Here is a 72,089-nt window from a genome sequence, read left to right as displayed (position 1 = left end):
ACAAAATATTCCAGGGAATGTCAAGTACAGAATGGGATAATGTCGTAAAGATGAAAACGCAAAGGCTCCTCTGCCCACAAAGATTCTAGGTGAGAATCTTTCCAAAAACTCAATTCAACTGTCTATTTGTACACAAAATGTATTAGATAAAGATTGTTGCTCAAAGATGTGATGTAAGATCCTCTTTAATGAAAATACAAATGTCATCCATTATTCTGGTACTTCTCCCACCTACTTTTCAATTCTGTATTATATACAAGCTGTGAAATGCTTTGGATATTCTGTTCACAATATCGGTCACCCTGTAGTCATGTCTCCCTAAAGTCATTAACTCATATTCATTTCCCTCAGTGTAGGCAACTGAATTATTGTGTATGTTTTGAGAATACAACACACCGTTTAATAGGGCACCTTTCATTCAGCTTTTTAACCCCTTATTCTCTGCTCCATAGTCATTTACTTTCCTCATATCATCCAGTCGGAAAGCAGTCTGTCATCATCATTCTCACAGAAACAGACCTGACGGGTAATGTTCCAAGAAGCTCCATCACTATCCCTGGATATAGTCTGTCCCAAAGGCAGAACAGACCTCCAGTCGTAGGAACACCGTGTGATACATTCAGGACAGGAGTAACACTGGAATTTCCCAACATTGATTAGAGAACCCAGGAAATCTCATTTTAACAGGTCGGAGATGGTTAGGAACATCACTTGATGATGCATATTTCCTGTCCTCTACACCAGCCATCGGTCATAACTCAGTTCCCCTTGACGTTGAAAACAAATCGGGGGAAGTCACAGAACCTATTCTGGGGGTGTGAGTTCAAAGTCCAACACCATGAGTGTCTCATCGGGCGCAGTACTGACTAAGCAGGCAGACACCTCAAATGGCCAGACTGTACGAAATGATGGGAAGAGGGAAACATTCTCACCATCTACTTGTCACAGATGGATCTATCCTTTACAGTACCTGTAAGAACAGCCAGCACACTCTCGTGGAGGGAAGGTCTCACCCTCATACTGAAGATGCCACCCAATCTGTTATGTGGCACTACCACTTGCGAATTCTAAAGGATGTAGGAAATGGAAACTGGGAATCCATGAGGCACCCTGGGCTATCAGCAGCTGTAGCATCGGTGGCCTTCCCTTCGTCATAAAGTCAGAATTGTGCTTTTTACTGATGCTTCCAGAATGTTTACCACCATTCACAAGTACAGCCCTACGGACGCAGGCAATGCAGCTCATCATGAGTTTTAAATAAGAACAGAATTAGGCCATTCAGCCATTCGAGCCTGTTGCTCAGCAATTGGAGCAGACCTTTTAATTTTTCGTGTCTGTTATAAAGGAAATGAAAGGAAACATTCAGCCTTTTAAAGATGCTGCAAAGGATTATGGGGAGGGCTGGTTACTGAGCCGGAAAGCTGGGATAAATTCGGCATAATACACTCTTTACCAGTTTAACACAAATTGTTCCTTGCTGTTTTCACAAAGGAAATCCATTTCTTCTCAAAAAACTGTTCCTTGGCTCAAGGATTCCTTGCCGTCCATTTTTATTTTTATTTTCAGACGAGTAATAAACCAGAAGGACTCCAATCAGTTTGGATTGGAACAGGGAGTAAAATGATATTCACAGGTCTTTTGTTTATACGTGAACAGATGAGACTTCAGACAAATGTGTCATGACTTCGACGTGACCAGCATATTGAGAAGGAAGCGGTCAACTCTCTAGCTCAGCAATTTATTTCGGTCTTGAACTGGTGAGGAGTTCAACAGTGAGCTGTGTGGAAACTCTCTCCCTTCCTGCCCTTCAATTTCAACCTGCAAGTGCGTGTTCCATTTTTCTGTTCGTGAAGGGATTTTGTGTATTGGAATTGTTGCGTACATTCCCAACAGCATAATTTAGTCCAGTTTGAATGGACGGAGTTCTGCCGGGGTTATTCATTCTGTTCTTTGTGTTTCACTGTGCAGTTTTGTGAATGAGTATTTGTCTATTTTAATATCAAGTCGTCAAAGTAACTATCTTACTCCGGGTAAGTTTTACACTACAATTACCCAAACAAATTGCAAAGTTATGGTCTTGGCTGCCTGCTTAAGAATATTTTGAGTGTCTGGCATAGTCCATAATAGAGTGACGCAGTGCCACTGTGGACAGTGCTGGGGTCTCAACTATTTGCAAACTAGACCAACGGCTTCCTCAAATGGACCAAATGCATTCTAACTCAGATAAGCAGGAACTGAAGTTATAAAGTGGAGGGAGATAATCTCTTATTGGTAAAGCAATGAACATCAATTTGGCAGATGGAATATAACGCCAGTAACTGTAAAATGGTGAATTTTTCAGGAAGAATAAAAGGCTGCATATTCCATAAACGGAGATGGATTGCAGGAATTAATGATGCGGTGTGTACTGGAGGATTCATTCTGACCTGTTCAGACATCAGAAGTGTTGATCCATCGCCCTGATGGTCTGTTCCCTGATGTTCCCAATGGCTCCATTGTTCTCAGTACATATGGGTTAGTTTAGTAGCAGTCGACAGGAGTTTGAGAGTAGGTAGGTAGAAAATACGGTTTCAAGGTCGTAAGAGTGATCTGGCAGGCTAGCAGTTAGTTTTCAGTGTATCCAGTTGAACGCTAGTAGCATCTGAAATAAGGTGTGTGAACTTGCAGCATGGGTTTGTACCTGGGATTTCGATATTGTGACAATTTCGAAGACATGGTAGAGCAGGGACAGGAATGGTTGTTGCAGATTCGGGGATTTAGATGATTAAGTCGAAGAAGGTAAAAAGGAGGCGGTGTGTGGCATTCCAATCAGTTACAGTGTTACGCTGGCAGAAAGGACGTTTGAGGACTCATCTACTGAGATAGTGCGGTAGAGGTTAGAAAGAGGAAATGAGAGGTCACCCTGTTGGGAGATTTCTATAGGCCTCCTAAAAGGTCCAGAGTCATAAAGTAAAGGATAGCAAAGATAATTCTGGGCAGGAGCGTAAATAGCAGGATAGTTGTTGCGGGCCTTTAACTTTACAAATGTTCTCTGGAAATACTAGAGTTCGAGTACTTTAGATGGGTCAGTTTTTGTGAAAAGTGTGCAGGATGGTATAGAGACAGGCCACCAAGCAGAGAGGAGACGTTCGATTTGTGATGTGTAATTAACCCGGCCAGTTAGTAGATTTGTAATAGGTGTGCACTCTGGTGATAGTTACTACAATTCGGTTAAGGGTACTTTAGCGACGGAAAGGTTTAGGTATATATCGCAGGGCAAGAGTTATAACTGGGTGAAAGACAATTATGATGGAATAAAGGAATATTTAGGATACAGAGATGAGTAAGGAAACTGGAGGGAATGGGCACGATTGAAATTTGGCGCTTATTCAATGAACAGCTACTGAGTCTCCTAGCTAAGTATTTAACTGTCAGGTAGACAGCAAGTTGTCAAGCAAGGGAGCAGTTATTTAATAAGGAAGTTGAAGCTTTTGTCAAGAGGAAGAAGAAGGCTTATGTTAGGATGAGACACCATGGCTCCGTTAGGGCTCTTCCGAGATTCAAGTTCAACAGGGAAGGGCTAAAAAGAGAGCTAAGAATAACCATGAGGTGGGGAGAAGAGATGTTGTTGGTCGAAACGATCAACAAAGTGTTTAAGGCTTTCTATAGTTATATCAGGAATAGTAGAACGACTGGTTCGAGATTAACGCCAATCAAGTATAGTCGTGAGACGTTGTGCATGGAGTCAGAGGAGTTGGGGAAGTGCGAAATGAATGTTTTTTCGTTAATATTCACACTGAAAAGCGTCAATGTTGCCGAGAGGTATAGACGAGTAGACTAGATGGGTTGAGGTTCACAAAGAGCAGGGGTTTGGAATTCTGGAAAGTTTAGAAATAGGTAAATCCCCGAGGTCGGATGGCATTTTTCCAATGATTCTCATCGAAGCCAGGGAGGAGATTGCAGACACTTTGTCTTTGATCCTTTATGTCGTCATTTCCTGCAGGCACCATGCCAGAAGGTTGGAGGATAGCGAATGATTATCCTCGTTCAAGAAGGATGTAGACACAAACCTGTTCGGAAGGATGATGTGTAATCATCTGGAAAGGAATAAATTGATGAGGTTAGTCAACCCAGTTTTGAGCAGGGAACATTGTTGACTTATTTGAGAAGGTGAACAAACAAGTGGATGAGGGTAAAGCGGTTGATGTGGTATATAGATATTTCAGTAAGGCGTTTGAATAGTTTCCCCACGATAGGCCATTGCTCAAAACAGGAAGGCATGGGATTGTGGATGATGTAATGTTTTGGATCAGACATTGTCGAGATGATAGAAGACAGAGGATGGTGGTTCACTGGAAATCATCATCCAGGAGTGCAGTTACGAGTGGTGTACAGCAAGAATCTGCTTTGGGGTCATTGCTATTTGACATCTTTATAAATAAGCTGGATGAATGCATTGAATGACGGGTTAGTAAATTTATGGATGACACTAAGTTTGGTGGAGTGTTGTTTATTGCCGAAGGTTACAGAGAGGCATAGATAAACTGCAGATCTGGCCTCAGATGTGGCAAATGGAGTTTAATGTGGAACTTGTGAGGTGATTCACCGTGGAAGGAGTAACAAGAATGCAGGATTGCTGGGATGATGGCAAAATTCATGCTAATGAAGATGAACAGAGAGGTCCAGGGTATCCATGTACACAGATCCCGATAAGTTTCCATCCAGGTTGATATGGCTGTTTAGAAGACAGAAGGTGGGCTAGCTTTCATTAGTAGAGAGAATGAGTTTCCCAGCCCCGATTTCATGCAGTAGCTGTACAAAATTCTGGTGCATACAGTTATGGTCAGGACATTATAGGAAGGATGTGGAAGCTTTGGGTTTAGAGGAGATTTACTCCGTTGTTGCCAGGTATTATGAGAAAAGGCTAAGGGTCATGAGACTGTTTTGGTTTGAATTAAGGTTGAGAGATGACTTGTTGAGGGGTTTAATATAAACAGAGTGTTACATATGGTAAACAGTGAGAGACGTTTCCTAGAATGGTGATGAATCGCACGAGGGGATATAGCTTTAAATTGAATGGTGATAGATATAGGACAGGTAACAGGTGTAGTTTGTTCACTCAGAGAGTAGTAGGGATGTGGAACAACCTGCCAGCAACAGTAGTAGACTAGCTCACTTGAAAGACATTTCAATGTCACTGGATTGACAAATGGATGAAAATGGAATTGTGTAGGTTCGAGGGACGAGAGATTGGGTTCACAGATTGACACTACATCGTGAGCTGAAGAGCCTGTACAGGGCTGTGATGTCCTATATTATGTATTTGCACTATTTTGATGTGGGTGGTTGGTTGTAGGGAGAGGTGAGGTGGAGGGACTTGTGAGTCATGTATCGGGGACAGTCATTATCCAAGAGGCCTTTCTCCGTGGACACCCGAAGACAATGGGAATCGTTGACTGCTTCTGAATGAAAGGACTATGGCTGTTGCCAAGACAATGTGTAATCACCAACATGATGTACTGTGCATTGGCACACTGCAATATTAATGGAGTGAGAGGTGAGGTGTCCAGTCACAACAATAAGAGATCCAGGATATTGCCAGATCAACTGAAGTGGTTAGTTAAATCACATTCTTATTCTATTACAGAGAACCATTTACTCAGAAGAGATATATGATCAGTACAGAGCACTGTGTAGATGAATCTGTGCTCAGTTCAACTCAACAATCTTCCGAGTGCGGAAAAATGTATATCAATGCATCGATCTATAAACCTGCTATAGATATCTGTCCAGCACGTGGAGCTACCCAGACCACAGCTGTACCTTGATGTATAAACCTGGGAAAGAGCCCTGCAAACCACAGCCGTCTATTGATCGAGGTGTCTGTACACACTGGCAGCTATGAAGAACACAGCAGTGCAATGAGCTATAACGCCGGACTAGATACCTATCCAGCACTGGGGGCCATGCAGACAACAGCAGTAAAATTATACCCAGGCAAGTGAAGCACCTTGGAGGAGGTTGGAATGAATTTTACTGCACTTTTTGCAACTTACAATGTTTCTGAATGTAGTCTTCCAAATCACAGCTGGAATATGCTGACTTACGGGAAAACCTTTTCACTCAAAGAGTGGTGGAAATCTTGAATTAAGTGATTGTAAGCGTTTTTAGGATAGAAATGCATACTACATTTCAGAAGCATTCAGAGATACATTTGCGATGCAAAAGCATACAGCACCGTGGGCCAAGTGTTGGAAAGTTGCCTTATAACAGTGAATTAGTTACTTTTCAAGGCACAAATGAGACGGATCAGATGCACCTTTCCTGTATTCTAGATTTCAATGGCTCTCTGTGCATGTAGAGCTTAGGTATGGACAGTTCAGTCAATCGAGCCTATTCTATCATTTAATAGGGTCATGATTGATCTCACCTTAGATCTCACTCTTGTCGCCTTAAAGGGCGAGTTTCTGTCGTGTAATGGTTATTATATTCGCCTAACACGTGAAAGGTCCCCCGTTCAAAAATGGACCGAAACAGCCTTGCTCCCGATGGCAGTTTTGGGGCGGCATGGTGGCTCAGTCGTTAGCACTGCTCCGTCGCAGCACCAGGGTCCCAGGTTCGACTCCAGACTTGGGCGATTGTCTGTGTGGAGTCTGCACATTATCCCCATGTCTGTGTGGGTTTCCTCCAGTTTCCTGCCCATAGTCTAAAGACATGCAGGTCAGGTAAATTGGCCATGCCAAATTGCCCATAATGTTCGGTGCATTCATCAGAGGGAAATGGGTCTGGGTGGGTTAGTATTCGGAGGATCGGTGTAGGGCCGAAGGGCCTGTTTCCACACTAGGGAATCTAATCTAATCTAATCAAACAACACTGTCCTGCCCACGCTACATAACCCTTCAACCTGCTGCCAACAGAAAATCTGTTGAAGTCCTCCTTGCATTGACTCAATGTTTCACCACCCAGCAAAACCTCGTTTGACGAATTCCACAGTTCTACATACTCTTAGAAAATTGATTCATTCCCATTTTAGTGTTCAGTCTGCCAGTCCCTAACCTAAAATCAAGATCTCCCGTTGCAGATTGCCTCACACGAGGAAGCATCCATTCCACGTCTACTTTGTGAACAGCAAGGCTAAAAGTACTTAATATTTCCTTCAAAGTCTGCACAAAATATTTACAAGTAGACACGGGCACAGACAGTCAATGATCCCTGTTGCTCGGAACTACTTTTTTTGGGGGAAATTCCAACATGTGTGGCAAAATGCTGGAAATTAATGTTGTATTTGTTTCGAAACATAGAAACATGGAAACATAGAGGATAGAAAGAGGCGGAGGCCATTCTGCTCTTCGAGCCTGCTCCACCACTCATCACAATTACGGACGATCCTTCAACTCAATAACTTAATTCTGCTTTGTCCGCACAATCTTCAATCCCTTTCGCACAAGTACTACGTCTAATTGCAACCATATGGGATCAATGTGGATTTCAACAGCTTCCTCATTTGCTCTCCCCTAAGTTATCCCAGTCCCAAGCCTCTAACTCGGCACACCACGACTGACATGAATACCACATTTCCCATCCATCTGCTCCACCCTTGTCTCTGACATATCACATTCTCCCTCATCTTAATCTACCTATCGCATCGTCAGCTACCTACGCGCCGACCAGACCCATCCCTTTAATTCATCTCTCAGCGCCCCTGCACACAAGCCTCATTCCTGATGAAGGGTTTATGCCCACAACTTTGACTCTCCTGCTCCGAGGATGATGGCAGACCTGCTGTGATTTTACAGCACCACATTCTCAACTCTGATCTCCAGCATCTGCAGTCCCCGCCTTTCACTCGAGCCAAGTATCGGGCAGGACTCTAGAGGGTTACAAGGCCGCCAGGAAGGAAACAAAGATGGACTTGGGAAGGTTGGAAGGGGCATTAACACTTTTAAGTGGTTAGCATTAAGGAAAGCCCTAAGGTATTCTACATTATGTTAAAAAATGTATGGCGGTGGAGTAGCAGGAATGCATGCAAGATATTTAGTATGGGCCTCATTTGCTCCCATCTGCCTTCTTACTTTTTCTTTCATTTTCTTTTCTTTATAACTTTGCTCTTTTCTCACTTTTGTTTTGTTTCTTTAATCATTTCTCTTCTCTTTCCTTTACAGCCTTTGCAGTGGTTCAATCACAGCAGTTGTCGCCACTTCTGCCCCACCCGAACTTGCCGCAACTGACTTGGCCCAACCAGGACAGGACAGACCGTGGGCTGGTGCTGGCGATACAGGCCTCTGCCCTCGAGAAGCGCTCCCTTCTTCTTTCTCACTGTCCTTAACTATCTGTCTATCAATGTCCTCTCCGCCAGCCCGAGGCCCTCGCCTGGGCGTCTCCTCCTGACCCCAGCATCAGGCTGCAGGCTCTACGCATTCCCTTCTATATCCCAACCCTCCTGCATTCAACTTTCCTCCCCTCACATTGTCCCATCCCTCCTATATGCCGAACTCTCCTGGGTAAACTTCCTCTTCGCCCAGATACCTACATATACACATATCCCTCCTATATCCCAACCCTCTGTCTTCCACACTTCCATCTCTCATCCTGCATTCACATACTATTTCCAGTTGTACCATCATCCATGCCTCATATGTCCCCATTCCTTCCTATCCCTCCCCATCCTTCATATATCCCCATCCCACACGTGCGCTCACTCTTATGTACTGCTCAGAGTGTGAAAATTCTGACTTCAAACCTCCACTGACTTGCGGCCATATCTCATCATGGAAAAAGCTTTAGCAGTAAACCCAGCGGACAAACCTCGAGCTGGTGTCTCGAAGGCAGTCCGAAGTTGGCTTCAACCTTGGACTGGCAACTCCTGCAACAACACAGTTGCCTCTCTACTTCGGTTATTGCCCTTGCTTTGGACAAAACTCGTGCCGAGGAGATAGAACCCTGCGGTCTGGGCAATTGCCGGAATTACATACAACCGTTCCCAGCTCTGCTACCTGGAGAGGACACTCCAGCATTGCCTCAACATGACGGCAAAGCGGCAGTTTATTGGTTAGAAAGCTGTGCACGATTGGCATAGAGAAATTCGCCAAGGATTGCTTTCGATGGAGAGAAAGGCCATCGCACCTAATTGGTCAGACACTGCTGGCCTCAAACTGGCCAGCACCCAGCCAATTAGATGCAGTACCACCACAGTCCGCCTGCTCCACTGGGTGCGTGAAGCAGGCCTGTGTGATGATCCCCATTTTGTTCAGCATTTCCATCGCAGTCATGCAGGAACACGCCTTTGGAACATCAACTGATGGCGTCTACCTTCACACCAGATTAGACAGGAGGCTGTTCAGTCTGTTCCAGCTGAGGGGAAGAAACCCAAGGTTCATGAAGCACTTACCAGTGAAATGTTTGCACAGTATTCGGCACTGGCATAACACTTGGAAGAGCAACTGCAACGCCTCACGGACAGCTTTGTCAAGTGCCTGTCAGGACCTCAGCTTGACCATCAGCCTGAAGACGACCAGTGTGATGGTCAAGGCATTGAGCACTCCTTCAATTCATATTCACAACTATGAGTTTATGTACCTTGGCTCCACCATCACGGACAGTCTCTCCCTAGACTCTGAAGTTAATAGATGAACTGGAGAAGCAGCCTCAACATTTGTTAGGCTCAGAAATAGAGTCCTCGAGAACAGAAAGCTGACGACTCGCACCAAGGTTGCAGTCTACAAGGCTTGCACCCTTCACACACTGCTTTATGGCAGGGAGGACTGGAGTTTCTACTCCAGACAACAGCAGTGTCTCAACCCATTCCACCTTCGGAGACTGAGATGCATCATTGACATCAGTTCGGCTGACTGAGTTACTAACAATGAGTTTCTCGCCCATGCCCAGATTCCTAGCCGCTTCACGCTGCTCCAACAACACTGTCTCCGCTGGCTGAGCCACGTAAACAGCATGTCCGCCCACAGGATTTAATAGGGCCTGCTGTACGAGGAACTGGCCTTCGGCAAGAGAGCACAACGGCGGACCTATCTTCACTTCGAAAATGGCTGCAAGAGACACACGAAGTAACTGAACATGAATGTCGAGAGGTGAGAGGACATTGTAAGCGATCATTCTCGCTCGGGGCTGGAATTACGCAGAGGTCTAAAAAAGGAGAATAAAAGCTGAGCCTTGCTGCTGAAGAAAAGTGCACTCACCGAGAAAAGAGCACCAGGACAACACCGGAGGATAGCACCTTCAATTGCAGTCACTGCAGCCGAGATTGCCACTCCCGTGTGGGCCGCTAGAGCCACATCAGATGCTGCTCTAACAACAAACATTGAAGCAAGTAATCCCAGGCGCATAACCATGGTCTCACGAGAATGACGAGTGTACCAATTGTACACGTATGTGAGGAACAAGACAATGGCCAGAGTGAAGGTCGGTCCATCAGGGATAGTGGGGGGAATCTTGTGCTTGCAGTCAGAGCAAGTAGGCAAGGTAGTAATGAACATTTTGCTTGTGGTTTCACTCCTGTGAGATGCCACGAGGTTTCTGAAGACAGTTTGAAACTGATTGATAAGTAAGAACTGGTTGATGTTAAGGAGGATGTGCTGAAAATCTTGACAAAAACATGCTGTATAAGTCAACTGGGCAGGCTGGGATATACTCAAGGTTGCTACCGGAAGGGAGGGAGTGGGGTATTGCGCCTTTTGCGATGGCATTTGCGTTCTTACTGTCCAGTGGAGTAGTTCCAGAAAATTGGAGGGGGGCAAATGCTATTCCCTTGTTCAAGAAAGGGAATAGTGATAGACCTGGAAGCGTCTGTTGTCAGCAATTTCTTGGAGCATGTTTTGAAAGGCAGGATTAATGATTATTTGGAAAACCATAGATTAATTTGTGACAGTCAATATGCCTTTGTGAGGGGCAGGTCATGTCTCACATACGTATCTGAAGCCTTTGAGAATGTGGCAAAACACAGAAGTAAATGCACAACAGTGAGTGCGATGTACATGGACTTTAGCAAGACGTTTAATAAGAATCCCCACGACAGGCTCATTCAGAAAGTAGGGAGACAATCATGCAGACTGGATAAAGAATTGGCTTGCCCATAGAAGACAGAGTTTGGTAGCAGATGGAATGTATTCAGCCGGGAGCTTGGTGACCAGTGTTTTGTCACAGCGATCGGTTCTGGGACACATGCTGTCTGTGACTTTTATAAGTATCTTATACGCAGAACTGGGTTAGTACGTTTGCCGATGACACGAAGATTGGTGGTGGATCGTGTGGAGAGCTGTTATACATTGCAACGGGACATTGATAGGATGCAGAACAAGGCTGATAAGTGGCAGACAGAGTTCAATCTGGAAAGTGTGAAATGATTCACTTTGGAAGATCGAGTTTGAATGCAAATTACAGGGATTAAAGGTAGAACTTTTGGCAGTGTGGACAAACATAGGGAGCTTGGCGTCCACGTCCATAGATCCCTCAAAGTTGTCAAGTAGTTTGACAGAGTTGTTAAGAAGGCGCGTGGTGTGTTGGATTTCATTAGAAGGAGGATTGAGTTTAAGAGCCGTGTGGTTATGCAGCACATATATCAGGCCCTCGTTTGACTACATTCGAATATTGTGTTCAGTTCTCGCCGAATGAAGAAAGGAAGAATGTGGAAACTTTAGAGAGGGTGCAGAGTAGAATTACTAGGATTCTGCTTGGACTGGAGGGTACGTCTTATGAAGAAGGGTTTAGGACGTTAGGACTTTTCTTACTTGAGCGAAAAAGGATGAGAAATGACTGGATAGAGGTATGTAAGATAATGAGAGTCGTAGATAGAGTGGATAGCTAAAAACATTTTTCCCCAGGTCGGAAACGGCCATTACTGGGGTGCAAATTTATATGGTGATTGGAGCAAGAGTTAGAGGAGAATGCAGTGCCAGCAGTGGTAGTAGAATCTGATACACTAGAGACATTTAGACGACTCTTGGATAGACGCATAGATGATAGTAAAAGGCAAGGTGTCAAATGTTCGTTTGATCTAGAAGTATGACGAGAGGTCAGGAAAACATCGAGGACCCAAAAGCTAAGATTGTTGCGTAGTTTCTATGTTCTATGCAATTAGTGATATATGATAAATGCTGCATAATGACAATAGATGAATGACCATGTATATGTCTCGAAGAGCTAGTGAGTAAGTGTATACGTCAGAGACTGTGTGTGAATATTTTTTGTGCATGTGTGAGTTTGTCCGTACATTGTGTGAGTGTATGCATGACGAACTGCGTGAAGATTTCTATGCAAATGATAACTTAGAGGGAGCATGAGTTTTTAGTTGTTTGTGTGAGTTCGGGTGTGTGAGAATGTGTGGGCGAGTTGGGGAGTGGTTGAGAGTAAATGAGAGAAACTGACAGGGCGTGTGAGAACGATTGTTTGTTAGCGAGACTGTGTTAGTGCCTGTGAGTGTAAATGTGTGTGAATATGTCTGTATTCTGACTTCCCAGAATTCTCATCCATGAAATAAATGTCAACAGGTAATAATCATGATGTATTAAGCATTTATGGCCTATAATAAAATATAGATAACAAAAATCGCAAAGGATTTCCTGTGGTCCTTCTTCACTTGGTATCAAGAACCGAGATTGAAACCAACAACGATGAGCAGATGTGAATCAAGTGAAATTGTCTCCAGTAGTTACCTTGTAGACTGGTCGCACATAGGGTTATAATTCACCATGCATACCAAAGGAGTGAGGAGGAACCAATAACAAACAGGGAAGAGAAAAGAACAGTTCGGAGGCCAAAAAACAGCGTACAATTTGGGAGAATAAGGAAGAGTACAATACAGTTTAGAGAATCGATAATGACACTTATTGGGGACACTGACAGCAGCAAGAAGTGGCAAGTAGGTTCTCTCCAACTCCTGAAATATACCCTGTCTGTTGAAACCCTCCCAATAGAATGAAACTTCCTCAGCCAAACTCATGATAGCTCTGCTCTCAGTGAGTAAAGAGTAATTCTGTGGAGTTCAGTAGGAATAAGTTGATGCCAGTGAAGGGAATCCTTCTTCAAGGAAACCTCGATTATCTGAATATCGGATTATCCGAAGGGGATCTCAAGGTTCTGATAGAAACATTATGTCAAAGAACTGTTTCAACCTTGACCGTATCATTTGTTTACAGGTGCAATGATTAAAAACGAACTCGGCTCACTGAAATGCTGCTGAGAACAGTCCTGGACAGTGCAGACACCGTCTCTAAATGACTGACCACCTGCTCCGGCTCTCTCTCTCTCTACCTCTGCACTATCACCCCCCCTCCCCCCCCCCCCCCCCCCCCACACACACACACACTCACACTTTCTATGGTGTTATACACAGTGGTATACCCTAATCTATCCTTCTCCAACATTGACCTGTACATGGCAGAGGTGGAATCTGTCGAAAGGTTTAGTGTGTGTTCGTGCTATTTGGAGACCTAGCCCACAAAGGCAGGAGCAAGTCTTAGTGTCCAGTCAGGCTGCCCAAGAGTGGGGGGCGCGGATGGAGAGGGCGGGTCAGACGGAGGGCGGGGACGCATGTGAGTGTCAGACAGTGGGTGGGGATGGACGGGAGTGCACGGTTGGGAGAGCGGGGTTGAGGCTATGGGGTTGGGGCGGGCGAGGGCGGGCGGGGGTCGGTGTTGGACAAGGTTGGCGGTGGGCAGGACAGTTGTTGACAGGGTTGGGGGCGGGCGGGTGCGGTTTGGAGGCGGACAGGGTTGGGCGTGGGCAGAGGAGTGGGGTGCGAACGGACCGGGTTGGAGGCGGGAAGGGGCAGGGTCCGGCCGCAGTATGCTTTTGCCTATTCTCCTGAACGGGGAGCAGGCTTCATAGAAAACTATGAGCCCCAGAGGAAATCAATTAACCGAATAATCAATTATCCAAATGAAATAGTGCCCGCCCATTTTGTTCGGATAACCAAGGTTCCTCTGGGTAGAGCAGAGAGGACAATTCCGGGGAACGATGTTTTGTGTTGTTTTCTGATCTGGCATTAAGACATCATCACCAACGAAGCTGGAATTGTTAACTGTGAAATTGTTTAATGTGTTTACAGAGACAGGGTAAAATGATATATTTTAATGCCCTTTCAGTCCAAATATTTTTCATTGGAACACAAATCCAGTGATGAAGGAAAATCTGAGAGTTAAAGAGTGGCTGAGTCACACGTTTGACCTAATCAAGTGGGAGGGCGGGTCTGTCGGTGCACAACGTGTATATACATGTATAATTACGTGTTTTACACTGTGTACTGAAATGGGGGGAAACAAATCATTTTGAAACACCAAGGATTGTCAGGGATTCCGACACGTTTGATAAATAAGTTACCTGATGCTGATTGTAAGCATCCTGTCCAGCAACAACCTGGTAAATCTCTTCTGCGTCCTCTTTAGTGCAATCACGTCATTTCTTTGCCGTGGATTCCAGATGTGCACAACGGTTGGTTCAAGCAAAGCAGGAGGCCTAGGTACAGAGACGTTGAAGGCAAAGGTTGCAGCAGCATTAGAAAAATAACTGGAGCTTTGTCGGGAAACATGCTTAGTTATGGAATTAGAGTAACGCGGATCAACAGCACAGGAAATGCCCTTCTGCCTATAACTTTTAGAATGACCAAAAGCAGCCAACGAACTGTTTCAATTCCATCTACCAGCACTTTCCCCATAACCTACTAGAACTTGACTTTCTAAGTGCACTTCTCAACATTTATTAAATGTATTGTCTGCATCTGCCTTAAACAATCGAACAGGTCGCGACTTCCAAATTCCCACCAGCCTCTGGATGTAACATTTTTACGTCACATCTCCTCTGAACCTTCCAGCCCTCACCACGGGGGAGCAATCTGTCCTTTCTACATCTTTTATAATATCTCAATTACCTCCTCTCTCTATCTCGTCTGCTCTAAGGAAAACAATGTCAGTCAATCCGTTCTCTCTTCATGACAAAACATCTGCAGTTGAGACCGCATCTTTGTAAATCTGTCCATCAACATGACGGTAAATCTCCTCTGTGTGTTCTTCAGTGCAATCACGTCCTTCTTTGAATGTGGATTTCAGATGTGCACGGAATATGTTAACTGTGGCCTTGCCAACATTTAATACAATTTCACCTTCACGCTCTCGCTTTTGAAATCTGTGCCTCCACTAACATTTCACACCATTTGAAGCCAAAACGATGTCTGAAGCTCTCAGAGAGACTGAGCAGGTCTGACAGCATCTGTGAAAAAGAGTTAATCTTTCGAATCCAAAGATCCTTCCCAAATGCTTAAACAGCTCAAAAAAGCGGCATTTATGGTGACAACTCGGTGAGAGAATGTGGATGAGGATGGCTGGAGAGAGCGTGTGTGGAGGAATGACCTGATCAGTGGAGCGGAAGAATAGTCACAGGGAGATGGAGAGACAGCCAAAGTGAGACAGAGAGAGAGAGGTAAATCAAAGCTAAGACAGAAATAAACATACGTTCCTGGTAAGCCAGGAAAGAAGAGAATCCAGCTGATTGATAATGGGAAATGCTGTGTTGGTGAAAATTATTCGGCTTGTAGAATGCAACATGTTATATGATTGAACTGGAGTGTAGAGGTGGCAAGGCACAAGGAAGGGAATGTTCGTGGTCTGAAAATATTGAAGGAGATATTGAGTCTAGTACGCTGCAAGATCTCCAAATGGAAGGCTGTTGTCGACAGACCAGCAAACAGGACTGCACACAAAATGACGTTTGATTTATTTCCAGGTGACAACGGCAACAATTGGGCTGCTGGTTAGGTGAACAGCTTATGAGTGTGCACGGTACTGGCAGGTGTCTTCAAACATCAGAAAGTTGCAGATGGAGTGCCATTCTCTCTCCGACCCGGCCTAAATCCCTGCAGAAAGATGAAATATGTTCCCGCATCAGTGGCTTTAACTTTGACCTTTAATGAATTAATCAGAGGCTTTCCAGTTTGTGTACCAGTTGTACTGTGATCCCAGCAATAAAGTGAGAGCAACCTTGCAAAGAGAGATGAAAGAACAGGAAGCCCAAACAAGCAAAACAACAATCATCTCAGAAAGCCTTGTGAACAGGGGACAATGAACAACGTTCCCACTCGTTTCTTCCACTCTATTGAAAAAGTCCAATTAATTATTCCTGTCTGTGTGTCGTCAGAAAATGGAGGTCTGCTGCAAAAAAAAAAACACCTTGGAACCAAAATGTCCGAGACGGTAAAAAGAAGCCATTCTCATCTGTTATTCAAGCAGTTGTCTCATAGTCCTGCATGCATTGGCATTGCAAATGCACAGCGATAACCTTTTCTGTAAAATATACAAAACCTTCTGCCCCTATCACTCTTCCATTCATTGCCATAAAATCACAGAATCAGGCAGTACAGAAGACGTCCTTCGGCCCATTAAGACTGCACCGACCATAAAACTGTCTTTTCATTGTCCGCTTCACACTTTTCCCGCACTGTACCCATAATATTGAATGTTATGACACATTAATTGCTCGTCCAAGTGCTACCTGGAGCTTATGTGATATCCTGCCTCAGCTTGGCATTTCAGAGGCTCAGCAATCTCTGTGAACGTAAAATCCTGCTGTCTCTACTCGAAATTTCCTAACTTTCACCTTAATAAGCTGTCACCTGTGTTGCTGACCGCACGCCTAAGGACAACTGCTGCAACCGATTCCGCCTCCCACAACTATTGTCACTTATACACCTCAATTCAGCTCCCTTCAACCTTTTCTGCTCCAAAGAAATGAACCTGAGATAATCCCATCTGTCTTCAGAGTTAAACTGCTCTATTCCATTTAACATTCTGGCGAATCCCGTCTACATCCTCTCCAGTGCAATCATATCTGTGCTACAGTGTTAAGTACAGAACTCGATACAATACTCCAAATGTGATCTAGCCGATGTCCTACATAGTACTAACAGGAGCACACATTTAACTGGACTAACTAGATAAATAGAAGAGGTTGCGAATATTGCAGGGAGGAACGGATCTCCTGCCTCTCTCCCCCACACCTCCAAATCCTGTCCACCAACGACAAGGCAACAGTCGGCAGCAGTACAATATGCTCCCCATATACTTGGATGAGTGCAACTCCAACAACACTCAAGCAGCTTGACACCATCCAGAAACATCACTGGTCAATCAACACGTGAACAGTCTGCTTCGACATTAATCCATCCAACAATGAGATATAGTCACAGCAGTGCGTACTCTCTATGAAATGCACTGCAGCTTGTCAATACTCTCCTTAGACACCACAATCGTAACCCACGATGCTGTGATCATGAATCAAAGAATGCCCATAGTGTGGAAGCATGCCATTCGGCCAATCTAGTCCAAACTATCTCTGAAAAGCATCTCACACGGGTCTTTCTCTCTCCTGTATCTCTGCAACTCTGCATTTCCCGCCTGGCCTGCACATCTCTGGATAATATTCACAACTTAGCATGGTAAATACAAGTGACCTGCTCGTTCTTTGGACCGTGGAAGCAAACTGAAGTCACTGACAGAAACGCACCCAGACACGGGGAGAGTGTGCTAACTCCATACAGACAGTCGCCCGACGGTTGCATCGAACTCGTGCCCTTGGTATTGTGAAGACGCAAATTTATCCATTGACGTATTGTGCCACCTAGAGAAAGACAAGAAAAACTGATACATGGAAATAACTTTCTTAGAAGTTTCCTTCCATAACATTCACCATACTGATTTGGAATTTTATTGCCATTCGGTCACCATCGTTGCAGCCAAATTCTGGAACTTCTTCCCGAAAGCCATCGTGTGTGGACATACTGCACAAACCCAAAGAAAGGCTATGACGAGGAATTTCATCTCTCAGAGGACCATGAATCTGAAGAATTCCTTACTGCACAGGGATGTCCAGGCTGAGATAGACGCAATTTTAATCAAGATACGAACCAATGGTTACGGGAAAGACAAAAAATCTGGTATTGGCGAGGGGAGTATCTCAGAAAAACCTACAAAGTTCTAAGAGGACATACACGGATAACGCATGAAATATGTTTCTAATGATCGGGGTATTGCAGAACTTGTTTGTGGTTGGCGGGGGGGCGTATTCACTATCAGAGGAAGCGTGGTAGGACTGAGGTGAGGAAAACATTGTGGAATTATCTGCCACAGAAAGGGGTCGAGATCAAAGATTTCAATTTTTATCGGAAGGAGTTGTACAAAGTTATAATGTGTGCAATGGGAATGGAAGGAGATTGCGGGGAACAGGGGAAATCAGTTGTACCTTTTTCCGAGATCCAATTGAATAAGCAAAACAGCTTCAAGGGGCCGAATGTCGCATCCGTGCTCATATTTTCTTCTTAAACTCTAAGTTTATTTTATCACAAAGCAAGATTTTCAAAAGCTAAACTATAAAGATTTCTTTTTGTAAAATATTGTACCTCCGATGTCAGAACAGGGGTGAGGAGACTATTTACAAAGAGGGTGACACATTGCCTGGATCCCCATCTCTGAACTGGGAGCTCATTGCTGTCGGCTGACCTATGGTTGGATTGAGGCCATGGAGAATGCAAGAGATGTGAAGGGATTTGGGTCCCATTCCCTGGCTGGTCTGAAGGATGGAGACAATTAGGGAAGAATTTGCCATACGAGAATGCTCAAGTGGAAATAACACATGCTTCCTGGAACGAGATAGCTTGACATTATTTTCAATTCAATCATGATGCATAGGCACCACAGATGCTGCACAGCATATATCGCCTGTCTCCACTCATCACAGCAGTAGAGGAGCTGGAAATGAGCCACCTTCTTGAATCACCACAGGTCCCACATGGCGTGAGGACCTTGCCTTTAGCGAGGGAGTACCAGGCTTTGGACAAAGCGACACTGAATGTGTGGCTGCTGTCATTCCCAATTTGGATGCTATGTGTTTATGAGAAACAGTGGGTGTCCCCACTCTCCCCACTCCCTCCTCTTCTGCTGCGCCTTGTCATTCCAGATGGGAGTATGAAGATAAAATCGGAGAAGGATGCAGTGCTTCTTACTCTGCTGTGACTGTGCCTTGTTGGTGGAGTAAGTATCAATGGGGCTGTTCCCATTTTGATCAAGCGTCGGTGGGGGCGGATAAGAGAAGGAAAGCTGTTGTATCCCTGAATAGTGTCAAAGGTCGGCCCACTGTGTTCACATTTCCACCGACACTCGCCTCATTACCCAATGATTGTCCTGCAGCCTTATGTTCGCTGGCATTACAAGTATTACTCTAAATGCGTATTAAATTTCAGTAGTTCATCAATTAATCTTGCCTGTAATGGTTCTCGGCTCCAGTTCTAATGAAGTGCATTGTCCCCTTATCACTGTAAACCATTTCTAATACCCAATAATTTCCCCTCCTGAATTTACTCTATTAAATCTGCCTCCAACAGACTGCCAGATAGTACATCTCAGACCCTAACTACGAATTGCGGAAGAAATCTTTCCCTCATATCACCGTTGCTTCATTTGCACATCAGTTTCAAGTTGCCCTCTTCGAATTCCTATTCACTTTCCAAATGAGAGCAATGTCTCCCTAACTCCTCTGTCCAACCCCGCTCTAGTTTTTATTTTGACGAAATCGAGCAGGCCTCTGTATCTCAGCCTTCTTCTATTCGAGGAGAACAATCCTCAAGTTCTTAAATCTCTTCTCATCCCCATAGCCGTTCATACTTGGGATCAGTACTTGCCGATCTCATATGGTCTCTCTGTCTCTCTTTCCCTCTCCAAAGCCTTCACAGATCTCTCATATCGTGACACCCACAATGATATACCACACTCCAGCTGATATATAACTAAAATGAGTTTGAGTTCACTTTGATTGCATGTATATTTGTCACATGCACCTAAGTACAGTAAAAAAGCTTTGTTCTGTGTGCAGTACCAGTGGATTATAATATACTGAAAAATACAGATCACATGGTGTCCAGACAGAACCATACATACAAGGTTCCATCTGCACAAAGAGGTGCACATAAGCAAGGTCAAGATTAGAAAAAAAAAGAGTTCCATTCAAACTAGCAGGGAACAAACTGTTGTTGAAGAACCTGTTAGCACATATATTAAGCTTCTGTACATTCTGTTGGCAGAATAGGTTAGAAGGGATTATTACCGGAGAGCAGTGGGTTATTCATGATGTTGGTTGCCGCCTTTCTACGGCAATGAGAAGTTTAGATCGAGTCCTCGAATGAATAGTTGTCTTTCGTGGTGGTATGGGCTGTGAACACAGCTTTTTATAGTCTCTTACGGTACTGGGCAGAGTAGTTGCCGTACCCATCAGTTGTGCCATCAGATGGAATGTTTTCTATGGAGTAGCTGTAAAGGTTGCTGAGGGTCCTCATGGAAGTGCTGAACTTTCCAATCCTTCTGATGAAGAAGAGGTGTTATTGTGCCTTCTTGACTGTCTTGTACAAGTTCAACATCACCTCCCTTGCTGGAAAACCGCGCCCAAAATGAATAAAATTGAGGACAACGTGCGCTTCATTTACTGCTCTTTCCCTACTCCTCGACCTCTCCCACGATCTGTGCACGTATACCTTCAGCTGTCTCTGCTGCTGCATTGTCTTCAGAATTGCAACACCCTATTTCAATTTGCCTCTCAATTTTCTAAGGTGTATCAGCTCCTTCTTCTGCGCATTCAAAAGTATCATGCTGCCTCTCTGTCCAATTATCTCAACTTGTTAATGCCTTTTTGGAGCTACACACAATGATGCTCACAGTTTAGATTTCTTCTGAGTCTTGTGTGACTGTTAATCTTGTATCCTATCCGACATTCAAATTTTCACCTCTAATTGCCATTGTGAGTTCCTGCCTGTACCACTTTCAGCTCGGGAATTACAAACACCACCACCCTCATATCATTTCACATCTGAGCAGCAACTGCCATACATTTACCCATTCATACTACTCACCTAAATTCAGTGACGGTTATCTGAATCCTCGCACCCAGCTTTGTGTCATCTACAAACTGGGATAAATTACATTTACAGCCGTCATATAAATCAGGTGTATATATTGTCACTGGCTGGCGTGCGAACACACACCTCTGCACAACAGTCACTGTCTGCAACGTGGCAAAAGATAGATTTTCTCCTCCTCTCTCTTACCTGCACTGACCCTTTCTGTAATCCCTGTTAGTGCACTTGATATAGCTAGGTAGATGAGAAAAGTGAGTTTTGAAAAGATTTATAGCTCAGTTTGATGTTCTGGATGTTGGTTTGCTCGCTGAGTTGGACGGTTGGGTTTCAGACGTTTCGACACCATATGCGATAACATCATCAGTGAGCCTGCAGTGAAACACTAGTGTTACATTCTGCTTTCTATTTATATGTTTTGCTTCCTTTGGTTGGTGGTGTGATTTCCCGTTTGTTTTCTCAGAGAATTGTAGATCGAGTGCAAATCAACAAGTTTGTTGATAAGAGTGCCAGTTCTAATGCCCGAAATATCGACTTTACTGCTCCTCGGACGCTGCCTATCCTGCTGTACTTTTCCAGTGCTGCACTGTTTGACCCGGATCTTCAGCACCAGCAGTATTCACTTTATCTCATACGACAGTAGGAATACAACTCAATTCTAGAATGCAGCAAGGAGAGATGTCAAAGGTAGCAGTGCCATAAGAGGTGGTGATCAAGCAGATTGGTGCTTGGTCAGGGGCATGTGTTGGCTTTGGGGGAGACTGTGTGTTAAAATGGGATTGGGGCAGTGTACTATCATGGATAGAAAGCTGACCAGCAGGCAGGATACAAAGAGTAGCAGTAAACAGACCATTTCTAAGTGCCAACCAGTGACAAACGGGATAAAAGAATCAGTACTTGGAACCCAGCTACTTACAACAATAAATAATTATTTGATGCCGCACCATCAGAAAAGTTGCTGATGACACAAAACAGAATGGGTTAGCAAAACCATAATGTTTCACTGAGACAGAAATGCTTCAGTGTGATTTGGACAAGTTAGGCGAGTGACCAAATACGTGACAGACGCAATGTAATGTGTATAATTGTGAAGCCATCCCGTTTTGGAGCAAAAGGAAGTGGATTCTTATCTGAATGAAGATAGATTAGGGAAAAGGGATGGTGCTGCAGGATCTGGGTCCTCCACTACACCAGTCACTGAAAGTAAGCATTGCAAATGTTGAAGAAGGGCAATAGTTTGGTGTCTTTCATGGTGATATATTTATTGTATAAGAGCAGGAATGTCCTGCTGTAATTATACAGGGACGTTATTGAGACAACATCCAAAGCATTGAGTACAGTTTGAAACTGCTTATCTTAGAACTGATGTTTTGGCTATGAAGAGATTGCAACAAATACTGATTCTTGGGACGCCAGGTAAGATGTGTGAAGATATAATGTATTTATTAGGACTGCATTCACGGGGAGTTTCGAAGAATGAGAGTGGTGGAGAAAGGTTTACTTGCTCTGACCGTTCGGGGGATAGTGAGGAAGGGTCGTGGTGGGTGGAATGCATAATCCACAATCAGGGTGTCACAGTCTACACAATGTCTGACTGTAATGAGTAGAAGTGTCCTCACACAGACAGTGGGGTGAACGCATCTAATTATCTGCCACAGAGAGCAGACAATGACAAAACATTTCATGTGTCCAAGCAGGACTTAGACAAATTTCTTGGACCAAAGTGACCAAGTGGTATGGGGGTACAAGCGGAAATCTTGAGCTTGAATTGAATAATCGACCATGGATCTCATTGCGTGGTGGAACAGGAACGAACGGTCGAATTACTTACTCTACTCCAATCTTCTCTGCTTCCATTTTACCCATGTTAGGTCGAGAAGCAATGTTGAATTGAATTTGTTCTCTGGGGAATAGATTTCTGCTGTTTATTGGTATCAGGCTGAGCGATGACGCCAAAGCGGGCGACGCCTCAGCCCTGGAATTTTGTCATGGGGTGCGGAGCATCCACTCCAGTTGATGAGGAGGGCAGGGAGGGAAGTTTTTAGTGTTGTTCGGTATGTAGCAATCTTTTGTTGGGTGTCTGAGAGAGATATGGAGACTTCACGTCAGTGGGTGACAGGTCAGTTCAGTGCGGGAACGTCCAATTGGCTTATTGTTGTGTCCTCTTCATGGGATAGTGGTTTCATGCGGCATTGCAGGCAGGATGAGGGTGGACAACAGCACTGTGCATTCATGTCTGAGATGGCAGGCATCAGTCGTTTATTAAAATTTGTTTAATTGGGGGAATATTTATTTCGACACTTCGGTAAGGTTTATTCCTCTAATTAACTCACAAAACGTAAAAGCCAACATACTCCCTCACGAAGCACCAAACCGATCAAACTCTTCCTTACTGGCCATTGGCCCCTCTGATACCTTTCATCACTGGATTCTGGAAATGAACATGATTCCTGGTGCAGCGTGACTGTGACTGCATCTCAATGAACCTGTGTTTCCTGGGTTTCCAGATTTTTACTCTGTTCCTGACACTGTGATTATTTGAAGGTGCATTCTCTCGGGAGCTTTATTCAGCATTTAAAACCGAGATGTTCCTTTCCTGGGAATGTTATTTTGGGGACAATGTACAGAGATCTTTTCTCTGTATCGAACCGTGCCGTACCTTTCTTGGGAATGCTTCCCAGAGGACATTTCGGATGGAGCGTAACTTTGAATCAAAACCAATGCTATCCCTGTCCTGGGTGTGTTTGCAAAGATAGTGTCCAGTCAAATTTGCTCTAAGTTAATTGGAGAGCATCCCTTCAGCTCACTTTTTGAATCCCTTGAGAAAGAGATCCATTCTCTGACTCTCACTATGAAGGTCCTGTTAGAACAGATCCACTCTCGAACTGTCCCTGTGAACTCCCTGTTAGAACAGGTCTACTGTCTCAGTGTCCCTGTGAATTCTCTGCTCGTACAAATCCAGTCGCTGACTCTCCCTGTGAACTTTCTGTCAGGACAGATTCACTCCCTGTATCTGTGAAATCTCTGTTAGTGCAATCTGTTCGTTGACTCTTCCAGTGGCCACTCTGACAGTACTGGCCACTCTCTGATTGTCCCTGTAAACTCGCTGACAACACAGACCCACACTCTAACTCTCCCTGTGTACTCTCTGCCAGTACAGACCCACACTCTGACAGTCGATGCGAAATCCCTGTCATTGCAGAGGCACTTTGATATGAAATGTTGGAGCGAAATGTATCATCTCAGTCAATAAATCTGTTACGGATGATCCAGTCACTGTGTTTGGACAGTGGGTGTTGCAACAATCGCTCAATCATATCATTTGGGAGCCACCATGTAAGCATGGTAAACCATTCCCCCGGATGTCCTCTCTCATTCCCCCAGATCTGCAGTTGAGTTTCTTCCAGGAACTGACGGAAGAAATATCCTCAGTTTTCCCCAGATAATTCCATTTGTTGTAGAAGCATTCAACACATATTATAAACTTTAGGATGTGGTTATGATATGCTACCACACTTGCATTCCCGAATAACCCCCAAATGTGCTCTCTGACAGTACACACCCACTCGCTGACTGTCCGTGTGAACTGTCTCTCAGTGCAGATCCACTCTCTGACTTTCCCTTTCTCTAAACCGTCTATATTCCTCTCTTATCCTCCCTGTTACCCCGAATCGTTTGTACACGTGGTCTCTTGTTGGGCCATTCTGCCTTGCGTCATCAACACAGTGACATTTGAGTACAATTTGAATCAGGTCACTGCTGGTAACCTTTGTTGTTACGTTTCTGATTTCCTAAGCCTAAATGGGGATTGACTTCATAAAATCTTCTGCAGACGTTTTTATTTTGTTTCTGAAAGAGCGCTAAGACTAAATACATAATATGAAGTAGCTACTTCTTATATGTAAGACATGAAAAGCTCAGCTTTCTGTTATTAGACTGCGATCAAAAAGCGGCAACTGTAAGTCAATTGTCCATAACTGCACACTGTTCAGGAAGGCTGTTGCTAGATTTTTGATACAATGGCCAATATAGTTCCAAGTCACGATGTTTTGTGCAGCTCAGTAGATGATTTGCAGGTGATGGTGTTCCCTTGTATCTGCGAACCTTATTGTTCCAAGTAGTGCGGATTTCAGACAAAACTAAACTAATTACATTTTTGTGTCTATTCTGCAGTTGATAATCCAACAGCAAAGGATGGTTTGGAAATTCCCATCTTGGCAGCCTGGATGTATTGCTGCAGCGCCTCTTGTCCATTGTATGCGTTGCAGCCACAGTGTGTTGGTGTCGAAGGAAATTAGTATTTTGTCTTGGGTTCAACATCTTCTTGAGTACTTTGTTTTTACTTTCATTTTACTGATGATTACGATCCTGGCCTGTGCAAAGTGAGGTCTACCTCATGGCCATGTCAACAGCAGGTCTATTTGTGATGATCCTCGAACTGCTATTGAGGCATATTCCTATTAGTTATCGAGAAGAAATTAATTTCCTGGAGCGTATGGATGTGTGCAACATTCACTCTGCCACACTGTTTGCAGCAACTGACTGCTCTGTCTGGATCACTAAATCATTCACCATCGATCAATTTCTGGTTGCTTGTTGCCAGAAGTGAACAATAAACAGTGTACCGAGAAAATGCAGAATGCATGATTTCGGAACAGTGACAGTGCTGAGTTTATTAGAAAATACGACCTGGCATTTTATGCACCTGAAAATGTGTAATTTTCGACATGATGTTTTTTTTTGTCCAGGACTGAATGATTCTGTTATTATTCTGATATTCGCTGCATTCTCACCCTGTCTCTATTAGCCCTGATTTTGCCGCTCAACGTTTACACTATCAGATGGATTTTGTTGCATACAAGCGCTTGCAGGAGACTCTGGGCTCACAGCAATGGGTAGGATCCCAGAGACTCTGAGATGCAGAGCCCAAGGAAATCAAATGTTTTGCGATTTGTTCTTTCACCCCTTTTCATCTCCTTTTGGCCAAACGTTACGGCGAGATCACTCCTTAAGCAGGTAAAAAATCTAGGTTAATTGATGTGTTTGCCACTGGACATCCTAGAATTTGAATTCATTCTCCAGCGCCTGGCTTGTTGCACAAACACTGGGATCTATGCCATTGCCCAAGCTATGTTCAGGGGACAATTGAAGAATGAGGTGAGATATGCCTTCAGCCTAAGCTCTCAATTAGTTAAGCGGTGAAAGGAATTGATTTCGTTATCAAAACTCAATGAGAATCCAATTTTGAACAATACATTTCCACGTATGGGCCCTTTGATCTCAGTCACACCCATAGTATAAAACCTCTGGCACAGTGTCATTTTGAGAACACTAGCTAGTACTGGGAATGTGATGAGTCCGCTTGAGTCAGTGTTGTGAGCATCCAGTCAGCAGGCAGTATAAGATATTGAGGTGGTACATTAAGAACAAAGAACAAAGAAAAAAGAAAATTTACAGCCCAGAAACAGGCCCTTTGGCCCTCCAAGCCTGAGCCGATCCACATGTACTGTCTAAACCTGTCGGCCAATTCCTAAGCATCTGTATCCCTCTGTTCCCCACCTACGCATGCATCTGCCCAGACACATCTTAAATGAATCTACCGTGCCTGCCTCAACCACCTTAGCTGGCAACGCGTTCCAAACGCCCACCACCCTCTGTGTGACGTATTTGCTGCGTATACCTGCCTTAAACTTTCCACCTCTCACCTGGAAAGCGTGACCTCTCATTAATGAATCCTTCACCCAGGGAAAAAACTTGTCTCTATCCACTTTGTCTATACCCTTCATGATTTTGTAAACCTCAATCAGGTTCCCCTTCAACCTCCTTTTTTCTAATGAAAATAAACCTAACCTATTCAACCTTTCTTCATAGCGAGCACCTTCCATACGAGGCAACATCTTCGTAAACCTTCTCTGCACCCTCTCCAAAGCGCCCACATCCTTTTGGTAATATACACAGTATTCTAAATGCAGCCGAACCAATGTCTTGTAAAATTGTAACATGACTTGCCAGCTCTTATACTCAATACCCCGCACAATGAAGGCAAGCATCCGATATGCCTTCTTGAACACTCTATCCACCTGTGCAGCAAATCTCAGGGTTCAATGGACCTGCACTCCCAGATCTCTCGGCCCATCAACCTTTCCCAAGGCTCTTCGTTCATTGCTTAATTCGCTCTGGAATTAGTGTTGCCTGGAATTAATGCATCACCTCACAGTTGTCAGGATTGAAAACCACCTGCCACTTTTCCGCCCAACTGTCCAGTCTATCTATGTCGTCTTGTATTCTCTGACTGACCCTTATGCTTTCTGCTACTCCATCTTCGTGTCAGCTGCAAACTTGTTGATCATACCAACACTGCCCACTTCCAGATCCTTTGTTTATGTTACAATCAATAGTGGCCCCAAAACCGGCCCCTGTGAAACACCTTGGTAAATTTTCTCCATTTTGAGAAACTCCCTTGAACTACTACACTCTGTCTCCTGTTGCTCAACCAGTTCTTTATCCACTTCGCTAGAACACACTGCAAACCATGTGACTTCACTTTCCCCATTCGTCTATCATGGGGAATCTGATCAAACGCCTTACTTAAGTCCATGTATATAACATCAAGAGCCCTTCCTTCATCTCTCAACTTGGTCACTTCCTCGAAGAACTCTATTACGTTGGTAAGACACGATCTCCCCCGCACAAAACCATGCTGGCTGTCACTGATAAGCCCATTCCTTTCTCACTATAAATAGATCCTATCCATCAGTACCTTCTCCAGGAACTTTCCCAACACTGACGTCAGGCTCACTGGTCTGTGGTTGCTAGGAATATCCTACTACTATTCTAGTACGGGGAGACAACACGAGCAACCCTCCAGTCCTCCGGCAGCTCATCTGTATTTAAGGATGCCACAAAGGTATCTTTCAGGGCCCCAGCTATTTCCTCTCTCGCCTCCCTCAGCAACCTGGGATAGATTCCATCCGGTCCTGGGGATCTGTACACTTTAATAATCTCTAGCCTACCCAACACATCTTTCCTACTTATGTCAACGTGATCCAGACGAACCAAACTTCTATCTGTAATCTCAAATTCATCGTATTTCTCTCCTCAGTGAACACTGATTAAAAGTAATCATTCAGAATCTCACCCATTCTCTCACGTTCGACACAAAACCTTCCTTTGTTATCCTTTCATGGACCAATCTTTTCTCGAGTTACCCACTTGCTTCTTATATAAGAATAAAATGCTTTGGGATTCTCCTTAATTCTGCTCGCTAAATCTATTCCATGACCCCTTTTAGCCAGTTTGAATCCTCGTTTAAGACTGGTCCTACTCTTTCGATATTCCTCCAGGGCCCGTTTTGGTCTTAGCTACCTCGACCTCATGTATGCTTCCCTTTTCCTTTGGTCTAGACATACAATTTCTCCTGCCATCCAGGGTTCACGAATATTGTCCTTCCTATCCTTTTCCTTCAACGGGACATGCCAATCCTGCACTATCTTTAACCTATCTTTGAAAGCCTCCCACATCTTAAATGTGGACTTTCCTTCAGAGAGGTGTGTCCAATCCACAGTTGCGAGCTCCTGGCTAATTTTAATGTAGATGGCCTTGGCCCAGTTTTAGTACTCTTCCCTTAGGATCACTCTCTTCTTGATCTGCGAGTATTCTAAAACTAACAGAAATGTGGTCACTGTTTGCAAATAAATCCCCCACTGCAACGTCTACCACCTGTTCTGGCTCGTTCCCCAGTATCAGGTTCCATATGGCTCCTTTCATCGTCGGAGTATTGACATACTGCTCGAGAAAACTCTCCTGAACGCTTGTTACAAATTCTACCCCATCCAGACCTCTGATGCTTAGGATATCCCAGTCAATGTTGGGAAAATTAAAATCTCCCATCAGCACTACGCTATTGCCTCTACATCTTTCCATGATCTGTTTACCTATTTGTTAAACCTATTTATACCTATTTATATAAAAAGGTCTAGTGAAGAAAAGGCTCAGGCACCAGTTCTGAGTTTTGGTTCTTCATCCAGTGGATGATGCGCACAGCTGCAACTGAGCTTCAATGTTGCAGGGTTTGCAAGTTTGCAGACGTGACATTGACTCTTCTGCCTGATGTTGATTTGTTCTTGATGATGGGGACCCACATTTGAGATGCTGCATCTGTATCATTTCACTACAGGTAAATGGTGGACAAATGTCGGAGGGTGCTCCGCAGGCGAGTTACTCCCTGCAGGATTTCTTGCCTCTGATCTGCTCTTGTGGCCAAGATGTGGTGTAGTTCGGTGTTGGACTGCCGTGGACAAAGTTAAAAGTTAGATAAAAATCACACAATACCAGGTTATTTTCCAACAGGTTCAATGGATCTCTAGGTTTTAGAGCGCTGATCCTTCACCAGTTGGATCGATCGATCTATCTATCTATCTATCTATCTATCTATCTATCTATCTATCTATCTATCTATCTATCTATCTATCTATCTATCTATCTATCTATCTATCTATCTATCTATCTATCTATCTATCTATCTATCTATCTATCTATCTATCTATCTATCTATCTATCTATCTATCTATCTATCTATCTATCTATCTATCTATCTATCTATCTATCTATCTATCTATCTATCTATCTATCTATCTATCTATCTATCTATCTATCTATCTATCCACCGACGTATTTAACTACCTAACTATCTACCTACCTATCTATCTGACAAAAGCTATGTATCAGAGGACGAGGTATGTAAAGGCTAAGAAGAGAGATTGGGAGAGTATGCTTGTGAGATCTGCAAGTGCTGATCACAAGGATAAGCAACTTCAGTGAGGAGATGAGATTGAAGAAGTTGGGGACTGTTCTCCTCGAATACAAGAAGGCAGAGACACGGAGTTATGATCTAGTTTATCAAACACCTTAGCTGGGTGGCAGAGAAGGTAGGGAGATGCTATTCCCATTCGGAAAAGAGAATACAACGAGGAGAGGAAAGATTTTTAATCAGGAAAAGGAGAATATTGTAGAAGCGAAGCATGAGATACACGATATTATACTAGAAAGGAATATGGTTCGTAACGAAGATGTTTTATCAATTCGGGAAGGAGTGAAAATAGATAAGTCCCCTAGGCCGGATGGATTCACCCGAGAATTCTCTGGGAAGCTAAGAAGGAGTTTTTGGTGCCTTTGACTTCGATCTTTGAGCCGTCATTGTTTAAAGGTTTAGTACCAGAGGACTGGAGGATTGCAAATGTTGTGCCCTTGTTCGAAACGGCAGTAGTCATGAACCAGGTAATTATAGAAAAGTGAGCCTTTCGTCTATTGTCGGAAACGTTTTGGAAAGGATTATAAGCGATATGATTTATAGTCATCTTGCAAGCAACAATTTGATTACAGATATTCAACATGGTTTCGTCAAGGTCAAGTTATGTCTCACAAACTTCATTGAGTTTTTTGTGAGAGCGATCAAGCATGTGGCTGAGGGTAGGGCAGTTGACGTGGTGTACGTGGATTACAGTAAGAACTTCGATAAGGTTCCACATTGTAGGCTGTTGGAGAAAATGCAGACGCATGGGATTGAGGATGATTGTCAGTTTGGATTAAAAACTCGCTTTCTGTAATTCTGTGGTGTTTAACGGAAAATATTCAGCCTGGAGTCCGGTTACTAGTGGTGTGCCACAAGGATCTTTTTGGGGGCCATTGCTGTTTGTCACTTTTATAAATGACTTGGATGCAGTCAGGGGTGGATGGGTTAGTAAGGTTGCAGATGACACGAAAGTCGTTGGAGTAGTGGTCAGTGTGTAAGAATGTTACAGGTTGCAGGGGAATTGGTATAAACTGCAGAAGTGGGCTGAGAGGTGGTAAATGGAGTTCAATGCAGACAAATGTGAGGTGATCCACTTTGGGAATAATAAAAAGAAGGCAGAATAGTGGATCAATGGAAAGATTCTTGGCAGTGTGGATCTGTAGAGGATGATGGTGTCCATGGACATAGATGCCTAAATGTTCCCACCCAGGTTGATAGTGCTGTTAAGAAGGCATATAATGTGTTAGGTTTTATTGGACGAGGTACTGAGTTCCGGAGCTGTAGTGTCATCCTGCAACTGTGCAAAGCACGAGTGAAGTCGCACTTGTAGTATTGTGTACAGTTCTGTTTACCTCATTACAAAAAGTATGAGGAACATTGGAAAAGGTGCAGAGGAAATTTGCCAGGATGTTGCCTGATCTGGAGGGAAGGTCTTATGAGGACAGGCAGAGATACTTGGGTCTGTTCTTATTGGAAACAAGGAGGCGAAGAGGCGATTTGATCGAGATATGCAAGATGGTCAGAGGATTAGATAGGGTAGACAGTGAAAGTCTTTTTCATAGAGTGATGGTGTCAGCTTGTACGAGGGGGCAAAACTACAAATTGAGGGGTGATAGATTTAACACAGATGTCAGAGGTAGGTTCTTTTCTCAGAGAGTGACAAGGGTGTGGAGTGACCTGCCTGCTGATGCAGTTAATCCAGCCACGTGAGGGAGATTTAAACAATCCTTGGATAATCACATGGATGATGATGGGATAGAGTAGGCGGATGGACTGAGATTAGGTCACAGGTCGTCACAACATCGAGGCCGAAGGGCCTGTTCTGCGCTGTGTTATTCTATGTTCTATCTTCTGGATTTAAAGTGATGTGTAAGTTAACCAACGGTGATGTGAGGGAAAGTTTTCTTACACAGTGTGTAGCTAGGGTCTGGAATTTACTCTCTGGCAATGTGGTGGAGGCAAATTCAAGAGGGGATTTTGATGATTATTAGAAATGGACTGCAGTGATAAGGGGGAAAATCCTTGGATCGGCACTGGAGGAGGGAACCATTGCAGGTTCCATTGATCGAATGGCGACCTATGATTTTTGATGTACCTGGACTAACAAGCGTAATGCCAGACACATACAACTGTAGGTCAATATTTGGGTAATGAATTGCTCATAATGTGGAATCAAAGGACACAGATTTGACACCATGCAGGGATATAGCAGTTTTCCGTCTCACACCTCCCCCCCAACGTTTTATCAAAATGACAACAGCCCCCACTGACATTCACTCCACCAACAAGGCACAGTTGCAGCAGGTTATAACAGCTACAAGAAAACATTGCAGCCTTCTCCGACTTTACCTTCTACAGACACTACTGGAATGACAAGTGGTAGCAGAAAATGAGAGAGTGGGCGTAAGGTGGGGCCACCCATAAACACGCACCATCCCAATTAAGAAAGATAGCGGCCGCTCATTCAGTGTCGCCGGGACCAAAGCCTGGTACTCCCTCGCTCATGACAGGGTCCCCACTCAACGTGGGACACGCAGTATTTCAAGAAGATGACTCATTTCCATCTCCTCTGCTGCTGTGGTGATTAGAGTCAGGAGATAAATGCTGGGCATCATCTGTGGTACCTATGCATCATGATTGAATTGAAAATAGTGTCGAACGATCTCGTTCCAGGAAGCCTGTGATATTTCCACTTGAGCATTCTGCTGTGGCAATTTCTTCTCCAATTGTCTCCATTCCTGAAACCACTCAGGAAGTCGGACCTGAACCCCTCCAAGTCCCTTGCATTATCCGCCGCCTCATCCAAACAATGGGTCAGCTGAGAGCAATGAGGGCTTCCCAAGTTCAGCGATGCAAGCACATTCTGAAAAGTCTCCTCACCCCTGTTCTGACCATGGAGGGGCGATGGTTTACAAAGAAACGTTTTCCTTAGAGTTTAGTTTTTGATTCTCCGATTTCTCGATAAAAAAATCGAAGTTCACAACGTAAATAGGAGACCGGGAAAGGTAGTCGATCCAAGGAGCTGTTCCATATATTCAATCGGATTTCAGCAGATCGCTCCCATTTTAACCAATCCCTTTGCAACTTCATCATACCCCTCCTGGAAAAGCTTTGACGGTTTGGCCTCGCCTCCTTTTTCTGGCAGACAATTCCACAATCTTGTCACACTCTCTGGAGGAAGAAATTTCTCCTCCACTAGGTCTACCACTTTTCCTTAGCCTGTGAACATCACAACCACCCAGTTCTGTACTACTCCGATCTACAGGAATATACTTCTTGCATTGCACGTGTCTGTCCTCTTAGGACGTTATAGGTTTCTCTCTAATATCCACTCCCCAACACGACTTTACTGTCTTTCCCCAGAAACATAGGTTCCCTTCCTCATTTAAAACCTGTCAAGTTCAACCTCGACATCCCTCAGCGGTAAGGATTTAATCAGATTCACTCGACCATGAGCATTGGAATTCGTTCTCATATCTGCCTTCAATGGCTGAGCGCTTTCTATGGGTTTGTGCCCTCTGACCGGGTGCAGTCCATGTGCTGTACACCCACACGCAATAGCTTTCAGGAAGACGTTCCAGGCTTTGGATGCAGAGACGCTGAATGTGTGGCAATGAAATTTCAAGTCACGTGCAGACTTAATGGGCTGCAAAACATGTTCTGTATTCTCTGATTCTGTGATTCGGTGACACTGGCTGGAAGGGTGATAGAGGCAAAAACTTCCATCTGTTTGAAAAAAGAAGTGCGCTTGCAATGCCAAAGCATCAAAGGCTATGATACAACTGCTGGAATATGGGATGAGAGTAGTTTCTGACTTGTTTTTGACTGTTTCGGACATTTTAGTGCCAAAGATTTTATTGTTATAGACCTCTATTTCCTGATGACACATAAACGGCATATAAATTGGCATTCTATTGTTTGTGAGGGCTTCCTTTCCATCATCTCTCGTCACCAGGTTGCACTCACCTCATTGCAAGATTCACAGTGCAACCAATATAGAGCCTGCAATGTATCTGATTCACTAGTTAAAGGCTATAGTAAAGCTGCTCGTGCGGGAACATAAATCAGATTTCTGCAGGGATTTAGACAGGGTAGGGGAAAGAATGGCACAGCATCTGCTACTTCCTGATATCCAAAGACCCCTGCCACTACCATGTACACCCACAAGCTGTTCAGCCGACCAGGAGCCCCGATAGGTACCAATGGCAGCTGGTTACACATACTACATTATTTTGTACGCAATCCAGGTTGCTGTTCCATCTATAAATAGTCTTTCAGTTGGACACATTACAGCCTCGTCGACTCAATTCACCAATTTCAGACCATGAATATTCCCTTCCTTTTGGTTTGCCACGTTCAGACCCCAGATCATTCATGAAATGTGTTGCCTTCCTCAAATGCAACCCATTTTCACTGACATACTATTTCCCGTGACCAAACTTCTAGATTTTGCTCTTTCCTGGTTTACTATGAACATTGGTTTATTTATGTTTGTCCTTTCATTCATCCCACTCTCTCTCGTTCTCTCTCTCCCTGTCTCTCTGTCTCTGTCTTGTTCAGTTCCTGCGACACAGATCAGTTCCTCCTCCCCACACGCTCTCCACAGTAATCCTCAGCTTCTTTCCCCCTCCTAGTAAACATCATAAGTGTCACTTTTCTAAAATGTTTAAACATCTGATAAGGGCCACTGGATCGGAAAAGTTCACTCTGTTTGTCTCTTCACAGATGTTGCCGACCCCCCTTTTCGGTCTCTCTGAGAGGTTCAGACATCGTATTGAATTCAAATCCTCACCTTTCAAAATTAAATTGCAAACGCCTTCAGATTTAATCTCACTTTGCGCTGCTTGTCCCATTTGCATCTCTGCCTCACGAGTTTCCTCGCACTCTGTTCGATTTTGCATCGTCATGCCTCGGAGTGAATCCTTTGACAGTGAAGGGCACGTTTTGTCAGGTTCATATGTCAACTTCATCTGTTTTCGATAATGGCCTCATTCGTTTTTTTTTTCAAATGTTCTGTCTGGAATGACATGGAGGAAAATTCCACATTTTTCTCTTTAATTTTCAATGTGTGACTACTCAGTCCCGACCATTAGAACATAGAAGATAGAACATCGAACATTGCAGCGCAGTACAGGCCAATGTGGCCCTCGATGTTGCACAGAACTAGGAAACCAAGCTCAAACCCAATGATCCGAAACTATTCCATTATCATTGATGTCAGAGTTGTGCTGGAAATGCACAGCAGGACAGGCAGTATCCGAGGAGCAGAAAAGTCGACGTTTCGGACAAAAGCCCTTCACCAGGAATGAGCTGGAAAATCGACATTTCGGGCAAAAGCCTCAGATGCTGCCTGACAGCTGTGATTTACAAGCACCACTCCAATCTTGACTCTCATCTCCAGCATCTGCAGTATCCACTTCCACCATTATCATATGTTTATCCAATAACCATTTAAATGCACTTACGATTAGTGAGTGCACTTTACTATTGCAGGCAGGCCGTTCCACGTCTTTACTACTCTCTGAGTAAACAATCTACCTCTGACATCTGTTCTGTATTTAGCATCCCTCATAGTAAAAGTTGGTACCCAGATGATAGCCATCACCATGCGAGGAATAGGGTTTTCAATGTCTGCCATATCTAATCATCTTATCATCTTGTATGTCTGTATTAAGTCACCTCTCATCCTTCTCTCGAATGAAAACAGCCTCACGTCGCTCAGCCTTTCCTCATCAGACCTTCCCTCCATACCAGGAAACATCCTGGTAAATCTTCTCTGCAACTATTCCAATGCTTCCACATCCTTCCTATATTGTAGCGGCAAGAACTGTATGTAGTACTCCACATGCAGCTGCACCAGGGTTTTGAACGGTTGGATACGATTACCAGCCATAGCATTGCCATAATAGTAAACTCGTAGATGGTAGAAATTGGAGTCTTGTTGAGTATTAGTCGATGTACAGATTTCAACAGCAAGTGCATGAAGGCGAAATTACTTTAAACGTTGTCTAGGCCACAGCTAGGTATTGCGTGCACATCTGGAATCCACATTAAAGGAAGGACGCTATTTCACTGAAGAGGACGCAGAGGAGATTTACTAAGATGTTACTGGACATATTTAAAAAGATGCTTTCTCAACTGAAGAGATTTAGTCATGAAGAGAGACTGGAAAACCTGACGTTCTATAGCTTAGAGCAGAGTAGATTGAGAGAGGAGGCGATTGAGAGGTTAAAAAGATATGGACCGAAGAGATGGTTCCCTTGTGTGGAGGTATCACTTTCCACGGGAACATGAATTTAAGGTGAAAGCAAGAAGGTTCTAAGGAGATGTGAGGCAAAAACGTTACAACCCCAGAGTCTGGTGGGAATCTGGAAGTCACGACTTCTAAGATTGTTATTGGCAGTAACCATCAAAGCATTTAAGAAATATTGAGAAGTATACTTACAATGTCAAGGTATGGTAGGCTACGTGAACATTTGCTGGAAAATGGAAGGCAACAAGTTCATTTGCTGTTTTTGGTGATTCTAAAAGTTATGGGCAGTAAGGTCGTTTTCAGTGCTGTAGATCCGAATGACTCTAATTCAATAACTAAGCATGCTGCTGGGCAAAGATCTAATTATTTTTCTAATGCATCCACAACCATTGGTGTCAACTCCTCTGCACATAGGCCTCCCAGCAGTTGTGTAAAGAGCACTTAGAATTAGCAATAGATAAATTATTTATCAAACGTGTAGGAATCCTTTATACAATCCTTGGTGTGTAAAAATGATTGGTTTCTCCCATTTCAGTACACCGTCTAATACACAGAATTTTACACACACACACACACACACACACACACACACACACACACACACACACACACACACACACACACACACACACACACACACACACACACACACACACACACACACACACACACACACACACACACACACACACACACACACACACACATAATGCATTGTGCACCGACAGAGCTGTCTTCCACTCTCAAATTGGTTGAAACAGTGCCTTGAGCACACTGTAACACTCAGAAAATACTTTCATCACTGAATTTTGTTTCCATGGAAATCCTTGAACTGAAAGGGCGTTAATTGAAATCATTTGCCCAGTGACTGTAAACGCAGTAAACAACTCCATTAACAGAGCTCAGGTGTTCACGATGAATTAACGCCAGCTCAGAAAAAAAAACAGAACATTGTCTCGCAGGGATTGTCCTCTCTGCTCTATTTAGGATTTCCCTTCGCTGACGTCAACTTGTGCTGACTGAACTCTGCAGAATTACCCTTCACCCATCGACAGCAGAGGCATCATGATTTTGGCTGATCTAGTTTCATTCTATGGGGAGGCGATCATCATACAGGATATATTTCAAGAGGTAGAGAGGATCTACTTCCCACTACTTGCTGCTGTTAGTGTCCCACGTAAGTTTTAAACCCTGTCATCGATTCTCTAAAATCTTTCTTATTCTCCCGAATTGAATGCTGCCTTCTGTCCTCCGACTTAGTCTTTCTTTTCCTGTATATGTGTTATTAGTTCCTCCTCACTCCTTTGTTGTGTATGGTGAATTGTAACCCTATGTCAGACGTACTATGGCAAACGTACTAACTCGACCTTTCACTTATTCATCTAAGTCATTTATAAAAATCACAAAGAACAGAGGTCCCAGAACCAATCCCTGTGGCAGACCACTTGTCACCAAACTCCAAGGCTTAATAATTTCCACCTACTAAGATCCCCTGGCTTCTGTGGGCCAGCCAATCCTGTACAAAGACAGGCAGATTTCCCTGTATTCTATGCCTGCTAACTGTCTCAAAGAGCCTACCGTGGGGAACGTTATCAAACGTCTTGCTAAAGCCCATGGACATCACATGCACTTTTCAACATACATTTATGTGTTTTATCATATCCCCAAAATAATTGAATAAGTTTTCTGAGGCATGACATGCTTCTCACGAAGACATGAAATGAGCACTCCTGATTAAGTGCTCTGGCCTGAAACGTCGATTCTCCTGCTGCTTATTCTTATCCCTCTTCACAACCTCTATACACTCTGTATCTGACTGTTCACTACCTTCTCCGTCATCGGATCTGCAGCTCCAGTTCCCATCACCCCGCCAATCCAGTTTAATACCTTCTGAAGAGTGCTGGCAAACTTATGCGCCGGATATTGGTGGCCAACCAATTCAGATGCACCCAAGCCTTCATGTACAGTCCCCACGTTTAGAATAGTCCAAGGAAAAGTGATGATGAGCTTCGTTCTTTGAATGTTGCATTACCTCTGGGAACGGGGACCCGCAGTGCCATTTGTAATGGGATTCCTGCATTTTGATGCAGCGACACTGAATGAATGGCCACTTTCATTTCAGTCTCAATTGTATGTGTGTGACTCATTTGGAACGTATGGGGTTCAGAGTTTAATGTGTCTACTCCCTTTTTTCATGCATGCAACTGCGATCATCGATTGGAAAGATGCTGCTGGAGGAAATGGCAGTGTGACGTTTACATGGTCACTGCTGCGACTGTGTGTCAGTCGTGGAGGGAGTGAATGCTGAATGTTTTGTAACCTGTCGTAGATATCATGTTATATAACAACCGTGTTTACTTTCTCAGTTAACGTAATAACGATTGCGATACTTTCCCGGGGAAAGTGTGGACTCGCTGGATGTGTCACTTGCTACCTCGTGACTATGGCAATGGCAGATCTGCTGGTGGTGCTCCTCGACTTGATATTGAGGCATATTCCCATTCTTTTTCCCGAACACTTTATTTTTCTGGAGTATCTGGATGTGTGTAACATTCACGCTGTGCTGCTTTATGCAGTCACAGACTGCTCTGTCTGGTTCACTGTCGCATTCACCTTCGATCGGTTTGTGGCCATTTGCTACCAAAAGCTGAAACCTAAATATTGTCGTGAGAAAACAGCAGCTGTGGTTCTGGGAACAGTGACTGTCCTGAGCTGTTTAAAGAACATCATCTGGTATTTTATGTACAACAATAGGTATCGTTTCCTGAATGATCCGGTGTTTTGTGGTCTGAATCTGGATGATACTAATTTGACATTATGGGCTGCAATTGAAGTTGTTAACTACATTATCACACCCTGCCTTCCATTTGCACTGATCCTGCAGCTCAACGTTTTCACTGTCAGACACATTTTAGTGAGCAGCAATGCCCGCAAAAGACTCCGGGCTCACAGCAATAAGGAGAGACCCAGAGACACTGAGATGGAGAATCGAAGGAAATCTATTATTTTACTGTTTGCTATTTCTGGCAATTTCATCCTGTTGTGGGCAGTGTTTACAGTGATATCTATACTTCAGCGATTTGATGATCTGGGTGTCCATACCTACGTACCTGCATATTTTATAGATTTAGGCTTCATCCTCCAACTTCTGAGTTGCTGCACAAACACTGGCATCTACGCCATAACACAAGCTAGGTTTCGAGGACAATTCAAAAATGTAGCAACATATCCCTTCAGTCTTGCAGCTAACTTAATTAAACTTTGCTAGGACTGATAGAGTCCAGATTAGAACTCAACAGTGGATCCAATAATGACCAACAAGCAATTCCCATGGGTCCTATGATGGGCATCTACTAACACCCAGTGTGGTCACTCACTGATAATCTGGCGCAGTAAGTACAATGGTGCGGGTGCCGTTGGGTTAGAAGGAGGTTGGGAACTCTGTCATACATTGACGAATCATATGTAGTCATGAGTCAGAAGTCATCAGGGCTGTGTCTACCCAGCGACGGAAGATTACTGAATATTGTGCTGGTCAATGGAGGGATTATACACTGGAGTTCGGATCGGTCAACTCTTGTAAATTTTGGTAATGTACCGGAAAGGAACTCACTTTAATTACTGACTGTTAAGGTCGAAGTGAGTGAAATGTTCTGTTTGTGACACCAGTTCTTCAGTCTGATGTTGATTTCTTCTAAAATGTGAAGATAGACTTGTGAGGCGTTGCTTCTCCATCATTTATCGCCACTATATATTGGGAACAACGTTTGAGGGAATCCAAAGGGGGCTTGCTTGCTGCAGGATATGCTCTCATTTGAAGCCAGAGTGCAATCTGTCCAACCCGCTGCCTGTCTGTCTGTCTACCGACTCTTTTGTTAATCCATCTGTCTACCGATTCTTTTATTAATCCATCTTTCTATCTACCGATCTCTCTGTCCGTCCACATATCTATCTCTCTATGTATGTATTCATCTATCTATCCCTCAATCTATTTCCATTTCTCGAAATGTGTGATCCACTAGAATTAGGGATGGTATTTCAGAGGAATCAGTAACGAATCCCAAACATATCCGTCTTAACTGTCCAAAAGAATGAAGCTGCAAAGTGTCGACCAGGCGATGAGATGGGAATATTATTGCTCTGGGCTTAAGTATCAGTCATGCATAGTACTGATAAATAGTTTGAAGGCTTATTTCCATGCTAATGTTCATATGTTTCAAACCAACGTCTCTAGCTTCTTTCTTTTTTCCATGTAATGAACTTATATTCTGCTTTTAAATGACATCAGCGGCTTTGTTTAAACTTGTTTTAGTGACTAACCACCACATGGAATCACTGGAAATATTCAAGGTGCGATCTATTAAGCCGGTTAACGTTCTGGGATCTGAATTTAGTTATATTGAATGGCTGGGCATTTCTGAATTTACATCATGCACAGATTTGAAATATTTGAATGCTCAAATTTCATACTGCTCTGGGAGATTACAAGCAAATTCACAATAGTGTTGAATGACCAGGTTGAACTTGGGAATAATAACGGATTGGTGCTTTGCAACAGTCAAGAATTAAAAGCACGGAATCCAAGTATTAGTGTTTATACAATCATCGAATGTCACTGTCTCTGTATCTAATCCCTTGCTGTTCCCGTCCTGACAGTGATAAGGACAATATAATTGCATTTTTACACCGTATGGAACCAATTGGGGGCAGTGAGTTGGAGTACTCGCCAATAACAGTGTATATTATCCCCTGAGATCCCGAACCTGGAAGTGATTAATTGGGACATTGTTGGGAAAGATTTAATCTGAAACCACATACTGTGCCTGTCCTGGGAGTGTTTTCTGGTGGACGGTATGGAGAGAGTTTTACTCTGTATCTAATCCTGTACTGTCTCTATCCTGTTAATTTTTGTTGGGGAGTAGAGAGGGTTTTGTTCTTTGTCTAACACTGCTGTAGTTGCCCTCGGAGAGTTTGTTGGAGATGGTGTAGACGGAACCTACAATCAAGAGCATAGTTTAAGTAAGTTGCAGTGTACTTAAAAGGGAGGTGACAGGAGGTCTTGCATCCAGATATTGGGAGGAGGAACCCCAAGTCAAATACAAATATAAACAATTGAATGAGAGATAGGAAACAGGCAGTCATGGTCAGTTTTTTTTTCAGGGAAAGGAGAAAACTTGCAGTGGAGCTCACCAGGATTTTAGACCATAAGAACATAAGACTAAGGAGCAGAATTTTGGCCAGTCAGCCCATCTCGTCGGCTCCACCATTCAATCATGACTGCTAAGATTCTCAATTTTTCTCTCTTTAACCCTTGATCCTCTTGGTCCACAAGAGCCTATCTATCCCAGTCTCAAATGTACCTAATGACCTGGCCTCCATAGCCTCTGTGGCAATGAATTGCATCGATTCATCACTCTTTCTGATTAAAGATAGTTTCCCTTTTCTCTGTTCTAAAAGATATTCCCTTAGTGTGAGGCTGTGCCCTTGAGTCCTAGTCTCTCCGACCAATGGAAACATCGTCCCAAAGTCTACTCTGTCCAGGCCATTCGGTATTCTAACAGGTTAGTACTGGGACCCATGCTTTTTCCTTAGTGCTACATATTAATCACGTCGATCTCGCTCTTCAGGAGACAAATTCAATTTTGAAAGAATTGTGAATTGTGAGGTGGAGAGTTTCTAATTGCAAAGATGCATTTCGCAATTTGTAGAACTAGATAGAGAGGTAACAGATGGTGTTCAAAGCGCACATGTGAGACAGCAACAGAATGACAGCAAGTGATCCTGAGGAAGAGCGGTGGACAGAGAGGGGTAGAGACAGAGGGAGAGATTTCCAGAAGCTGGGAGAGGGACGAGAACCTATAGGGAATGAAAAGAGATGAAGGTGGTTGAGGACTGTCCTCTCCAAGAGAAAAAGGCCGAGACAGAAGAACTACGTGTAAAACCATCGCGTACAATTCTAGGAGCGAACAACTGAGAAATGAGATTCGACAAGACGGTATCAGGGACACAATGGGCTGACGGCCCAATTACCGTGATGTAGAACCACTATTTTGATTGGAGACAAGGACCATTCAACACCTCACCTCAAAACAGTCTTGTTTCAAATAAGAGCTCAACTCCAATGGTGAGGTGATAATGACTTCTCTTGACATCAAGGCAGCTTCTGAACGAGTGTGATATCAAAGAGCCCTAACATTGCTGAAGTCTATGGGTGCCGGAGGTAAACTCTCCTTTGTTTGGAAACCTATCTGGCACAAAGGAAGAGTTTTGTGGTTGATGGAGGCAGTCTTCTCAGGTCAGGCACATTCCTGTAGGTGCTCCTACGGAGTGTCCAAGGCCCAATCATCTTCAACTGCAATATCAATGGTCTGACCTCAATCAGAATCTCACATGTGAGGATGTTCGCCAATGATTATGCAATGTTCAGCATCACTTGACTTGGTAAGGGCAGCTCCTAGCATTAAACACTCTCTCCTCCACCACGGAGGCACATGAAGTTCAATGTTTACCATCTTGCAGAACTACTGTAGCCTTGTCAAACATCACATTTAAAACCCATCACCGCAATCGTCTGGGAGCACGAGAGGCAGCAAAGGCAAATGTTGTAACACCACTTACACATTGCGTTTCAATTCGCACAGACACTCATCGTCCCGATTGGCAACAATACCAACCCTTCCCTCAGTGTTGTTGGAACCAAAATCTGGAAACCCTCCTTGTTAGCAGCACTGTTGGCGGGAGAGATCATTACATCTCACAGAACTTCCAGGGTTCACGATGTCAACTTTCGCCGACACTGTCCAAGAATGCAGTAAGGACTAAATGATTAACGCTGGGTATTACACGAATGTGTATAAATAGTAATGTTCAACTGGCTCAATCTGAGAAGGTAGAGAGAGTTACCTTGGGAACTGCAATTAAATAATCTTCAATTTTCTGCATCCACAGAACCTCCCAGAGAGTGGAACCCAAAACCGTGTCATGTCCTCTGCAGTTGCTGAAGTGGCCAGCCGACAGCAAAGTGGTCTTCCACAGCTTAGTGGTGGGAGGCATGGCATCACATTGTGAAAAGTCTCTACATTCCAATTCCGAGGGCAGAAGTATGCCGCTGTACAAATACAGGGTGTTAGGCTTTCCTTTGGAGTTTAGTTCCCCAAATAATGGCACCAGGGTGGTTTGTTTGGAACTGGATGCAACAGCTGCTGGAAATCTTTCAATGTTCACATTAATATAAGGACCGCATTGGTCATTTGGCCCTTTGAGTTTGCTCCGTCCATTCAAGAAAATGACAGTTGAACATCCAACTTGGTCCCCTGCTCCCTAGTTTCCATAACAGTGCCCGACAGGTCCATTACATAATTTAGAAATAACGCAGGATTCCCCAATTGTCCGGTCAGCTGGACCAAATTCTGGAGAAGGGAGGGGGAAACATCAAGACGCAAAAACATGGAGGGGAGGTGCAGGAGGAGGCCGTTTGGCCCTTAAAACCTACAACGCTATTCATCACGATCATGGCTGATCATCCAACGCAATAGCCTATTCCTTCTTTATTCCCAAAACCTTTGATCCCATTCACTCCAAGAGTAATGTCTGGACGCCTTTTGAATGCATCCAATGTTTCAACTGCTCCCTGTGGTAATGAATAACAAAGGCTGAACACTTTTTGGATGAAGAAACGTCTTCTCATCTCCGTAATATGTGATCAACCTCGAATTCCCAGACTGTGACCCCTAGATCTGGACACTCCCACCATTTATCCTATTTCATCCTGTTAGAATTTTGACAGTCTGTATGAGTTTCCCCCATTAGCCCGAACCCCAGTGAAAATAATTCTAATGCAGTGAATCCTTTCTCACGTATCAATACCATCGGCCTCAGAACCAACCTGCATTTGCCTAGGATCACGATATATTACAAATAATTAGTTTCACACAACGGTTGAGCACTCCTGAATCATCGATATTCAGCACTAACAATTACAACAATAACTGTCATCCACACGTCCAGGCAGCCAAGGTAAAATATATGGATGTAATTGGCGGAGAGAGGAAAATGTGTAAGTATTATATTGGTCCTGTCCACAGGACATACTGAGATGATCCTTGGGTTAATCACAATACAGTTTCGCAACCGTCAGTCCTCGTTATTTTGACGTGTTTTCAGAAGGCACGGGTTGGATCGTGCATATCTGAGAAGATATTTTTTATAACTAAATTCCACAGGCAATAACAACTGCCTAGGTTGCGTTTGGAAGTTGTATTTTAATGCAGACTCGTTCAGAGTTTCTGGCGATCCGATGCTTACCACGCCCCCCACCCCCCCCCCCCCCCCACTCCCCCATCGCCTCCACAAGCTTGTCGGATGCCACAAAGCTAAAGGCATTATATTTGACAGCAGGACGCTTTTTTCTGAAATACTGATCTGATATTATTAAGTTTGCAGATGGTTTAAAAATAGAAGAGTGATAAACACTAGTCAAGGCCCAGAGTTGAAGAGCAAGGATGTAAGGTGGAACTGTATTAACCGTTGGTAAAGCCATAGGTGTAGTATTGTGTACATGTCTGAAATTTGCTTTACAGACATGACATAATTGCACTGGAAATGGTGCAGAGCAGGCTGGAGAAATTTAATCCTGAAGACAGATTGGACAGACTGATGTTGTTTATCTGAGAGCAGGGGAGATTGTGAGGGGATATGATTGAGATGTAAAAAATGTTATGTGGGTCATAGACAGAATAGATTGTTCTCTGTGATGGAAGGGTCAGTGACGATAGCACCGGTGATTAAAGGTAAGGATCAGAATGTGTCAGAATATGTGAGGCAACACTATTCTAACCCGACAGAGTTGGAAATCTGCAAGTCGCTGCTTCTAAGATTGTTCAAGGCAGAAACTCTGAATACATTGAAGAAGTACTGAGATGTGCACTTAGAATCCCAATGCAAATAACCCTACAGGCCAACTACTGGAAACTAGGATTCAAATCGTTTGCTGACTGGTTTTGATCATCACAGACGTTATGGACTGAAGGGCTTTTTGCTGATCTGCAGATCCCTATGACTCTAATTGCATGGCCAAGCATGCTGCTAGACTAAGTTCCAGTTCTTCCTTAATCATTCCGCAAACCTTGGCTTCAGCTCCTCCATAAATAGGATTGCTATATTGCTTGAAACTACAGCTGTGTAAACAGCAATTACAATGAGTGTGAGCTAACTTATTTATCAAGTGTGGGGGAATAATTTAACAAGTCTTAGGCTGTTAAAGTTATTCATTTTCCTCATTTCAGTACACCATGTACAACACAAAACTTTCTGTTCTTTTGGCATTGTTTTGTATACCTTCACATCTGCCCTGAAGCTCAGGTAATGGCTCGTGTACTCTGAGTGTGGTGCTGGCAGTGCATAGCATGTCAGGCAGCATCCGATGAGCAGGAAAATCGACGTTTCGGGCAACAGCCCTTCATCAGGAATTAGTACAAACCTCCAAATGATGGGGAGGAAGTAGTAGAGAGCATTTTTGCCAGCTTTTGGAAATCTGCAGGAGTGCTACTCGTCTACTTGGTGTTTGTTAGGATTGTTGAGCTTGGTGATTTCAATTGCCCAAGGGGAGACTGGTGAAAAGTTACACCAGTCTCAGAAGGGGTGAAATACTGTAAAGTGCGCGGGAGAACTTCCGAGAACTGAGCATTTCTAGTCCTACAAAGAACGGGGCAGTACTGTATCTGATCCCACAAACTGAGACAGGCCAAGTGCGGAGCATCAGGGTGGAGAAGCAATTAGGCAATACTGATAACAACTTAATCATTTTCGATATTGAGTTCAAAGTATATAAACCATCACTCAATGATTAATATTGCATCTGGAAAATGAACGATGTTATGGGTCTAAAATCTAAATTGGAGCACGTTGATAAGAAACAATGCATGAAAAATGGGATAATTTCGAAATATAGTTGATCAGTGTGCATGCTTACTACATGCCCATCAGAAAAGAATTTGAGGCATCCAAAATGGTGGGAATCTGGATGACTAAGGATACCAATGAGAAGATAAGGAAGGAAATAAGTGACATGTGATGCATGCCACGATAATAATAGCTGTCAGAATCAGGAAGAGTATCACAAACACAACAGAGAGGATAATACTCGAATATGGATTCGCAAATGGTAAGGCGGTTTGTGGAATAGTGAGTGATGAGGATGACACTGACCATCTTCGAATGAATATTCGTATAATCGGCAGACACCTGGCAGATAAATTGCAATACCTAGGTACAGGTGACGATGTTTTTTGATAGTCAGAACAGAGAGGCAATACAGACTGAATGACACAACTTCGCTGGACGTACAGGAGCAGAGAGACTTCAGGGTTAATGTGCACGCATGTCAGACGGTGGCCAGGGAAGTTGAAACATCATAGAATATCATGGAATCGCTACAGTTTGGAAACAGAGTTTTCAGCCCCACTAGTCCACACCGACACTCGGAACACAAATCCCCCTATACCCATTCCCATTACTCCATTATCCTATATTTACCCCTGATTAATGCACCTAATCAAAAAATCACTGAACACCTTAGCATGGCTAATACACCTAATCTTTAGATTGTGAGAGGAAACCGGGGCACATGGAGGAAACCCACGCAGACACGGGGAGAATGTGCCAACTCCACACAGACAGTCGCCCAAGGCTGGAATCGAACCTGGCTCCCTGGTGCTGTGAGGCACTGTGAAACAGTTATTGAGAAAGGAATAGAAAACTGCGGTTTTTACATAGAGGTGTGGAAGATAAAAGCAATGAAGCGGTGACAGACCTCGAAAAATCATTTGGTAGACGCATTTGGAGTTTTATATTCAGCTGTGGGCAGCTTCAGTATGGAACATCTTAATGGCCAGGAGAGAGTGAAAAGGAGTTTTAGAAGAATTATGAAGGAATGTTGGATCTAATGAAAGGATAGACTGAATAGTCATTTTCTCCTTGCAGCAGAGAACATTAAAAAGTGACCTATCTGGAATGCTTAAAACTATGATCAATTTTGACAGTGTAAAGAGTGATTTCCTGTTCCAATTAGAATTAGTACCTTGGGGATAACAATATGAAGTCTGTCAGCAAGAGCCAGTTGATGAGAAACGTTTTTATTTAATGAATTATCAGAATTTGGAATGCACTGCCTGGGAGAATGGTGGAGATAAATTCCACAAGGGAGCATCAGGTGAACTTGAATGACAGTAGATGTTACAAAATATGTAGGGATATATGGCAGTCAGAAATGCACTGTCCCGCAGGGTAGTTGAGAATGCAAATCACAAAACCTTTTAAAAAGTATTTCAGATGAAGACTGGAAATGTCACAACGTTCACAATTATCGACCTAGTGCATTAAAGTGGGGCAAGTGTCGATTTACACATTTTTTGAGAATGACGTGTTGTGTAGTCCAAGGGCTACATTTGTAATAAGTATTTCTTGACAGTTTAGTAGATTTGGGCCGAAGGACCTCGTCTGACCTGCTTACTTCTGTAATACCATGACAGTGATTGTGAGGGTGATTGAGGCAGAAATCCTTGAAACATTGAAGAAGCATTTCGATGTGACTTGAGATACCAAGGTAAACAATATTCACTTGGAAAAATGGTAAGTTAATACCAGACAGTAGAGATGGCTTTGTTAAGAGCAGGTCGTGTCTGACAACTTAATTGAGTTTACAGCTGAAGTAATGGCGGCAATGGACAGGTGTAAAATTGGCGGAATATGGGAGGAGAATACTTAAGTATTTGCTCTTGCCTGGTGCAACCTCATTGTTTCAAGAGGCTTTTCCTATGCCATTACCTTATATGGCTCGATGGAAAATAGACAGAAAAAATAATTCAGTATTCTGGATTGTGTGGTAAAAAGGAGAATTCGTTTCAATGGCCGCAGTCCACATGCCTTACCAAGATGATTCTTTTGCTTATCAGTGCGTCTTTTTCATTAATCTCACTTCTTCAGGATAATCTAACTTCCTTGCAGGAGGCAAGGAAGGCTGACCGGCATGCAACGTGCAATATCTCTGATTCCGCAGATTACTGGAGGACTGAAGAGTTCTGCCAACATCGTGCACACCCACAAGATGTCAACCAACCAGGAAACAATCAGAGTACTGCTGTATAAAGCCTATTTCTGTCAAAGCTAATTTTCTCTATTGTCCATAGTGCTGGAACAGCTGCAAACAACCGTCCACTTGGAGACCCTGAAGACTTCAGGATTCAAAATCGAGTTCAATAATATCAAAGTGCTAATGCTCCATTCCTTGGTATAACAACACTACGCACCCTATCATGAAATGGGTTACATTCATTGGTACCAACTCAGTGTTACCAACTCAGTGACCTTATTCTAGCCAGTACAGCTTCTCTTCTTGCCTGGCTTACCATCAACATTGCCTTGGCCGACCTGTCGTTTTATTTCGCTCTCTCTCTATGCTCACTCACGACTTATCTGATCGGTCCTTTTCCCACCCATCAGACCCGCACCCAACGACGCATCAACAGCAGAAATTCCTCATTTTCCAAGCTGCATCTAGTTCTGAAGAAGCATCACTGCACTCAAAAACTTAACTATGTTTTCTCTCTAGAGTTGTTGACATACCTAAAGTGTTTTTTCAGCATTTTACTCTAACTCCATATGCCAAAGGCGTGTCTTTCGCTGAGACCGCTTTAATCTTTGAACAACATTTGAATCATTCTCTCAGATTTAATATTAACATCTTATCCAACATTCTATAGTCCATAGTGCTGGTACATCTACAAAGCCTTCCCGCTGGAGACTCTCTCGTCTTCAGGATTCAAAATCAAGTTCAATAATCTCCAACGCCATGGATTTCAATGTAGATACGAAGTTCAATGCTGATAAATGTGAGGTGATTCACTTTGGGAAGAATAACAGTAAGGCAGAATACTGGGTCAATGGAAATATTCGTGGTAGTGTGGATGTGCATTAGGATCTTGGTGTCCAAATACATATATCTCTGAAAATTGCCACCCAGGTTGATAGTGCTGTTAAGAGGCATACGGTGTGTCAGATTGTTAGAGGGATTGAGTTCCGAAGCCATGATTTCATGCTGCAACTGTACAAAATGCTAGTGCGGCCTCACTTGGAATATTGTGTATAGTTCTGGTCGCCCCATTCCAGAAAGGACGTGGAGGCATTGAAAAAGGTGCAGAGGAGATTTGCCAGGATGTTGCTTGGACTGGAGGGAAGGTTTTATGAGGGAAGGCTGAGGAAATTGGATCTGTTCTCTTTGGAGAGAAGAAGGCTACGAGTGGATTTAAAAGAGACCTACAAGATGTTCAGAGGATGAGATAGGATGGACAGTGACAGTCTTTTTCTTAGGATGATGGCGTCAGCTTGTTCGAGGGGGCATAGCTGAAATTGAAGGTGGATAGATTTAAGACAGACGCAGAGGCAGGTATTGACTCAGAATGTGATAAGGGCATGGAATGCCCTGCCTGCCAATGCAGCTAACTCAGTGACATTAGGTGCATTTAAACAGTCCTTGGATAAGCATGTGGATGATGGTGGGATAGTGTAGGGGAAGTGGCTTAGATTTGCTCACAGGTTGACGCAACATCGAGGGCCTAAAGACCTGTTCTACACTGTACTTTTCTATGTTCTTTATTCAATTCACTTCCATTTGTGGCATTGAGTTGCAAACACCTACCGACTTTTGTTTTTAAATGCACTTTCTAATGTCTCCCCAGAATGGTCTGGTGCGAAATCTCAGACCATGCTCCCCAGTTCTAGAATCACCAACATGTGGAGATGTTCTATCTCTTAATTCCCAGTCTTTTCTGTATTATATCTTGAAACGTTACAGCGAATCTATCAAAACATAACTTTTCAAATTCGCAGGGAAACAGGTTATAATTTCGATATGCTTTCCTGAAATAGCTTGATCCATGAAGTTTAGGAAACATTGTCATCAATCTACGCTATACTTCTTCCAAGATGTCTGAACGTCACAACATTGAAGAAGTATTCAGATGTGAACTTACTATGCCAAGGATGTGGGCCAATGGATGGGCACATGGATTTGAATAGTTAGATGGCCAGTTTTGACCAACACGTGTATATTGTACTCCCTGCAAGTTCGATATGCCCTTCCTAAGGTGTGCTGACCACATCTAATCACAGTACTCCAAGTGGCAACTGCCCAGGGTTTTGTTTATGCAGAACAGAAGGAGACATTTGTGCTGACGAGACGAATAGAGACCACCAGGTGGGGATTATTGAAAAATGGTGACAGGATTATCAGGACTGGCAGTTCAACATTATGAAAGGATAGACAAGAAGAAACACGGGGAAGTTGATTTATTGATGAAGGATATCATCAAGGTTGCATCGAGAATTGATATTGACATGAGGGACAAAAATGGTTGATCTGTCAAATAAAAAAGCAAGGTACTCCTAGCCCTTGATAGGAATAATTTACAGAATCCTGAAGAGTACTCAGGAAGTAAGGCATAACATAAACCAGAAAAAAAGGAGGGCTTCTGAGAAAGGCGCAATGGCAGTTATGAGCGACTTAAACGTATGTATTGATAGGATTCATTTACGTGGTTAGAGTAGCCTCGAAGGACTGTTCAGAGTGTAAGGTGCTATTTCTGAAAGCAACATGTCACGGAGTCAACCAGAGATTTGGCACTTTTTGATTTGATATTATGCAATGATGAAACATTGATAAATGACCTGGTCGTTTACAATCCACTTGGAGGGAGTGACGTCATCATTCTCGAGTGAAGGTAGAGTCCGACATGAGCGTTTTAGTGTTGGGAAAAGGCAATAATGCTTGTCTGAGACAGGACTTGGCTTGGGGAAAAAATGAAGCTATGGAAGAGCTGAAGAACAGTGGAACATGTTGTGGGAAATGCTAAATATATCTCAATTGAAGTATATGCAGTGTAAAATGGTTCAAAGTCATCCAGGAAGTCAATGAGAGCATAAATACTAAACATTTCATACTGTGAAGGTTAGTGAATCTCTGGAGCAGTATTCTAAACGTCAGCAAAGATTCACTAAGAGCAGAATTAATCGAGCTAAGAGAAGCTAAGTTAGCAGAAAGCATAAGCACTCATATCAAAAGCCTCTATAAGCGTATAAACAGGAAGCAAATAGTGGAAGCAAATATTGGACCTTCGGGTATCGAAAATGGAATCAATAATGATAAAATCAGAAATGACAGAGGTCCTAAACCAATACTTTGTCCCAGCTTACACAGTAGAACAACATAATTTATTCAAAAAAACTGCAGGTGCTGCAGTGGAACACGATGTTAAATAATATTGCAGCAGAAATAGTAGAGACATAATTTATGATTTTCCAAAATTCGCTGGATTCTAGACAGCTTTCTATGGATGAAGACTTACAAGTGTAACATACTTCTTCAATTGAGGAGATAGCTGAAATAAAGAACAGTTAGTTTGACCTCTGTAGTAAGGTAGTCAATCACAAAGTGGAGTAAACGGAACACTTGGAAAGGCAAACCTCAATTTACCAGTGAAGCACACTTTCTTGAAGGGCATGTTGTGCTTTACAGAGTTGGAGTTCTTTGAGGATGTCAGCAGAAAGGTGGATATGGTGGATGTAATATTCCTGGACTTCCACAAGGTGTTTGACAAACTGCTGTCCAGGAGACTGATGCAGAAAGTTCGATCCCAGGAGACTAAACATGGAGTATTTCCTGGGAAAGAGGGTTGATTTCCTGAGAGAAATCAGAGTCTGGATAAATGGGCCCTTCTCTTGTTGGTGAACTGTAAGCTATCGGTATGCCGTAGGATTCAATTCACAGACCTCAATTGTTTGCAATCTGTACAAATGATTTGAGAATGGATTCGTGGCATTTATTGCGAATGGGACAGAATTACAAAATTAAAGAAGTGTAGTTATGCATTTGTAAGGCTTTAGTGAGACCACTCTTGGACTTTTATGTCGATATTTGGTTTCCTCGCTTGAAGAAGGATGTGCTGGTATTGGAACCGTTCAGAGGAGGTTCATCCGGTTATTTCCCAGGGATAAAAGGGCTGTGATATGATGAGGGTTGAAATAGCTCGGACTTGTACTCCATCCGGTTCAGAATAAATTGAGCTGATTTGATTGGGGTATTTAAAATATTAAAGGGCATTTATAAGCTCGTTACGTTGATCAGATTTCCCCCCTTGTGATATAGTCTCGAAAATGAGGCCATAGAGATAGATTTAGAGGAGGCACCTTCAACACTGAGATGTGGCGAAACCACTTTTTCAGAGTTTTGTGAATATGGAACATACTGTCACAAAGTTAAGTGGAGAAAGAATCAATCAACAGATTCAAGAAAGAAATAGATGTGTTTCTGATTAAATGTGTCATAAAGGGCTATAGGCATTTGGGAGGATAGTGGAGGTGAGGTCAGGATAAGATCAGCCTTGAAAATACTAAATGATAGAGCGAGCAGAGGAATGGCCGAGGAATGAATTCCCTACTCCCGCTTCTAACTACTATTTTCCTTCGTTCGTATTGCAGTTAATCCAGCTGCCAATCATTCACTGTTTGTACCCAGCTTCGTTTTCAATTTATGAGCTGGACATGAAACTAAAGTATTTAGTTTCAGAGAATAACGCATAACCAGCAGGGGGTTACTCTCCTGCTAAGCAGTTACAAATGCATCAGCTTTGAATACTTTTCCAGGTGGTGAGATTTGACTTTCATCAAGGGTGTAAACCTATCTCAGAGGTCGAAGAGCTTCTGGTGTTGCATTGGCTTCGAATATTCACCTGCCATAATTAGTTTACTTAACCAGTCTAGAATTGATATAGGTTTGCCCTGGTTCTCTCCTTTCTCTCTATGCCTTGAGGCATTCACTGACAAGTAATTATATTTTGCACTGTTTTCAGCACCGAAAAACTCTTCTGAGAGTGAAGGATATAATTTATGTGCTTCACGTGTTAACCTACTTTGCATCAGGTTATATTTGCATTCATTGGATTTCAAATGACGTAGGCATACCATTTTCCTTTCTCAAATTGCAATGATTTCCCATAAGGCCCTCACTATTCTGGGAATCAACATACAAATTAAATATTTTGTCAATTTGTGCGAAAGTCCATTCAACTGATAAGCCCAGAAGTGATGAATTGAGGGTAGAGATTTGAAGACTCTGCTGACAGGACACAGGGCCCGAACAGCCACGATAGTCCACAATCCTCAGTAAAGTACTGTAGCGTTACCCCTCAGAGGGAGAAACTTTGAAAATGAAAGTCCCGTTATTCCAGAAAATTGTCATTGAATTGCACATTGAGTGCACGAATTGTCTCAATTCACTGATCAATTGGACTCAGTTCGACACAGAGAGCAGACCAGATGCCTGTAACCGCAAAGAATTATTTAAAGACCTGTAGCTGCACCTAAGTCTTCATGAACAGTCAAAATATAAGTATTAAAATGAAAACACGAACGTCTGGATAAAGACCAGCGTATGTATGCCAGGCAGGAATTGCTCATGTGCGTCAGTGACTGTGGGAGAGAGTGAGCGGGTCTTTCTGCAGGTCTGATAGTGCACGCATGTGACGACATTTGTGTGTGAGAGTGAGACAGAATGAGGGAGACTGCGTGTGTGACTTTGAGTTCGTGTATTTGATGCAATGAGAATGTTTGAAAAAGTTTGTGTGAAAACATGTGTGCATGTGCATATTTGTGTGTGTGAGACAGTGGTTCTGAGAAAGAGGGCTTGCATTCTTTTGTGTCTGAAATGAGATTATCTTCTTCAAATGCAAAATAAACAACTACTCGATATTACGTATAAAGTCTTGGCAGTCATTTAAGCAAGTATTGCCAACTTTCTCTGAGGAGTTCGTATAGTCCTTCTATTTTGCTAATTAGAACCTGGACCAGTACAAACATGGATTAGCACATGAATCAATCCAACTTGTCTTCTGCAGTTACTGTACAGATAAACATAAGGCTATCTGGTCCAGCATAAGGTTACAGTTCACCATGTATACCAAAGCATGATGATGAACCAGCAACCCAACTGCAAGCAAAGGTAGACCAAATCAGAATATAGGAAACAATTCAAGAGAATAACGGAAATTTTAGATATTGGCGTGGTGGGGAAATTGTAGAGAGTAGTGTTTCAACGTGAGACAGCCCTTATGCTACCAGATTGTCAACGTCGTTGCTTTGAATGGTGCTGCATAAGAAGTCTGTGATCAGAACAGGTGGGTGACCTCGTTAAGAAGGCATATGGTATATTTGCCATTGTTAATAAGAGCGCTAAAGTGATGCTGCAGCTGTATTCAACGGGAGCTATGTCGCAGATGATGTAATGTATGCAGGAGTGAAATCCACGTTATTATGAAGTGGAGGTTGTCCCCCTAACTACGAACTAAAAGTTTAGTAATGTTTGGAACAACTTTCCTGTAGAATCCGCTCAATTGTAAAACTCGTAGTACTTCCTTCTTTGAGGATGGTTTTGGGAATTCATCGATGGCCTTCACCTTCATTTTCCTCAGTGTTATCACCCACTTCCGTTGCTGTGCCCGAAGAATGCCATTTCCACCTTCACAATTCCTCCTTTTGCAAGTTTATGATCAACGTCCCCTGCCATAGTCTTTCAAAGAACTCTACCAAATTTTCCATGTGATATTTCCACGAATGGCTAAATATCACTAAGTCAGCACAATTGGTCAACTCTACAACAGGTCTGTTCACAAGACTTTGAAATGTAGCTGTTGCAGTTTTAATTTCATAGGGCATTACTTTAAATTAACATAGCCCGTTTGGGATCACAAAAGCAGAAACATCTTTTGTTCTCTCTGACTTTGACCCTAATCACAAAAGAAGTCTAACTTTGTGATGTCATGTCCAGATTTATCCACACAAATCTTCAGTTTGGGAATTGATTGTGAGTCAGATTTAGTCATAGCGTTGATCTACAGATAGTCATTCCAGAATAGTTCAGTAACTTCAAATTTCGTAAACAGGTTTGGCAAACTACATTTGCTTTAATTCATCCCAATGAACTTCCACTTCCTTCTGAAGCTGCGTTTATTTCAAAAGATTGAACCTGTACGAATGTTGTTTTATCCCTTTGTCAGCCTCATCGACTATGGCCATAGTCCTCCCTCTTCCATTTCTGCATAGGTGCCCATAGCACGGTAACAAAAATCATTCAATATAGTTCTCTTCTCCTGGGACAGATAGAGCTCTACCCTATCCAATTCCCTAAGAACTTCTTCATCCTTCAATCTTTTTCTGTGGCACATCAAAATCGAAATCATCATGACTTGATTACTCACATTGAGTGCAGGAAACAATACCTGCTTCCTTGATTCCTTTTCCCTACCATTGTACAATTCCACCAAGCTCAAACAATATACTTGAAAGTCTTTTTTACTATTTGGTATCTTTATCAGATAATTCATCTGAGTTAAATTCTTCTCAATCTGATAGGGATAATTAAATCTTGCTCGGAAAGAATCTCCTACCACTGCTAACAGCACAAATTATTTATCTTCATCGTCAAACATACGGATTTTAGATTTGTTCTCTGCTTCGTGCTTCATTAGGTGCTGTGCCACCGTCCAATGTTGTCTAGCTAATTCATAGACTCTTTTGAATCTTTATATCACCTCAGAAATGTAATAGAACCTCAAACAATCTGACTTCGGACCTGCCAACTTTTCCATATTTAATTTTAAATGCCCTCTTGCTTCTGTCTGAATGCCAATTCGAGTGGTGTAAACGGAGTCCCCTCATGTGAAGCATCCCTAATAGTAAATAATATAAATAGGATCATTTGGATAATCCTGGCAATAAGTGCTCAAGTGAGCATTGGCGCCTGCTGCCATCTCTATAATACTCCCTGAGATTCAAGGTGGTGCACACTTGACGTAAAGTGACTGATGCCTGAACTGTCCATAACCTCCTTGAATAATTCTGCAGTAAAATTGAACCTTTCGTCTGACTGAATCTTCCTATGTGAAGCAAGCAGCTCCGCCACAACCTTTATGCCCTGACATTCCATCGTGGAATTGTCTCTGGAAGCCTGGTAGACACACCCATTACAATTAGAAAAAAATTGGTTCCCACTTTTGTTTTTAGTTCGGGGACGTACACAATATATTATAACCCGTCTAAAGGTTATTGAAATATGGGAATTGACATCAAAGGCTATGATTTTATTTCTACCTATGGCTTTCTTGGTACATAATGAAGGTACAGAAAAATTCAACGGCGTCTTTGCACAATCCAAAACAATAAAATGCTTCTATTTCTTGGCCTGAACCTTCCTTAATGCTGGATGACTAACGACATTTAATTCGCAACCCTTCCTCTCTTCATTCTATCGGCAACACAATCTGGACATACTCAGAGGGTACTGTCAGGTACCTTCATCTAAAAGAGAAAAGACAATTTGGCATTTGTGGCATATAACGGACTATACCAATCTAAAGACATACCATCTTGCATGAAAATTGACTCAGCCACAATTTAAAGACTTGCCAAGGAAGTTGTTTCTGGATTACTCGGTTGTCTGGTGCACATGGACGACCTGGTGATCATTAATCACACAAGCAAAGAACATTTTCAACATCTACCAGAATTGCTTGATTGACCTGGCGAGGCAGGTGTGTAAATTTGCAAGTCACTTTCCTGGGCCATATCAATTTGTGCAGCATTCCTTCACTTTCTTCGGATTATATTCCCTTACTCCTTACCCCCTCCCTCAGACTATCTTCTGCATCTAAGATGACCTAGGAGTCAACAGTTCTGAGGAAGCGTCAGTCGACACGAAATGTCAAACCTGATTTCTCTCCACAAATGCTGCCAGATCTGCTGAGCCTTTCCAGCAATATCTGTGCTTCTTGTTTCTGATTCACAGCATCCGCAGTTTTGTAAATCGATGTTTATTTCATAATACCATTGTCATCAATATTACTGATGCCTGCTTCATATCCCAGATTTATAAAGTACATGAAGCCTCCTCTTTGATATGAATATATTTACAATCAGCCTGCCTTCACAATTTGTGTGGACGGGTGGAATTATTTCGCAATTTCACAAACCTATATTTAAACACTGTCTCCAGGCCTGTCAAGTTCTGTTCATTCCAGCAATTTGTCCTCTGAGTCAGCAATTTTCACAACTGTGCAAGATAATTGCAACCACACAAAACAAACACTCTCCATATGCACACACAGAAACAGACATTCAATTAAAAATCTGAATCTACTTCAATGACATCAATTCATTCAGAATCTCTACCTCATGCAGCATGGGGCCTCAGTGGTGAGCACTGCTGCCTCACAGCACAAGGGACCAGATTCGATTACAGCCTCGGCCGACTGTCTGTGTGGTGTTTGCACATTCTCCCTGTGTTTGTATAGGATTCCTCTATGTGCTCCAATCTCCTACCACAACACAAAGATGTGCAGATCAGATTAATTTCCAATAGTGTTCAGGGATGTGTAGGTGAGGTGCATTAGGGGAAATGTAGATAAATGGGGTCGGGAAATGGGTTTGAGTGGAATACCCTCCAGACGGTCGTTTTGGGCCAAATGACCTGTTTCCACAGTGCAGGGATTCGACGGAGGTTCGAGGCAATAAAACATTTCAAATGAACTTCAGTTCCAAGAAGCACATGTTGCAAACAATACAGCCTATTCGACTTTTGAAATAAGTACAATTAACACAAATGACCCCAACACATCATATTGTAAGTTGAATGCCCAGTCCCTCAATCTAATATATATTGAGTAATATCATCCAAAAAACAGACACTCTCCAACAAGTGCATGAGGTTCAACTCCAGACTATCCCCCAATCTGTAATGATTCACCGAACAGTAGAGGTTCTTCAATAGTACAACCTATTCAACAAATAAACTGAAATTGAACCACTTTCACATCGAGCTGACATGATTCTGTGATGTATAAATTCCAACAATGGGTTAATGTTCAACAGACATATGGCCGTCAACGAACCCAGTCCTCTGAACAGCTTGTGCAAATCCAGACGTTATAAATAGTGCAGGCATGTCATCTCATGCAGAGATCAATCTTCCAGTGGCGTTAGACCTGACAGCAGCAACTTGAATCAATCCCATTGTCTAAAATATTGTTCAGGGTGACTTGCATACTGCCCAAGTCTGCACCAGTGCATTGTTGGGGAAAGATGACAATTACTTGACAAAGAACGTGACAAGATCAGTTTGTCTAATTATTTCCCATTAGTAACATGATAGGAGGTCTCAGCAAAACTGATGTGACGTACCATCCTCTCAACTATGCTCAATTTCTGCAGAACTTGCTGAAAGGAACAAATTCTGTTCCATTTGACTCATATGGATGAGCGAGATCAGGAAATGCACATACTGTGGCTAACTACCCCTGACCTGGAGTAAGCTATTGAATAATCACAACATCGAAGAATCCAAATACATCTGAAATTAATTGCAGCCAGCGGGAAGTCTCAGAACTGTCAAAGCAGGAATCATACAAGATTGTTATGTTTGATAGGGATGTACACTTATCACACCTTGCCAATTCAGGTGTTCCTCAGCCCAATGTGCTCAGTCCAACCATACCAAGTGATGCATTACATCTTAATAAATGTGGAATTATCACATTTGTCCACCTCGTCCAATGATGTTCAAAGGTTGTCCGATATTAGTGAAATCTCAGAACCTAAATCAACCATGTCTGCGTGCTTAATGAGCTGCACAACTTCCAGATTAGAGGTGATCATTTTCAAATAATTATCACACGACAAAAGTATACATTATCACACACTAGAAATGAATAATTTAATTCTCAATGAGTAATTAAAAACTTATTATACTTCACAATTGTCTACACACATGACTGGCTTCCGAAGCTGCTTCAAAGACAATTTCAGAATCAACCGGACTGTTTCTATCTCTTCAATGACATGTAGACCACGCCCGGTAAGACAGGCAAATTTCCTTCGAAGAAGCATGTTCGTAAACTAGATGTTATTTTCAGCGGTTTAAATAGTTACATGATATCCATCAAACTAGTTTAATTTTAATTAAATCTAAACTTAATTGTAGATTTTATTGAATTCAATTTGACACTTTCCAAACTTACTTCAGATTTCTTTTTCATTTTCGATGAAGTATTAAATGGGATAAATACCATTTGTACCCGAAAGTGACAACAAAAGTGCATAAGGTGGTAAAGAAGGAAAATGCTATGCTTTTTGACATCGGTATGATCGTTAACTGCGATAGTTGTCCAGTAATATTGTAAGCATGTAAGATTTGACCCTCATTGGAGTATTGCGTGCAGTTCTGTTTGCAAATATAGGAAAGGAATGAAGTCTTTGTAAAGCGTGCAAAAGAGGTTTACCTGGATATTTCATGGATTGGAATCCATTAGTTGTCAGTAGAAGAGGGATGGACTTGGATTAATGACCTCAAGAGGGTTCAGAGGCCAAGGGAAACCCTGATAGAATTGCAAAATGGTGGGATTAATTCATAGGTTCGATAGTCAGAGCCTTTATCCCGGGGTAGAAATGTCACATAATAGGTTGCATAGATTGACGGTAGTGGGGGCGGGGGGGGGGGGGCGGGGGGGGGGGTAAAGAGTTCAAGGGGGATTTGCAACAAAAAATCTTTTAACACAGCACGTGAGCAGGGCGTGGAATGTGCTGTCAGGGTAAATGTTAGAAATGGATACGATAGGGATACCAAAGAATCATTCAGATAGATGCATGAAAAGCCACCGATTGACAAATGGACCATGTGCAGACAAATGGTGTATGTTTATTACGACGACATGGACAGCACCCACACAGTGGGCTGAAGAGCCTTCATGTGTTTTTGTACATTAGATTCAATGCAGTGTGGAAACAGGTCATTTGGCCCAACAACCCACACCAACCCTCCAAAGGGAAACCCACCCAGACCCATTTCCCTTCATTTAATCCTGACTAATGCACCTCACACTACGGGTAATTTAGCATGGACAATTCACCTGGTCTGCCCATCTTTTGGATTTCGGGAGGAAAACCTTGAAGGCTCAGGAAGAATGTGTAAACTCTACACAAATAGTCTCCCGGGACGGGAATTGAACACAGCTGCCTGGCACTGTGACGTAGCAATGCTAATACATGACCCATCATGCCAGCCCAAGTTCGAAGCTTTATATTCTCCTGTGTTATAGGCCATGAATCTGTTGTTTTGTTTCAGAACTTACAAATTTTGGTGGGAATGAAATGACGAAAACTTAGATGAAACGGAGCTCTGTGTTGACCAAAGAGGAATTATTGCCAAGTGACTACATGGTATTTGTAGAAAACCAAAGGTAATAAAAATGTGTTTTCGAAACTGGATTTTTGGATTGTCAAGTCTCATAAGGCACACTGTATGCATACTTCAATTCTGATGTGCATTAATGATACAGATGTAATGATGCCATTTTCTCGATAAGAAGAATCTTATGAGACAAGTTCCCCTGTGACACAGATGATCACTGGACATAGCAAATTTCACTTCACTCTTTAGTAGTTCCAGGAAAGAATCCTGCAAATTTGATCTATTCCAGAGAATATTACTTTTTCCAGATATTTTTGTTGTGTTTTCATCCCTCACTGCACATAATCACCAGCAACATTCTTCCTACCAGAGCCTTGTGCCCTTTTCTTGCCTTTGTTCTACTAGTTTCTTCGTGCCTCCATTTCCACATTTAAAAAAGGGACATCTCAATCATTTTCCAGTTCTAATGGGGAATTCAAGCTGAAATGCAACTTGATGTATTTTATTCACAACATCACTGAAACGGAGTGTGCTGTTCCAAGATGCTGGCCAGTGTGCTGGCCACCTTTGCAAGATGTTGTAATGTAAACTGTGTGATATGTATTACATGTTGAATAAATTATGTGCTATATTAAATATGATGTATGATACATAACTTCCGTGTGAGCTTGGGTTTCTGTGATTTCAACGAGTAAAATTATGGTTTTCCACATTTCTGAAAAAATAATTTACTTGTAACGATTTTTATTCTTTTGCAATCATTAATGACGTAACGGGTGCTGTAACTTTAAGATCGTTGAAAGCTCGCAAAAAGTAGAGAGGCACAGAGCCCAGAACAAGATTACAATGTAACGCTTGTTCAGAACAGCTAGCACTGGCTGAGCTGCTGTGAGACAAAAGCAAATGCAAATTCAACCAGTTTACATTGTGCCCCAAGACATCACATTCTAATCAAATTTGAATTTGGTATTTTGACAATATCAAATCCATGAACCGATCCAATGTTTTGGGGTATAAAACCAGGAGAAAAAACAAACTTGATCAGTTGAGAGAGAATTGCCAAAATACTAATAAATGTCGGCTGCTGATCAGAACTCTCTGAGAGTTACCTGTCTGGAGAAGGAGTGTGCACAGTAAAAGAAGATCGACACCGACCCGGAGAGCAAACCTACAGAGGAAGATGCCAAGAGAAGATTCAACAGTGGCTGTTTTTTGAATTTTTTTGGATGTTTCAGCAAACCTTAATCAGGTGTTTTATCATCCAGTATTGTAGAGGGGAAGGTAATCGATAGGGTTAGATAAATGAGTTGTAATCAGTTGTTAGTTAATATTCCCTGATAGACCTTAAACAAAGATGCTAATATTTACTTTAAATAGTGACTTTTGGGATAGTTCTTTGCATCTCAAATTTTCATATTACCGCATGGGGTAAACCTTATCTATCTTGCTCGTTTAAGTTAGCGGTGCGGAGGGGTGGGGGAGGGTTACCTCGTGTCATAAGGCACATAATCATCGAATCACCCACTAAATAATAAGGCCTTTGGACCATCGAGGCTACTCTGCCAAAACTACGGTCTATCAACTCTTCCCACTTTTGAGAATGTGATCCATAGACATGGTTTTTCTGATGCTCATTCAAGAATCCTTTTTCTAAGGATTCTACAGTTGGTTCCTTCTCTACGAGGATGAATATTCCCCCGACCATTCTCATTGAACCCCTTCTTATCTCTCAAGTACTTTGCATTTCTTAGTACCACTCATGGATTTTATTTATATTTCTCTTACATTGTTTTGCAAACCTCGATAAGAATAAACCATACTTTTGTTTTTAGTCTGCATGAAATTTATCTTGATGAATTTGCTTTCTGGGATATTGTGACAATTGTTGGTCAGGTAGTAACAAAGCCATACTAGTTGCACTTTAAGCAGAATGAGAACTGAATCCCTCCGGCAATGATTGCTCATTCTGTTGGGGCAGGATTAAACTAAGATTGAAGGGGGGGAGATATCCCGAGGGATGAGTCATCAGGGGGAGGTACAGAGTAAGATCGAGAAAAGATAGTCCGGAAATACATTAGGAGGTTCTAATAAGTAGAAAGCCAGTAACGGTGAAGCGGAATTGAAATTGTTAAGATTGACTGATGCATATTTTCAAGCAAGGGGTCTGAAGAACAAGGACGAAGGATTTGATATCACAAGTTAAGAGACAGGGATTGAAGTCATTAATGTCACTGAAGGCAAGCAGAGGGATCGGTACGTCAATATTCCAGAATGTACAGGCTTCAAGCGATACAGAGAAGCAGTAAAAATCGTAGAGCAAGTCATAATATCGATCAGTGATAAATTTGCACGAGTACAAAATGATAAAACATGAGGAATTTCCTCAAGTGAAGTTATCCAATTAAAAGTAAATAAAAACAAAATACAAAGGAGCAATTATATCACTATGGAATGTACTATATGTCCTCTACTACTCCGGGAAAAACAATTGAGTTAATATAAACATAGAAACATAGAAAATTGCAGCGCAGTACAGGCCCTTTGGCCCTCGATGTTGCGCCGATCCAAGCCCACCTAACCTCCTCTAGTCCACTATCCTCCATATGCCTATCCAATGCCCGTTTAAATGCCCATAAAGAGGGAGAGTCCACCACTGCTATTGGCAGGGCATTCCATGAACTCACGACTCGCTGAGTAAAGAATCTACCCCTAACATCTGTCCTATACCTACCACTCCTTACTTTAAAGCTATGCCCCCTCGTCATAGCTGACTCCATACGTGGAAAAAGGTTCTCATGGTCAACCCTATCTAAACCCCTAATCATCTTGTACACCACTATCAAGTCACCCCTAAACCTTCTTTTCTCCAATGAAAACAGCCCCAAGTGCCTCAGCCTTTCCGCATACGATCTTCCTACCATACCGGGCAACATCCTGGTAAACTTCCTCTGCACCCGTTCCAGTGCCTCCACATCCATCCTATAGTATGGCGACCAAAACTGCACACAATACTCCAGATGCGGCCGCACCAGAGTCTTATACAACTGCATCTTAACCTCAGAACTCCGGAACTCAATTCCTCGACCAATAAAAGCCTGTACGCCATATGCCTTCTTCACCGCACTATTTTCCTGGGTGGCAACTTTCAGAGATCTGTGTACATGGACACCAAGATCCCTCTGCTCATCCACACTACCAAGTATCCGTCCATTAGCCCAGTACACCATCTTTTTGTTACTGTTACCAAAGTGAATCACCTCACACTTAGCTACATTGAACTCCATTTGCCACCTTTCTGCCCAGCTCTGCAACTTATCTATATCCCGCTGTAACCTGCCACATCCTTCCTCACTGTCAACAACTCCACCGACTTTCGTATCATCCGCAAACTTGCTCACCCAACCTTCTAGTCCCTCCTCGTTGTCCTTTATAAAAATGACAAACAGCAATGGTCCCAAAACAGATCCTTGCGGAACACCGGTAGTAACTGCACTACAAGATGAACCTTTACCATCAACTACTACCCTCTGTCTTCTTCCAGACAGCCAGTTTCTAATCCAAACCTCCAATTCACCCACAATGCCATACCTCCATCTTTTTTGCAGTAGCCTACCATGGGGAACCTTATCAAACGCCTTACTAAAATCCATATACACCACATCTACTGCTTTACCTTCGTCCACCTCCTTAGTCACCTTCTCAAATAATTCATTAAGGTTTGTGAGGCACGACCTGCCCTTCACAAAACCATGCTGACTATCCTTGATCACATTATTCCTATCCAGATATTCATAAATCCTATCCCTTACTATTCTCTCTAAGACTTTGCCCACAACAGAAGTGAGACTCACTAGCCTATCGTTACTAGGGTTATCCCAACTCCCCTGCTTGAACAAGGGAACCTCCAGTCTTCTAGCACTAATCCTGTAGACAACGAGGACATAAAAATCAAGGCCAATGGCTCTGCAATCTCCTCCCTTGCTTCCCAGAGAATCCTAGAATAAATGCCATCAGGAACAGGGGACTTATCTATTTTCACCCTTTCCAGAATTTCCAACATCTCTTCCCAACATACCTCAAAGTCGTCCATTCTAATTAATTGTGACTCAGTATTCACATCAGCAACAATGTCCTGTTCCTGAGTGAATACTGACGAAAAGTATTCATTCAGTGTCTCCACAATCTCTTGAGCCTCCACACGCAACTTCCCACTACTATCCTTGACTGGACCTATTCCTACCCTAGTCATTCTTTTGTTCCTGACATACCGATAGAAAGCCTTTGGGTTTTCCCTCATCCTACCAACTAAGGACCTTTCATGCCCACTCCTTGCGACACTTAGCTCTCTCTCTTCAGATCCTTCCTGGCTACCTTCTAACTCTCAATCGCCCCAATTGAACCTTCGCGCCTCATCTTTACTTAGACCGCCCTCTTCTCTTTAACAAGGGATTCCAATTCCTTATTAAACCACGGCTCCCTCACACGACCCTTTCCTCCCTGCCTGACAGGTACATACTTATCAAGGACACTCAATAGTTGCTCCTTGAACAAGCTCCACACATCAATTGCGCCCTTCCATTGAAGCCTACTTTTCCAAGCATGCTGAGTCGTGCCTCACCGCTTCATAATTTCCCTGCCCCCAGCTATAACTCTTTCTCTGCAGTGCACACTTATCCCTCTCCATCACGAGAGTAAAAGTCACCGAAGTATGGTCACTGTCCCCAAAGTGGTCACCTACCTCCAATTCTAACACCTGGCCTAGTTCGTTACCCAGAACCAAATCCAGTATGGCCTCACCTCTTGCTGGCCTGTCTGCATATAGTGTCAGGAAACCCTCCTGCACACATTGGACAAACACCAACCCATCCAACGAACTCGAGCTATAGCTTTCCCAGTCGATATCTGGAAAGTTAAAGTCCCCCATAACAACCACTCTATTGCTTTCACTCTTCTCCTGAATCATCCTCGCAATACTTTCTTCTACGTCTCTAGGACTATTAGGAGGCCTGCAGAAAACTCCTAACAGGGTGACCTCACCTTTCCTATGCCTAACATCAGCCCAAACTACCTCAGATGGCGAGTCTTCATCCATCGTCCTTTCCACCGCTGTAATATTATCTTTGACAAGCAATGCCACACCTACCCCTCTTTTACCCCCACCTCTGACCCTACTAAAGCACTTAAATCCTGGAACCTGCAACAGCCAATCCAGTCCCTGTTCTACGCATGTCTCCGTAATAGCCACAACATCGAAATCCCAGGTACCAACCCACGCTGCAATTTCGCCTACCTTATTTCATATACTTCTTGCATTGAAGTATACACACTTCAAGACACTTTCCTGATTACAGGCACCCTCCTTTGAGATTGATGCCATGTTCCTAACCTCCCTACACTCCAGGTCCTGCACCCTAAAGTTACAGTCTAGGTTCCCATGCCCCTGCAGAGTTAGTTTAAACCCACCCCACCCCTCAAGAGAACTAACAAACCTCCCCCCAAGGACACTGGTGCCCCTCAGGTTCAGGTCTAGACCATCCTGTTTATAGAGGTCCCACCTTCCACAGAAAGAACCCCAGTTATCCAGATACCGGAATCCCTGCAGCCACGCATTTAACTGTTCTCTCTCCCTATTCCTCCACTCTCGATCACGTGGCACGGGTAACAACTCTGTTTGTTCTAACTCTGAGCTTCCAACCGAGCTCCCTGAAAGCCTGTCTAACACCCTCAGCCCTCTTCCTACCTATGTCGTTGGTGCCAATGTGGACCACGACTTCCGGCTGATCCCCCTCCCCCTTAAGGACCCGGAAAACACGATCAGAGATGTCACGTACCCTTGCACCTGTGAGGCAACATACCAAACGTGAGTCTCTCCCACCCCCCCACAAAACCGCCTATCTGTGCCCCGAACTATCGAGTCCCCAATAACTATTGCTCTGCTTTTCTCCACCCTCCCCTTCTGAGCAACGGGGGCAGGCTCCGTGCCAGAGGCCTGAACCCTATTGCTTATCCCTGTTAAGTCGTCCCCCCACAAGTATCCAAAACGATATACTTGTTCTTGAGGGGAACGACCACAGGGGGTCCCTGCACTGGCTGCTTCCTTCCAGTCCCCCTCACTGTCACCCATCTGTCGGAAATCTTTGGAGTTACTACTTCCCTAAAGCTCCGATCTATGACCCCCTCTGCCTCCCGAATGATCCTAAGTTCATCCAACTCCAGCTCCAGTTCCCTAACACGGTCTTGGAGGAGCTGGATAGATAGATAGACAGACAGACAGGTAGAAAGATAGATAGATAGATAGATAGATAGATAGATAGATAGATAGATAGATAGATAGATAGATAGATAGATAGATAGATAGATAGATAGATAGATAGATAGATAGATAGATAGATAGATAGATAGATAGATAGATAGATAGACAGATAGATAGATAGACAGACAGACAGACAGACAGACAGACTGGCAGACAGATAAAAGCTCAGACAGATTGCACTGTGGTTTGAAGTGAGAGCAGGTCCTGCAGCAAGCAAGCAATTCCGCTTTGAATTCCCTCAAAGGTTGTTCACAATTTATCACTGCGATAAATGACGTTGAAGCAGCTCCTCGGAAGACTATCTTCTTTTTGGATAAAGCAGCATCAGACCACTGAATTGGTGTCACGTTCAGAACCATTTACTGGCTACAACCTAACTGATCAATGGTTAAAGTGAATTCCTTTCTGTTACATCGCCAGAATTTGCAGGGGTTGACTGAGCCTATCTCCCTTCTATAACCCCTCCATCAACCACGCAATATTAAGCAATCCCTCATCGCTGGGTACACACAGCCCTGGTAACTTCTGACTGAGTCCCTCATGATTACAAGCGCCTGGTCGATGTATCAATGATGTATCTCTTTCTAACCCACCAGCATCCACACCAGTGTTTTTACTGGGCCAGATTGTTAGTGAGAGAGTACACTGGGTGTGAGTAGATGCGCATCATAGGACACGTGGGGAATTGCTTGTTGGTCATTATTTGGTCCACTATTGAGTTTCAATCTAGAATCTACCAGTGTTAGCAAAGATTAATTAATTACGATACACATCCATGTATCCCAGGAAAAGAAAGATTTCTGGAAAAAGAATGGGAATGTGTCTCAATATCAGGTCGAGGAGCACCACCAGCAGATCTGCGATTGCCATGGTCACGAAGTAGCGAGTGACACATCCACACAATCCGCACTTTCCCCGGGATAGGATTACAGTCGTTGTTACGTTAACTGAGAAAGAAAACACGTCCGTTATGAAATGATATATATGGCAGCGAACGAAACATTCAGCATTCACTCACTCAACGAATGACACATCATTGCAGTAGTGTGTACCATGTACAGGCATAATGCTATCTCCTCCAACAGCGTCTTTCCAACCCATGATTACACTTGCATGCCTCAAGAAGGTTAGTTGATACATTAGATTTTGAACTCTGTACGTTCCCCACTGAGTTATGCACACGCCATTGAGATTGAAATTAAAGTGATCATTCATTCAGTGTTGCTGGATCCAAATCCAGTAATCCCATTCCAAATCGAACTGTGGGTCCCCTTCACGAGAGGGTATGCCACAATCAAGGAAGGAAACTCATCCTCAGTTTTTCTTGGACAATTGTACACCTGGGGCCTGCACAGAATAACTGCTTGCACCTGAACTGGATAGCCAACAATATTCTGGGCAGATGCTTGCTGGAGCTGTTCAGAATGGTTTCAGCTTGATTGATACGGGCATGGAAAGAGGAGCTCCAGACCAGAGGCCGGGGAAGGTAGTGAACAGCTAGATACAGAGTGCAGAGAGTCTGTGAAGAGGGATATACGGTTGATAGGGAAAATGTGCAGTTAGTGTGATGGGTTGAACTGAGTTTACCTGAACACAACATTTATCAGGAATAATGGTGACAAACGTAAAGCATGAGTCCGTATTTGGAACTGCATTGTGACCATTACAGAGACTTTTATGTTACAGGGAAGGGGCAGGAATCGTTGTTAGATAGTCCAGGGTTTAGATGCTTCAAAAGGAATAGGGCGGAAAGTAAATAGGTGTGGGGTGTGGCATTACTTATCAGGGGTAACATTTGAGCTGCAGAAAGGACATTTGTCGAGTAAGGTTTGCATTGAGGGTCAATATGGGTGGATCAGAAACAGGAAAGGAGTAGTCGCTTTATTGGGAGTTTTTCACAGACCCCTAAAAACAACAGAGATAAAGAGGAACAGATCAGGAAGCAGATACTGGAAACGTGCAGAAGTAACAGGGTAATTGCCACGGGTGACATAAACTTTTCTAAATTTGATTGGAACCTCCTTAGTTCAAATCGTTTGGATGGAGCAGCTTTGTGACGTATGTCCAGGAAGGACTTTGGTCCCAACTGGAGGGGAGAATACATTTGATTTGGTGTTTGGCAACAAACCATGCCAGATGTAAAACCTATTGATGAGAGAGCATTTTGGTGACGTTCCCTGACATTCACGAGGCTCATGGAAAGGGATAGAAATAGACAGCATGGCAAAGTATTTAAATGAGGGAAGGGTATTTACAATTCTATTAGCAGGAATTGGGGATGCCACATTGGGAACAGATGTTCTTAGGCAAATGCACGACAGAAATGTGTTTCGGGAGCATGTGCAAATAGTGCGAGAGAGGTTTGTGTCACTGAGACAGAAAAGGAAATGTACGTTTAACGTTGACAAATGGTGTGGGCAATCTAGTCAAGAAGAATAAGGAAGCTGGCATAAGGTTGAGGAGGGAAGAGTGAGGCAGGGCTCTAGGAGAGTTACAAGGGGTCCAGGGGTGAACTGAAGAATGGACTTAGGAAAGCAAGAATGGAGCATGAAAACGTTTTAGCGAGTGGGATTATGGAAAACCGTAAGGTTTTTCCTTATGGAGGGAACAAGAGGATGGCCAGGATGAGGGTAGGCCCGATTGTGGAGGGAACTTGTGTCTAGAGTCGGAGAAGATAGGGAGGTACTTAATGAATACTTTGCCTCAGATTTCACTCCTGAGAGCGACTTTCATGTTTCTGAAAACAACTTGAAACTAACTGATATGTTCAAGCAGGTTGATGTTAAGAAATAGGATGTGCTGAAAATTTTGAAATACCTGAGGATAGATAGGACCAGATGGGATATAGTCAAATTTTCTACAGGAAGAAAGGGAAGGGATTGCTGCGCCTTTGGCGATGATCTTTGCATCCTCGTTGTCTACCGGCGTAATGCCAATTAATTTGAGGGTTTCCAAGAGAGGGAACAGCGATAGTCCTGGGAACTACAGACCAATCAGTCTTAAGTCCAAAGTAAGCACATTATTCGAGAGTATTTTGAGAGAGAGGATTTATTATTACTTGGAAAACCATAGCTTGATTAGAGAAAGTCAGCATGTCTTCGTGAGGGGCAGGTAATGCCTAAAAACCTAATTAAATTATTTGGGGATGTGACAAAACACATAAATGAATATAAAACAGTGGATGTGATGTACATGGGTTTTAACAAGGCGTTTGATAAGTGTCCCCGTGGTAGGCTCATTCAGAAGGAAAGCAGATATCGAATGCAGGGAAATCTGTCTGTCTGGAGACAGAACTGCTGGTCCACAGAAGCTGGAGAGTGGTAGTAGATGGAAACTATTCAGCCTTGGAATTTGGTGACCAGTGGGTATGCCACAGAATTGGTTTTGGGACTTCTGCCCTTTGTAATTTTTATAAATGACTTAAATGATTAAGTGGAAGTGTTCGTATGTTTGCTGATGAGACGAAGGATACTGGATTGTTGGATAGTGTGGAGGGCTTTTGTAGGCTGCAACGGGATATTCACAGGATGGAGAGCTGGGATGATATGTGCAAGATGGAGTTCAACCTGGAAAAATGTGAAGTTATTTATTTTGGAAGGTTTAAATTGCATGCAGCGTTCAAGGCAGAATTCTTGGCAGTGTGGAGCAACAGAGGTATTCTGGGATCCACATCCACAGATCCCTCAAGTCTGCTAAGCAAGTTGACAAAGTTGTTAAGAAGGCGGAAAGTGTATTGGTTTTCATTAGCGGGTGATTGAGTAGAACAGCTGCAAGGTTATGCTGCACCTCCACAAAGCTCTGGTTAGACCACACTTATAGGAAGCATGTGGAAGTGTTAGAGAGGGTGCAGAAGTGACTTACTCGGATTCTGCCTGGAACAGAGGGCATGTGTTGTAAAGAAAGGTTGAGGAATTAGGTATTTTCTCTGTCGCAACGAGGGATGAGAGGTGCATGGATAGAGGTGTACATGATAAAGACAGACATATTTAGAGTGGATAGTAGGAGAATTTTTTCCCAGGCTGGAAATGGCCATAGAGAGGGTGCATAACGTTATGGTGATTGGTGGAATGTTTGGAGTAGATTTCAAGGTAGGTGCTTTACACAGAGAGTGGTGGGTGCGCGGAATGTATTGCCAGTTGTGGTAATGGAGTCAGGTCCATGAGGGACATTTAACCGACTCTTGGACAAGCACATGGGTAATAGTAAAATTTCGATATGTAGGTTATTTTGACCTCAGCGTACAATGGAATGTTGGCACAAATTCGAAGGATGAAGGGCCTGTACTGCGCTGTTCTGTTCTATGTTCTATGTTTCTCGCTCTGTGTTCTGTATAACGGCTGCTCCGGGAAGCGAGAAAGGAGGTTGCTAAGCTGCTGGTGAGGATATCTGCCTCCTCACTCTCCACGGGAGTCGTACTAGGTGACTGGAAGGAGGCAAATTTTGTCCCTCTTTTCAAGAAGGGTAATAGGGAAATATCTGGCAATGACACACCAGCCAGTCTTACGTCTGTGGTCAGCAAAGTTTTGGAAATAATTCTGAGGGATAGGATTTATGACTATATGGCAAAGCATAATGTGATTAAAGGCAGTCAGCATGGCTTTGTGGGTGACACGTCATGCCGCACCTCTCTTATTGAGTTTTTTGAGAAGATGTAAAGACAGGTCGACGACGGTCGAGCAGTGGATGCGGTGTTTATGGACTTCAGCAAAGCATTTGATAGAGTACCCATGGAATGCTCATTTATAAAGTCAGGAAGTATGGGATTCAGGGAGATTTGGCTATCTGGATTCAGAATTGGCTGGCTGGCAGTGGTTGTAGATGAAATGGATTCTGCCGCAGGGCTCTGTTCATGGCCTCTGCTCTTTGTAGTTTTTATAAATGACTTGGATGAGGAGGCTGCGGGGTGGGTTAGTGAATTTGCAGATGACTCAAAGATTGGAGGAGTCGTCGATAGTATTGAGGGCTACTGCCGACTGCAGCCCGACATAGATAGAATGCAGAGCTGATCTGAAAAATGGCAGATGGAGTTCAACCTAGATAAATGCGAAGTGATGCATTTTGATGGACAAACTCGAATGCTGAATATAGGATTAAAGACAGGATTCTTGGGCAGTGTGGAGGAACAGAGGGATCTGGGTATGCAATTACATATTTGCTACCCATGTGTTGTCAAGAAATCATATGGTTTTTTGGCTTTCATTAACAAGGGGATCGGGTTTAAGAGCCACGAGGTTTTGCTGCAGCTCTACAAGACCCTGGTGAGATCAGACTTGGAATATTGTGTCCAGTTCTGGTAGCCCTACTATAGGAAAGGAACAGAGACTTTGGAGAGGGTTTAAATAATGTTTACCAGGGTGCTGTCTGGACTGGTGGTCCTGCCTTATGCAGAAAGGTTCAATAAGCTTGAACTTTTCTCTCTGTAAAGAAGCAGGAAAAGAGGAGAACTTATCGAGGTGGACAAGGTAATGAGAGGAACAGATAGAGTCAATAGTCCGAGACTTTTCCCCAGGGCAGGATTGACTGTTATGAGAAGTCATAATTTGAATATATTAGGAGGAAGGTATAAAG

General features: G+C 43.1%; 1 protein-coding gene across 1 annotated transcript; it reads left to right on the top strand.

Annotated features, from left to right (window-relative positions):
• Positions 1 to 36,987: 36,987 nt before the first annotated feature.
• On the top strand, positions 36,988 to 39,190 carry LOC148134751 (putative G protein-coupled receptor 139). Its single transcript, XM_087985354.1, has 2 exons — positions 36,988 to 37,099; positions 38,289 to 39,190. Exons 1-2 carry the CDS (start codon positions 36,988 to 36,990, stop codon positions 39,188 to 39,190), a joined length of 1,014 nt encoding a protein of 337 aa, XP_087841480.1.
• The last annotated feature ends 32,899 nt before the right edge of the window (positions 39,191 to 72,089 follow it).

This window comes from Chiloscyllium plagiosum, unplaced genomic scaffold (assembly GCF_037043375.1).
Source record: "Chiloscyllium plagiosum isolate Xiang-an unplaced genomic scaffold, Cpla_swu_hap1 HiC_scaffold_52, whole genome shotgun sequence".
In the NCBI taxonomy this organism is placed as follows: domain Eukaryota; kingdom Metazoa; phylum Chordata; class Chondrichthyes; order Orectolobiformes; family Hemiscylliidae; genus Chiloscyllium; species Chiloscyllium plagiosum.
This window is presented reverse-complemented; position numbering and strand designations above follow the sequence as displayed.

Coding starts and splice junctions, on each gene's coding strand:
- LOC148134751 (XM_087985354.1), top strand. CDS start 36,988: ATGATTTTGGCTGATCTAGTTTCATTCTATGGGGAGGCGATCATCATA. Junction 37,100..38,288: donor TGCTGCTGTTAGTGTCCCAC/GTAAGTTTTAAA, acceptor TTACTTTCTCAG/TTAACGTAATAACGATTGCG.